Source organism: Engystomops pustulosus, chromosome 4 (genome assembly GCF_040894005.1).
Source record: "Engystomops pustulosus chromosome 4, aEngPut4.maternal, whole genome shotgun sequence".
Classification (NCBI taxonomy): domain Eukaryota; kingdom Metazoa; phylum Chordata; class Amphibia; order Anura; family Leptodactylidae; genus Engystomops; species Engystomops pustulosus.
This window is the reverse complement of record NC_092414.1, coordinates 25,913,954-25,986,042: the sequence shown is the minus strand read 5'-3', so window position 1 is coordinate 25,986,042 and position 72,089 is coordinate 25,913,954. Positions and strand designations below refer to the sequence as shown.

At 43.2% G+C, this 72,089-nt stretch overlaps 1 protein-coding gene across 2 annotated transcripts; it reads right to left on the bottom strand.

Annotated features, from left to right (window-relative positions):
- Positions 1–21,843: 21,843 nt before the first annotated feature.
- On the bottom strand, positions 21,844–71,745 carry ANXA6 (annexin A6). Of its 2 annotated transcripts, XM_072145561.1 has the most exons (26): positions 71,595–71,745; positions 60,089–60,137; positions 51,908–51,998; positions 49,892–49,986; positions 49,680–49,793; positions 49,508–49,598; positions 49,344–49,423; positions 49,024–49,080; positions 48,139–48,232; positions 47,880–47,975; positions 47,403–47,461; positions 46,155–46,277; positions 45,934–45,992; positions 44,725–44,809; positions 41,190–41,271; positions 40,919–41,013; positions 40,065–40,178; positions 38,812–38,902; positions 37,355–37,434; positions 36,087–36,140; positions 32,313–32,330; positions 31,506–31,599; positions 30,528–30,623; positions 29,906–29,964; positions 23,698–23,820; positions 21,844–22,238 (listed from the first exon to the last, which is right to left on the bottom strand). In XM_072145561.1, exons 2-26 carry the CDS (start codon positions 60,098–60,100, stop codon positions 22,179–22,181), a joined length of 2,022 nt encoding a protein of 673 aa, XP_072001662.1. In that variant the 5' UTR covers positions 60,101–60,137; positions 71,595–71,745; the 3' UTR covers positions 21,844–22,178. The 2 variants fall into 2 exon arrangements, with proteins under 2 accessions (XP_072001662.1, XP_072001661.1); XM_072145560.1 differs by lacking the exons at positions 32,313–32,330; positions 71,595–71,745.
- Positions 71,746–72,089: the final 344 nt, after the last annotated feature.

Here is a 72,089-nt window from a genome sequence, read left to right as displayed (position 1 = left end):
TTAAACATGATAATACCCCTTTAAGATATTTTATTAATCAATCTAATAAGAATTCAGCCTAAATGAGTGTTTCTAACAATTTAGGAGAACACAGAGACAGACACACTGAGACCAAGGTTTTTTTGCCACATTACTTACATTCATGTCTCAGTGTCCTCCATAGTACTTTACATCTGGTCTTACTCTTATCATACCTCAGGCTCTGTTCACATTATATGTAAGAGGAATATGTCAGCAGGTTTTCCTGGAACATACCTCCACCAGTAGGCTTCAACCTTTGCCATTGTATAATCATTTCCTTGAAGTTTTCTTTTTTCAGAATGTGGGAAAATGATTAACAATGACATTGTGTTACTTTATTGTGAAATATTACACCAGATCTTGGCTAATGGTGGAGCAGACTGCATTGCAACACTTGATAATTTCCAACAGAACACAAATATTCGATGAACACCAGTGACTAATGTTGTATTTTATATGGTGATTGGGTTAGTTGCCGCCCAAAGTAACTTTGCTTTGGGGCAACTTGTGCTGAAATGTGGCTCACATGTAAAACATACAAAGGCCTTTCTTTTGTTACGGAAGGTTGAGGGTGACCCAACAGCATGGATACCTATGGGGGCTGTTGGTGTAGTTGGACACCAAGTATCTATTACCCTTTGGAGGAACAGTCGTTGCACGTGGGTTCTTCATCCAGAGGGGAGTCTGGGTACAACACATCCAGGCTTGCCATTGTTCTTCATCATCTCAGATGGCATGGCTTTGGGCTTCCAGTGTGTACATCAGGGAGGTCTCAATAACCTTGTAGTCAGCCTAACACTCATGTCCCTCATGGAGACCCTTATCTGGTTGTTGCCTTGGGTTAATGGCTGTCACTGACATCTACAATCAGAGCAATGACTAGTAAAGAATAGGTAGGTCACCTTAATGTATATGCTTACGTACAAGGGAAGTCTCTCTTCCTCATCATAAATATCACTGAATGCTAGGAATTCAACATGACCCCTACTATTCAGATTTTTGCATAAGTCGTAACCAGTCGGCATTCGTTGCCAGTAAAGAGCTACCAGTTAGATGTAGTCTATGTTTATTACATTCACAGATGTCCTAGGACTTCCAGTCATTTCAGAATGTTTTTTTTTACTTCCTTAGAAGACATCTTTTGTTTCTAATATGGAAAAACAAACTATTAAAACTTAATGCAAACCTGTCACTAGGATTGTGATCTTTAGCTGGTGACAGGTTCCAACAGCCTATGCATGCCTTTGATAGCGTTCTGATTCATTACAGTACTTTATATAAGTTTAATTCACATTATCTGGCTCCCTGCCAGCAGCATTTGATGAGTCCCCTGGGGAAGGAGGGAAGTTCCAGCCTGTGTGCCTGTGTCTCAGTCTCCACACCATCAATGAGGGGGAGGCAGCTACATGAGTGTGGAGGAAAGAAGACTGACACAGGCACACACAGGATGCAGCTGCCCCTCCCGGGACTCACAACACACTGCTGGCAGAGAGCCAGGTAATGTAAATTAAACTTATATAAAGTACTAAAATGAATTCAGAATGCAGACAAAGGTATTTTTATAAGCAGCATAGAATAAGTTATTGGAACTTGTCTCCCGCTAAAAATCACATTCCAGGTTTGCTTTTACATGTTTGTTATTCCTATGGGAAAATTTTTAAGAAATTGACAACAGGGTGTTACCATTCTCCTAGCCACAAAGGTGTGTACCCTGACAGTCTTGCATTGATCACATTGATTGACCAGTGTCAGAGGGTTCAGGACACACCTCTCACTGCAATTGTCAGTTTATTGTAGGAAGAATGAAGAATATCACAATGGAAGCATCTTCCTCTACTTATTTTTTGACTTTTTAGGACTTTGATGGGAAGATGGACAGATATAATTATAGGGAAATCCTGGGGCAAAATCTGTTAGAGGCTTCAGAAGGGTTCAGACAGAAGGACAACAACCATGGCCAGCTCCAGGTTTCAGAATGCCCCTGGGCAACAAAGCCTCAGTGGGCCTCTATGCAGTGAACTTACATGGCAGCATTAAAAATTAAAACTAAAACAGTCTCCTGTTTTACTAAAATATTTTCTAGTTTATCATTCCAAAAAGTCCCCTCATAGTTATTTTATATAAGCCCCCCCTCACACACTATGGATTCATTAGATACAGCCTCCTTCACCCCCATAGATTCCTTATGTACAGCCATATGTGCCCCCCCCCCCCAGCAGCTCTGGGCCCCTGACACATGCCCAGGTATGCCCAGAGCTGGTGCCGGCCCTGACAACAACCCTAAACATACATCCAAAGCTACAATTAAAGGGTTTACATCAAAGCCTATTCATGTGTGTACAATGGCCCAGTCACACTCTAGATCAAAACCGCATTGAGAATCTGTGACTTAAATTGCTTTTTACAAACTTTCTTCATCCAATCTGAGCTAAAGATCAACTATAAAGAGGAATGTGCAAACATTCCAGCCTCTAGATGTGCAAAGCTGCTATCAACAACCCCCAAGACAGGTAGCTGTCATTTCAGCCGCAGGTGGTCCTACAAAATGTTGAATACATACGCATGTCGCTTTTCAACTATGATAAAATTTATTGCAAGTACTGCAATATATAATACTGATGTCATGCGATATAGAAAAGGGAACCCAGCACCTGTGACGTCTAACTCTGCACCCCTACAGCTACGCTCCCGTGGCTGCTATTGCTATAGGCCAATAAAATCTACCACAAAATATATAAAAACATCAACACGAAATAGAACATCAAGTCCAACCCCTCACATCTATAATCAGTAGCAGGAAGTTTAGGGTTAAAGAGGAAGCACAAGAGGGAATTTCCACCTCACACATAGGCAAATATGTAGACAAGCGATACACAGCGTTACACAAGCGGAGCCCTCCACCGCTGCCTCAACACTATTTTCTGCACTCACAAAGTTTTGTATTTGCAAGTCAAAAATATGTTTTTATTTGCCTGTTACCTAGATACAAGAATAGTCAGCGGGGGACTACCGAACCTAACGTTGCCTGCGGCCTACATCCCCGAGCCCACAAATACATTCATAGGCAATATATAGGCATAGATTATCTTGTTTCTGGTCACTAACATAAACGGTGGGAACCAAGATAACTACAAAGGTACAGCACCAGAACAAAGATAACAACAAAGAAACATTACCAGAACCAAGATAACTACATAGGTGCAGCACCAGAACCAAGATAACAACAAAGAAACATTACCAGAACCAAGATAACTACATAGGTGCAGCACCAGAACCAAGATAATTACATAGGTGCAGCACCAGAACCAAGATAACAACAAAGAAACATTACCAGAACCAAGATAACTACATAGGTACAGCACCAGAACCAAGATAACAATACAGAAACATCACCAGAACCAAGATAACTACATAGGTACAGCACCAGAACCAAGATAACAACAAAGAAACATTACCAGAACCAAGATAACTACATAGGTGCAGCACCAGAACCAAGATAATTACATAGGTGCAGCACCAGAACCAAGATAACAACAAAGAAACATTACCAGAACCAAGATAACTACATAGGTACAGCACCAGAACCAAGATAACAATACAGAAACATCACCAGAACCAAGATAACTACATAGGTACAGCACCAGAACCAAGATAACAACAAAGAAACATCACCAGAACCAAGATAACTATATAAAGGGCTGGAACCAAGATAGCTGCAAAGATACATTTTGCACAGTCACCCCAACAGCCAATTCTCACAGGGTTACTCTGTAGCCAATAGTCAAAACTAACCAGAATCAAGATAACTACATAAATACAGTACCATAACCAAGAAACTAACTGCATAGTTACAGGACTAGAAGCACGATTATTACAAAGATAAAAGAATAGACCCAACCTTACTACATACATATAGGACCAGAACCAAACCTCAAAAGATTAAGCCAATTTTGACAAATATATTTAAAAAAAGGGCAGCATTCAAAAAGTTATGTGACCAGAACCAAGATTATCTTGGTTCTGGTCACTAACATAAAGGGGGGGAAAACAAGATAACTCCATAGATACAGCACCAGAACCAAAATAACAACACAGAAACATTACCAGAACCAAGATAAATACAAAGGTACAGCACCAGAACCAAGATAACAACAAAGAAACATCACCAGAACCAAGATAACTATATAAATAAAGGTCTGGAACCCAAATAACTACAAAGAAACAATAACAGATCCTAGATTACTACATACATATAAGACCAAAACCAAACCTCAAAAGATTAAGACAATTTTTCCAAATAAGTTAAGTGACCAAAACTAAGATAGGTATCTTGGTTCTGGTCACTTACATAAAGGACTGGAACCAAGATAACTACATAGATACAGGGCCAGAACCAAGATTTCAACAAAGAAACATTACCAGAACCAAGATGACTATATAAATAAAGGTCTGGAACCAAGATAGCTGTAAAGATACATTTTACACAGTCACCCCCAACAGCCAATAGTCACAGTTATATTAATAATTCACATACATACACATAATAATTCACTTAAAGGAAAACTACCACCTGGATGAAAGATTGTAAACCAAGAACACTGACATACTGGTGTGTGCCGCCTCTGGCGAGATCCACTCGTGTTTAGGCTTCTTGTGCCTTTGCTGTTAAGAAAAAAGGCTTATACAATTATGTAAATGAGCATGAGGGGCTTCAGGCTCCATTGATGGTAATGGAGCCCTTCATGGTCATTTGCATAATAGTAAAATCCTTTTTTTGTTTACAAAAAAACAAGGACATAAAAATCTAAAAGCAGATCCTGTCAGAGGGGGCACTCACCAGTATGTCCGTGTGCTTGGTTTACAGTCCTTTATCCTGGTGATTTCCTTAATTGCTGCAGACGCTCCAGCTATTACTGGCAGGGGCCTCCAATGGATGCCAATTGCCAGCAGCGGTATGCAGGGTGCTGACTCCGACCCCAGATGTTTATGGAGAGTATTACCTGGGTACTATACTGTACATCATAAAGAGAAGAGGTACCACCAGTGATAACCAACAAGTCAGAGACTGTAGGCAGTATGTTTCCATGTTGTCTCAGCAATAACATTACTAACATGTGATGATATCATCAGTTCACTGATAAAGTGCCCCTTTAAGTAAGTAAATCGGAAGTCTATGCCATTGTTGTGTGTTTCCACCTTATCCCAGCTAGAGAGACTTGGATAAAATCCTAATAATTGACATTCCAACGTTTGGATGATGTATTACGTTACTACGATCCTTGCCCTGTCACCTTCTCCCTTCATTTCCAGTCCTTACTACAAGAGATTTGAAAAGATGTGATCATCAGGAACCACGGATTACAGCAAAAACTGTGACTCAGTGGAATTCCCCAGGTACAGTGTATCGTGAGCTCGAAGTCTTATTGATGTGGACACACGGATTATAATACTGTGATAAGAGGCTACTTTTACTATTTGTATATATATATATATGTTTTTTTAGGAGAGTGTTTTTGAAAGTATCTGTAGAAGGGCGTCTATAGAATATCAAATAGGTGGTACATACGTATGCTCTTCTAGGCACAAAATCTGAATATTCCCCCATTTACAATCACCAATGATCTCTATGGTTTGCATGTTTCTCAGGAATCATGACTATAACTGGTCAGTGTTAACAAAGAACATTATCATTAAAGATATGGATAGCAGGGGTATAACTACAGTGGTAGCAGCCATGGGGCCCACAGTGTCAGGGGGCCCTGGCATCTGACCTGACACTAAAGAATGGAGGATGTGCACCATTATATACATATTATGCTGCACATTGTACAACATAATATGTATATATTAGTACACACCATGAATTGGCAGATCACAAATTTTGGGGAGGGGACAGCAGAACGACAGGACCGGGTAAGTAAATCTGCCCCATTATATATATATATATATATATATATATGAGTTCACAGCATGGCAGATGAGAAATGTTCTGGAGGGGACAGCAGAACGACAGGACCGGAGTCTCTCATCTGTAATTCCTGCCATGTACATCCCCTATGCCAGGGGTCTCAAACTCGCGGCCCGGACAATATTTTGCGGCCCCACCTGGAAAAGCACTGGGGGAGTATGAAGAGGGCTCACGGGCTGAGCCCTCTTCATACTCACCGGGCATTTGCTTCATAATGAAGCAAACGCCCATCGCTAACACCCGCGATCGGTGCTCAAAGCCTGCAGTGAAGAGAAAGGTTGATGATGAGCACAGACAATTTCAAGAAAAGTGGGAAAAGCAATATTTCTTTATTGAGCACAAGGGCATCCCAACTTGTCTTATTTGCACAGAGAAAGTTGCAGTGCCCAAAGAATACAATTTAATGCGTCATTACTAGAGATGAGCGAGCACTAAAATGAGCCTGACACAGCTCTTTTGATAAGGGGACGACATGTGGAGGCAGCCATGGAGACGACTTCCATGATTAAGAGCGACAGTATGGGGCATTCATATTGCGCTGCTATGATTGCAACTTCAGGTCTCCAGCATGGCGGCGACAGATGGGCCGCGTTCCACTATGTATCTGGTGAAACACCTGAAAATTCTGCCTGACACAGTTTGATAAGGGGACGATGTATGGAGGCAGTGAACTAGTAGTAGATTAAAGGTGCTGCAGTTAAAACTATGTTAGTTGGATCTTGGGATGGAGCTGGCGCTCCGCTGCCAGGCGAGCTTTCGCCTATCCAAGCCCCTGTCTCTCGGCTACTCCCCAAACAGCACTTCTAAGAACCTTTTTTATAAGATCAAGTGTAGTAGCGTTCTTATAAGTTTAGGATATGGCGGGTGAGGGGAATGTAAACAGATGCGCAAGAAGTGCTGAAATAATATCGGTTAATCATTAAAGTTTGCCAGTATATTTTGTGGATTACACAGCAGGGTGGCGACAAAGTTAACAAGTTTGATGTGGAATCCATGAAAACAACCCAAAATTCTGCCTGACACAGTTCGTTTGATAAGGAGACCATGTATGGAGGCAGCTATATGGACGACTTTTTGAGGCAGCTATGGCGATGACGTGTGGAGGTAGCAATGGAGACAACGTGTGGAGCCAGCTAAAAAGACGACATGTGGAGGCTGCTATGGAGACAATTTAATTTGGATAGTGCCTGTATGTGGCAGTCCAAAAAAGTTTTCAAACCAGAGGAGCAGGTAGGTGGTCCTCCAGAAAAATTAAATAAATTGAGTGCCTGTATGTGGCAGTCCCAAAAAGTTTTCAAACCAGAGGAGCAGGTAGGTGGTCCTCCAGAAAAATTAAATAGATTGAGTGCCTGTATGTGGCACTCCCAAAAATTGCTTAAAACAGAGGACCGGGTAGGTGGCCCTCCAGAAAAATTAAATACATAGAGTACTAGAGCTAGAGCCAGTTGGCCCTGGCAAAAAATAGCCAGTTTCCTCTGCTTTAGTGTACAAAGAGGAGGAGAAGGAGGACAATGAGGAGGAGGAGTGCATACATTATTCAGGTTGAGCTTCTTTCACCTGGTGGAGAATGAAAATCCGGAGAAATCCAGGCTTTATTCATCTTGATAAGCGTCAGCCTGTCAGTCGACAGGCGTGTACGCTTATCGGTGATGATGCCACCAGCTGCACTGAAAACCCGCTCGGACAACACGCTAGCGGCAGGGCAGGCAAGAACCTCCAAGGCGTACAGCGCCAGTTCGTGCCACATGTCTAGCTTTGAAACCCAGTAGTTGTAGGGAGCTGTGTGATCATTTAGGACGATGGTATGGTCAGCTACGTACTCCCTCACCATCTTTCTGTAAAGATCAGCCCTACTCTGCCGAGACTGGGGACAGGTGACAGTGTCTTGCTGGGGAGACATAAAACTGGCAAAGGCCTTGTAAAGCGTACCCCTGCCAGTGCTGGACAAGCTGCCTGCTCGCCTACTCTCCCTCGCTACTTGTCCCGCAGAAGTACGCCCTCTGCCGCTAGCGCTGTCAGAAGGGAAATACTGTTTCAGCTTGTGCACCAGGGCCTGGTATTCATGCATTCTCACACTCCTTTCCTCTCCAGGGATGAGAGTGGAAAGATTTTGCTTGTACCGTGGGTCCAGGAGAGTGAATACCCAGTAATCAGTGCTGGAATAAATTCTTTGAATGCGAGGGTCACGGGATAGGCAGCCTAGCATGAAATCTGCCATATGCGCCAGAGTCCCAACGCGCAAGAATTCACTCCCCTCACTGGCCTGACTGCCCATTTGCTCCTCCTCCAACTCCTCCAACTCCTCTTCTTCTGCCCATACACGCTGAACAGTGAAGGACTGAACAATGGTCCCCTCTTCTGTCTCGCCAACATTCTCCTCCTCTTCCTCCTCATCCTCCTCCACCTCCTCCGATATGCGCTGAGAAACAGACCTAAGGGTGCTTTGGCTATCAACAAGGGAATCTTCTTCCCCCGTCTCTTGTGACGAACGCAAAGCTTCCGACTTCATGCTGATCAGAGAGTTTTTCAACAGGCCAAGCAGCGGGATGGTGAGGCTGATGATGGCGGCATCGCCACTGACCATCTGTGTTGACTCCTTAAAGTTACTCAGCACCTGACAGATATCAGACATCCACGTCCACTCCTCATTGTAGACTTGAGGAAGCTGACTGACCTGACTACCAGTTCTGGTGGAAGTTGACATCTGGCAGTCTACAATCGCTCTGCGCTGCTGGTAAACTCTGGATAACATGGTTAATGTTGAATTCCACCTCGTGGGCACGTCGCACAACAGTCGGTGAGCGGGCAGTTTGAGGCGGCGCTGCGCTGCCCTGAGAGTGGCAGCATCTGTGCTGGACTTCCTGAAATGCGCACAGATGCGGCGCACCTTCGTGAGCAAATCAGACAGATTGGGGTATGTCTTGAGGAAAAGCTGAACTATGAGATTTAACACATGGGCCAGGCATGGCACATGTGTCAGTCTGCCGAGTTGCAGAGCAGCCACCAGGTTACGGCCGTTGTCACACACAACCATGCCCGGCTTCAGGTTCAGCGGTGCCAGCCACAGATCAGTCTGCGCCGTGATGCCCTGTAATAGCTCTTGGGTGTGCCTTTTATCGCCTAGGCTCAGCAGTTTGAGCACCGCCTGCTGTCGCTTAGCGACGGATGGTAATTCGGAGGAGGAGGTGGAAGAGGGGTGGGAGGAGGAGGAGGCATAGTAGGCCTTTGAGACCTGGACCGAGGTAGGCCCCACAATCCTCGGCGTCGGCAGTATATGACCAGCCCCAGGGTCAGACTCGGTCCCAGCCTCCACCAAGTTAACCCAATGTACCGTCAGCGATATATAGTGGCCCTGCCCGGCAGCACTCGTCCACGTGTCCGTGGTCAGGTGGACCTTGTCAGAAACGGCGTTGGTCAGGGCACGGATGATGTTCTCTGACACGTGCTTGTGCAGGGCTGGGACGGCACATCGGGAAAAGTAGTGGCGGCTGGGGACCGAATACCGAGGGGCGGCCGCCGCCATGAGGTTTCGAAAGGCCTCGGTCTCTACCAGCCTATAGGGCAGTATCTCCAGGCTAAGCAGTTTGGAGATGTGGACGTTGAGGGCTTGGGCGTGTGGGTGGGTTGCGCTATACTTCCTTTTGCGCTCCAGCGTCTGGGGTATGGAGAGCTGAACGCTGGTGGATGCTGTGGAGGATCGTGGAGGCGAAGATGGGGTTTTCGCACGGGAGGTGTTTGGGCCGGGGTCCTGGCAGGGGGCCGACTAGCAGATGACACAGGGGAAGGAGCAGTGGCGTGCCCGGCCGGAGGTGAACGGGCTTGGTGCCATTTAGTGGGGTGTTTAGCATTCATATGCCTGCGCATACTGGTGGTAGTTAAGCTAGTAGTTGTGGAACTCCTGCTGATCCTGGTTTGGCACAGGTTGCACACCACAGTCCGTCGGTCATCCGGTGTTTCTTTAAAGAACCTCCAGACTTCAACCCAGCTTGGGTCTGTCACCTCATCATCCTCCGATCCCTCAGTCTGCTCCCCCCTCGGACTTCCTGCCCTGACAACAACTTCACCACTGTCTGACAACCGTGTCTCCTCATCGTCCGACACCTCTTTACACACTTCTTCCACTACGTCAATAATGTCATCATCACCCACAGACTGCGACCGGTGGAAAACCTGGGCATCCGAAAATAGCTCAGCAGCAACCGGACAAGTGGTTTGTGACTGTGGGAAGGGTCCAGAAAACACTTACTCAGAGTATGCAGGTTCAAATGCCAAATTTTGCTGGGAGGGGGCAGACTGGGGGGAAGGAGGCTGAGGTGGAGGAGCTGGAGGAGTGCTGATTTCGGTGACATGGGTGGACTGTGTGGAAGACTGACTGGTGGACAAATGGCTAGAAGCTGTGTCCGCAATCCACGACATCACCTCTTCGCACTGTTCTGGCCTCAACAGTGCTCTACCACGAGTCCCAGTAACTTGAGACATGATGAACCTAGGGAGTGTAGCTCTGCGGCGTTCCCCTGCTCCCTCATCAGCAGGTGGTGTCTCACCCCGCCCAGGACCACGGCCTCTGACCCCTGCAGTAGTTGGACGCCCACGTCCACGCCCTCGTCCTCTACCCCTAGCCCTCGGGTTAAACATTTTCCAAATTAAAGTGTAAACTTTAAAAAAAAAATTTTGTGTTTATTTTTATTTATTTATTTTTTTTTTTAAACAAAACTATGCTATCCTATTGCTATGGCTAGTTTCTAACTGGATTTTGTGCTGTGCCTGATGACTTTGAGTTATAAAAAGAAATAAACGTAAAAAAAAATAAATTAGCAGACTGTGCCTAATTCAAATCAAACCCCTAATAAATTGTCCCACTTCGGTGTTTGAGGTGGATATGTGTGTCACTAAGAGCTAAACACAACGGTCGCAAGTCTCCCAGCAAATTCCTCACAATATGGTACTAGCTGCACTACTAGTGCCAGCAAGCCCAGCCACAAGCAAACAAAAAAAAGTAAAATATAACGTTATTGTAGCCCTAAGAAGGGCTGTTGGGTTCTTGTAGAATCACTCCTGCCTAACACTATTCTAATAGAACAGCCTAACGCTTTCCCTGACCAGCAGCAGCTCTCTCCCTAGCGGCATCCAGACAGAGAATGATCCGAGCAGCGCGGGCAGGGGCTAGTCTATCCCAGGGTCACCTGATCTGGCCAGCCAACCACTGCTATCGACGTGTAAGGGTACCACGTCATGCTGGGTGGAGTGCAGAGTCTCCTGGCTTGTGATTGGCTCTGTTTCTGGCCGCCAAAAATCACAACGGCGGGAGATGCCATTTTCTCGAGCGGGCGAAGTATTCGTACGAGCAGTTTCGAGTACGCTAATGCTCGAAGGAGCATCAAGCTCGGACGAGTATGTTCGCTCATCTCTAGTCATTACACAACTAGACATGCTGAGGAGTATGCAAAGTACCAGGGAGATGAGAGAGCCAACCAGGTTGCTAAACTTAAGACATGTCAAGATTTCTTTAAGAAAGCAACCAAAGAGAATGATGCAGCAGTCGAAGTCAGCTACGTAGTTAGAATGATGATTGCTAAAGCAGGAAAGTCATTTAAAGAAGGGGAATTTATAAAAAAGTGCATGTTACATTCTGCAAGTATTATCTCTCCAGAAAAGAAAGGTCAGTTTAGCAACGTCAGCCTTTCTTCCAACACCGTGGCAGAGCGCATTTCTGACCTTTCAAGTGACATTTATGATCAACTGTGTGAGAAAATAAAATGTTTCAGTGTATACTCAGTCGCTCTTAATGAGACCACAGACATCACTGACACTGCCCAGCTTGCAATCTATGTCCGGGGTGTTGATGACAATTTTGAAGTCACAGAGGAGTTGCTCTAACTAGTTCCAATGCATGTTAGCACGAAGCCGGCTGCAAGTATAGGCGCAGTGCGGCCATGACAGGCAGGGATGAGAGTAGAGAAAATGATGGGTGGGGTGGTCTTGGGGGGGCGGAGAGTTTAGTGCTAAGTTGATTGGTCGGTTTGAACCGGGGGGAGGAGATAGTGAGGGGTTTATATAGGAGGTTCAGGAAAGGCAGCCATCTTTTGGCTTGAGAAAATTGACCCACCCACCCTCCCTTTTTTTGTTTGTATCAGGGTCACTCATGTGATTTCTGGGAGACGGGATACAAGTAGTTATATATTCTTTTGTCAAGATTGGGTAGTGGTCAGGTGAGTCTAGGATGTGTGGCGGGGGCGGGGTTCTTGCCAACAGCTAATTCAACTGGTAAAGTGGATAACAAGTTGAGGAAAAGATGGTGTGGTTATTTTAAGTCCGGAAGTTAAGAGGATTTATGCCTGGATCCTTCATGCTCACGCCACTTGCTAGGAGGTTGGCGGCTAGTGGTTTTGGTAGTTGTGACATCGCACGCCGAGCGTGCTTTCTGAGCATATATATACTGGTATAAAGGCACCAGGCGAATATGATTATGGAAATATTGGTGTCAATTTGTGGAAGCTGTTGTCAAGGGCTCTGCTCACCCATCATTTTAATTTGAAAAAGAATTGTTATATTATTGTGTTTTAATAAAGTTTGTTTTTTACAGATTGTAAACATTTTCAATAAAGGCTGTGACCAATCACCTTCCAATTCAAAAAGTTGTATGTATGTTTATTTAGTTAGAAGGGGTTGGTCAGGCAGATTCTTTTACTTTCCTTTCATCTCTAATCTTACCGAGTCAGCAATTGCCTGGGTCATGGCCAGACCACCGCTCAAGAGATATTTCACCAGCTGTGTGATGCTTTTCAGAATGCTGGTTTGCCTTGGAGGAAGTTTGTCGGAATAACAACTGATGGAGCGCCATCAATGATAGGGAGGAAAAAAGGACTGGTGGCACTTGTTAATAAAAAAAAGGAAGAGGAAGGTTTAGAGGAGGTCATTGCTCTGCACTGCATTATCCATCAGCAGGCCCTTTGCAGCAAATGCCTGAAGTTTGACAACGTGATGTCAGAATATGGGGATGTGCTCTACTTTACCGAGGTGCGTTGGCTCAGCAGGGGAAAAGTATTGAAGAGATTTTTTGAGTTGAGAGCGGAAGTGAAAGCTTTTATGGAGAAAGATGGGGCTTCTGTTCCTTTGCTAAGTGATCCAAAATGGCTCATGGACTTAGCTTTTTTGGTTGATATCACACATGAGCTTAATGTACTGAATAAGAGGTTACAAGGCCAGGGGCAACTTGTCAGTGCTGCCTATGACAGCGTGAGAGCGCATTCTCTACAAAACTTATGTTGTGGAAAGACAAGCTTTCTCAAACAAACCTTTGCCATTTCCCAGCATGCAAGTCACTCATTGATTCAGGCACACTATTCAGTCATGAGGAGTATGTGGATGTCATTTTGAGGCTACAGGAGGAATTTGATCATAGATGTGCAGACTTCAAGAGACACAGAGACACATTTCAAATTTTTGCAGACCCCTTCTCCTTTGATGTGCAAGATGCCCCTCCAGTGTTTCAAATAGAAACATTGACCTGCAGTGTAACTCTGAACTCAAAGCCAAGTTTAGGGATGTGAGTGGAAAAGCAGACAAACTTGGGCAATTTTTAAGAGAATTGCCCCCCAGCTTCCCTGAGCTTTCCCGAATGTTCAAGCAGACCATGTGTCTTTTTGGGAGCACATACTTGTGCGAAAAGCTCTTCTCTACCTTGAACTTCAATAAGTCAAAGTACAGGTCTAGAATTACTGATGCTCATCTTCAAGCTGTGCTGAGGGTCTCAACTGCTTCCTCACTTACGCCAAATGTGGCTCGGCTATGCAAGAGTAAGCGCTGTCAGATCTCTTGCAGCAAGAAGTAGGCAGATAAAGCCATGTTCAAACAGTTTATGTCCATTCATGTTCTGAAAGTTAAATGTTAAAGAACTGTTAATAAAAACATTTGAATCTGAATAATGATATTTTGTAAGCGCATTTTTTGTGGAAAACTTCATGCGGCCCAGCCTTACCCAGAATCTACCTCCAGCGGCCCCCAGGTAAATTGAGTTTGAGACCCCTGCCCTATGTGGTCAGCAGCTACTGGGACAGATCTGTGTAAGTGTATAAATGTATATATCAGGGCATAAATATATGTCTATAATTGTATAAATGTGTATAAAAGTGTACAAAAATGTATATTTTCCAAGGGGGAAGGGGGCACCATTCAGAAGTCTGCTATGGGACCCTGGTTACACCCCTGATCCATAACACCAGGATAACACTTACATACTCTGACAGGATAAAACCTCTATTCTGTGACAAGATAACACCACAACACCATGACTAGATAACCCAATCCTAAAATCAAAATACTGTGAATGGATAAGCGCACCTTACCGTGATGAGATGACATGCACATAGCATGACCGCCATCCCGTGACAGGGTAACACTACAATACCATGACTGGATAACCCCGTCATACTGTACATTTATAACATCACAATAAGTCCACCTTACCGTGATTAGATAACATGCAAATAGCGTGACAGGATAAAACCTCCATCCCGTGACAAGGTAACACCACAACACGGTGATTAGATAACACCCTAATGCCGTACATTTATAACATCACTATACCGGGAATGGATAAGACCACCTTACTGAGATGAGGTAACACCACCATACCAAGTCTGGCACATACCTCCATATAGTGACAGGATAATACCCCCATACTGTGATAACATAAAGACACCATACTCGGATTACACCTTCATACTGTGAAAAGACAATTCCTCTGTGCCTAGACACAATAACACAATCATATCATGACTGGAAAATACCACCATAGTGTATCTGGAAACCACCTTCAAACCATGATAGGATAACACCTCCTGAGTATGACTGGTTAACAACACCGCAGAATCATGTTCTGATGCTGTTGAATTTAAAGGGGTTTTCCAGTCACAAACTAATGACTTTGTGATTGTAGGCAATCGCTCACAATCAGGATGATCATCGATCCACAGTAAAGTTATGGAGCTTAAGTACCTGACAAGTCTGTATGACATGAACATTTTGTGGAATCAGATGTGCAGGGTTGGCGCCAGCACTGGGTATACCTGGGCATGTGCCGGGGCCCAGAGCTGCTGAAGGGGGGCCCACATAAGGAATGCATGGGGGTTGATGGGGGCTGCATCTATTTAATCCATAGGGTTTGAGCGGAGCTTATGTTATATATATATATATATATATATATATGTTTGGGATGATAAACTAGGGAATATATTAGGGAACAGGAGACTTTTCTGAATTCATTTAGATCACCTTATACCTTTACCTTTCACAACCACAACTTATGGCGATGGACATGCCATAATGTAGGCATTGCATCACAGATTCAGATTTTGGTTCTAATGCCAATGGTTACGGAGGGGTTAGACCAAATATTTGACTATAGTCAGTCCCTGGGTTACATACAACATAGGTTCCGTAGGTTTGTTCTTAAGTTGAATTTGTATGTAAGTCGAAACTGTATAATTGTAACCCCAGAAAGATTTTTTTCTGGTCTCTGTGACAATTGAATTTTGAAAATGTTGGGTTGTCATAAGAACCAGAATTAACAATAAAGCTTCATTGCAGACACCTTTTAAAACTCTTATAGCTGATTATTATAGCTTGGATCTAAAGTAAATTACCAACATCCAGAGGTCCGTTTGTAACTAGGGGTCATCTGTAAGTCGGTAAGTCGACTGCCTATATTTTGATCCTTTCCACAAACAGAGAGGAGGTACTAGAACAGAGGACGGGTGGGTGTTATGTTAATGACTGTATTAATGGCCAGGAATTCCCACCGGGCGGATAACAGTGGAAAAACTTGCTGTAAGACAAAAAATGAAGCCCTCATGGATGGACAGATCCGGGGGAGGAGAGCGGATGCACAGAACCAAAGGGGCGTTTTGTTACTCAGCCCTTTAATGACCTTTTGTTATCCAGTGCTTTAATTTGTATGGTCTCTTATCTCCATATAGACTTGGTGGGGTGGGGGGCAGACTTCGGCAACATCCCCTTAAAGGGAACCTGTCACCAGGAGACCCATTTTTAGCACTACCCCAGTCCCCACAGAGCATAATACATACACTGCCAAAGTGTTTTTGTATAAAAAATAGGTTTTACAGAAAAAAAGATATGTTATATTGTACCTTTCATTAGCATCTGCTGTGTGACTAGGCAGTTGCCTATTGGGAGTGGCTGGGAAGGAGCAGTTCCCCCCTACCCTTGGGAAACAGCTACTCCATGTGACCTTTTCAAATATATGAAAACACCCATCACTTGGCTTAGCGACGCCCCCTGATGCTCTACAGCCAATCCCGAGTGAGGGGAGTTATTCATATATTTGAAAAGGTCACATGTTTCCCAAGGGTGGGGGGGAACTGCTCCTTTCCAGCCCCTCCCAATTGGCAATTGCCTAGTCACACAGCAGATGCTAATGAAAGGTACAATATAACATCTTTTTTTCTGTAAAACCTATTTTGTTATACAAAAACTCTTTGGCAGTGTATGTACTATGCTCTGTGGGGACTGGGGGAGTGCTAAAAATGGGTCTCCTGGTGACAGGTTCCCTTTAAGTATTTTTCACTTGTACTAATTTCCTACTCATCACAAGAATTGGGGACCTTTCCCCCCAGTTTTTAGGGAATGTCCGGTCGAGAGGATGCACATTCCTTCTGGTCCATGTGAATATAGCACTAGATAGAGACTTAGTAGCTGTGTATGTGGTTATATAATGTGCTGTGAGTCATTACACACGGTGTCCTGCTCATGTGAAACTTCTATCATATGAGAGATTAGTTGCTAGAAATATTGTGTCACTTGATTCGCTGACATAACTTTGAGAAGATTTGTACAATTCTTATGAATCATGCTCTCCATATCACTTGTGTAGTGAACACATTGAGCTGTGAAGCATTTTTGTGCAGGTGATTTCCAGGGAGAATTGCACCCAGAAAAGTCAGTCTGTGTAAGGGTTCGTTCACATGATGGAATTTGATGCAGATTTTTTTTTAATGACTGTTTAAGGCCCATAGGCAAAGCTGCTTAAAATGATTTTAATGCATCTGAATTGGACTCGGCCTTCTCATGTGCCACCATATTGGCTTGTCCTGTTGCCCCCCTCCCTCACCATGGGGTGCAGATCTGTTTACATGACGGGCCTAGAAGCTTCATAGCAATGGATCGCCTTCTTAGGGTGACATTGGGGAGGACGACGATCTGAGCCAATATGGTGACATGCATGCAGAGGCCCATTCTAATTTAGATGCTGTAAATTCACATTTATGCATAAAGCAACTACCTCTAACACTCACAATGATGTAATTTTTTTTTTTTGGGGGGGGGGGTTGAGTTCAACAATCTGTCATTTTGGCAGCCAAGAGTCTGATTCGGATCTCCTACAAAATCACCATATGCTGCAATGTATTTGAATTGCAGGATATGGTAGGAGCAATCAGACCCCCTATGGTTCAAGGACCCTATGGAAGCAAAAGAGAAATGTATTAAAGAATTCATACCATATCATTCATATCAAATGTTGTTGGCTTCAGAACATGGCAAAATTAAGAAAGTTACATTTTTCCAAATACCGGTATAGACACTCACCGGCCACTTTATTAGGTACACCATGCTAGTAACGGGTTGGACCCCCTTTTGCCTTCAGAACTGCCTCAATTCTTCGTGGCATAGATTCAACAAGGTGCTGGAAGCTCCTCAGAGATTTTGGTCCATATTGACATGATGGCATCACACAGTTGCCGCAGATTTGTCGGCTGCACATCCATGATGCGAATCTCCCGTTCCACTACATCCCAAAGATGCTCTATTGGATTGAGATCTGGTGACTGTGGAGGCCATTTGAGTACAGTGAACTCATTGTCATGTTCAAGAAACCAGTCTGAGATGATTCCAGCTTTATGACATGGCGCATTATCCTGCTGAAAGTAGCCATAAAGGGATGGGTACATTGTGGTCATAAAGGGATGGACATGGTCAGCAACAATACTCAGGTAGGCTGTGGCGTTGCAACAATGCTCAAATTGGTACCAAGGAGCCCAAAGAGTGCCAAGAAAATATTCCCCACACCATGACACCACCACCACCAGCCTGAACCGTTGATACAAGGCAGGATGGATCCATGCTTTCATGTTGTTGACGCCAAATGCTGACCCTACCATCCGAATGTCGCAGCAGAAATCGAGACTCATCAGACCAGGCAACGTTTTTCCAATCTTCTACTGTCCAATTTCGATGAGCTTGTGCAAATTGTAGCCTCAGTTTCCTGTTCTTAGCTGAAAGGAGTGGCACCCGGTGTGGTCTTCTGCTGCTGTAGCCCATCTGCCTCAAAGTTGGACGTACTGTGCATTCAGAGATGCTCTTCTGCCTACCTTGGTTGTAACGGGTGGCGATTTGAGTCACTGTTGCCTTTCTATCAGCTCGAACCAGTCTGCCCATTCTCCTCTGGCATCAACAAGGCATTTCCGCCCACAGAACTGCCGCTCACTGGATGTTTTTTCTTTTTCGGACCATTCTCTGTAAACCCTAGAGATGGCTGTGCGTGAAAATCCCAGTAGATCAGCAGTTTCTGAAATACTCAGACCAGCCCTTCTGGCACCAACAACCATGCCACGTTCAAAGGCCTCAAATCACCTTTCTTCCCCATACTGATGCTCGGGAGAACTGCAGGAGATTGTCTTGACCATGTCTACATGCCTAAATGCACTGAGTTGCCGCCATGTGATTGGCTGATTAGAAATTAAGTGTTAACGAGCAGTTGGACAGGTGTACCTAATAAAGTGGCCGGTGAGTGTATATTCCAAACATAAAAAAACTTAAAAAAAAAAAGTCAGCATTCCAGTTCATTACATGGGATATTAAATATATAGAGAACTAAAATAATAAAAATGGTTGTTGAAAGGAGGGGAGCAAAAAAAAAAAACAAACGCAAAAAGGAAAAAAGTGCATCGATAGCAAGGGGTTAATGATGAGACTCTTAATCTTTATTGACTTAGTGTCAAAAATGGTCAGTGAAGTAGAAGGTAATCATCATCATCACTGACAGCTGGGCAGAAAAACAAGTAAAAAACTTTAGAATAGATAAGACGCAACAATTTCATATTTCCTTTTATATGTATTTATGGGTTTACGATAAAAGGGCAAAAATGTTGTAAAGAATGTGGAGATGTGGGTCACAACCTCCTCATATATAGGTCAGGATGTTCTTAGAGTAGCTGTAAAAAGGCGTCTAAGAAAGTCCTTCTAGTGGACTCACAACATGGGTTTCGACATTATTGAGCCGCTTTTGATTTGATATGTGAGGGTCGGCGTGTGGATAAGTCCCATTTAGTGGGGGTCATCTGTATGTGTTGTCCTAGTTTGATAGAAACAGCACAATTCTCATCCATGGGCTGTGTTTGATATTGTACCTCATCTCTATAGGAGCTACCATATTCATGGCATCAATATCAGGTCATCAATATTAGGACAGTGGGGGTCAAAATCTTCCATAATACCCCCCCATCTATCATTCAGGGAAGAGAGAGTGGCTACTTAACCCCTTATTTTCGCTCATTTCTTGCCCTCCATCTTCAAAAATCCATAACTTTTCTTTTTTCCGAGCTGTGTGAGAGCTTATTTTATGTGTAAGAAATTTTACTTTCCCATGATGTTATTTATTATTCCCATGCCGTGTACTGGGAAGCAGGAAAAAAATTCCAAATGTGGAAAAATTGAAAAAAAAAATGCACGTGCATCACGTTCTTGTGGGCTCAGTTTTTACGACTTTCACTCTGCGCTCCAAATAACACCTCTACTTTATTCTTTGGTTTGGTACCATCGCCTTGATACCAAATTTATACAGGTCTTATTGTGTTTTAATACATTTTCAAAAATTAAACGAATGTGTACAAAAAAAGAAAAATTTTTTTTACCATCTTCTGAGGCTAATAGCTTTTTCATACTTTGGTGCACGGAGCTGTGTGATATTTTTTGTGAAATGAGCCGACGTTTTCATTGCTACCATTTTGAGGACTGTGCACCCTTTTGATAATTTTTTATTACATTTTTTATGTCATGTAAAAAGGTGTAAAAGTCGCATTTCGGACATTTGGGCGCCAGAGGTCACCTCCGTCTGTAACCATTTTTTTATTTTGACGCGGTGATACCTAACATGTCTGTGATTTTTACTGTTTATTATGTTTTATATCAGTTCTAGGGAAAGGGGGGTGATTTAATTTATTAATTTTTTTACATTTTGAAACTTTTTTTTTCCCACTATTTCTAAGACCATCTAGGGTACATTAACCCTAGATGGTCAGATCCTTCCTACCATATACTGCAATACAACTGTATCGCAGTATATGGCATTTTTGCAAATGATTCATTACAATGAGCCACTGGCTCATTGTAACGAATCCTCAGAAGCCATTCAGCCTCAGGTCTCACGAAGACCCGAGGCTACCATGGCAATCGATCGCCGCCCCCCGATGACATTTGGGGGATCGGAGGTAAGATGGCGAGCAAGCACCGACCACGGGTGTTAGAGATGGGTCTTTGCTGCGATATATGCAGCAAAGCCCATCTCTGTATGAAGAAGGCTCAGCCTGTGAGCCCTCTTCATACACCCTTCATAGCTCCATAGCGTGAAGGGGTTAAAGGAAATCTACCATTTGTTTTTATGCATTGTGAACCAAACATACCTTGAGAATACTGTAACTACACTGATGTTTAATCCCTGAACCTAGTGGTTTTGCTCAAAAAACAATTAGAAGATTCAGGCCCTTAGGTGCATGCTGGCTGCTGTAAATAAACACATTACTTCCACATACACAGGAGCTTCCTGAACTGTCCAGACAGGACTCATCAACCTGAGCTGGATGACTCATACACAGCAGCTGGGGGATGGTGCAGCAATTGATGACTTCTGTCTGTCAGGGACAACACAATGATTACATATTCTGCTGGGCGGGACAAGGCTGAAGCAGTGCATAAATAGGGTAAAAGGAGAGCGCCGGGGCAGTCACAGGAGCCTCATTATCATAAATGTTATCATTGTTTTTTCAGCAAAACAACTTGGCTTAGGGATTAAACAAAATATGTTTCTGCATCAATGTAGCTACAGCACTCTCAAAGTATGTTTGGTTCATATTGCATGAAATCAAATAATAGATTTCCTTTAAAGTGTTTGGCCACTTGTTTTTTGTAATATGTGTAAGTGTGGGGGGGCAGGATATGAGATAATTTACCATGATACATCTATTAATAGTTCTGCACCACTTTCTTGATATGTGAAGTGAAGCCTCCTGTCTTTTACCTCATCAGCCGGACATTCCTGACCATAAAATGGCCACAGATGGAGGGTCATGTGATCTCTATCTGTCCATGAGCAATCGCCCTGCCAGATCACATGACCCTCCATCTGCCGCCATTTTATGGACAGAAATCTCTGGCAGATGAGGTAGAAGACAGGAGGCTTCACTTTATCAATATACATATATTAACAGTTCTGCTCTGCTTTCTTCATATGTAAATTACCTAATATCCTGCCCCCCCACACTTACACACACATTACAGAAAACATGAGGTAAAGTGGCCAACCCCTTTAACGTGTCTCATTATCTGGAGGACCCATCATGTCTGTGTATTACAGACAGGTAATTGATTTCAGTAGAAATAGTGTAATACTGTGTTTCCCCTGTGGGGGGCACCACAGAGAGTCTTGCTTTCTGTTGGCGATCACTCTGATTACTCAGTCATGGACGCTGTGTGATTACTTTATGAACTGGTAACTTCTTTCCAAAAATAACAACTAGTTTTACTATCTATGTATCTAAAAGGCAGAAGAAAGAGACCGTAAATGACAGGTGTAATTAGACACTTTATTTCCACCAGATCCTCCTATATAACAAGGATCTAGAAATGGCCACGTTGTTGTAAGAAATTGTTTCCAAGTGTCCCATACACAGCAGTATCTGTTGCTGAGAAGGTCTCTGCAATATGGTGATCCCATAACTATCACCCCCAACATACATTGCCCTCCCATATCCCATGCATTGTATTTCTTTGGTGCATTTTCTGTTGCTCGGTGAAGTTGTCGTTCACAGTTGCGCTGCAGGTCCTAGACGCTATCTACCACAAAGACAGTACGTGAGCTTACGGATGGATGTAGAAAAGTTTTTTGGGGGTTCCCATTTTAGTCATCTCCTCCACAGATGGCCAGCAGAGCTTTGCGGAAGTCTCCAGATGTTTCACTCTGAAAAAAAAAAAAAAAGTTTGAAAATGTAATATAATATTATAAGATTACGGTGGTAAATTGTTTCAGATTAAATCAAATCAAAAGACGAGGGGGCACTATCTCCGTCTGAAGAAAACAAGGTTTAATCACCAGAGGCGACAGGGCTTTTTTACTATGAGAACTGTCAATTGGCGGAATAGCCTGCCTCAGGCGCTGGTCACAGCAGGGACAGCAGAGAGCTTCAAGAAGGGTCTAGAGGCTGTTTTACACCTAAATAACATTGATTGTTATGTTATATAGAATTGTCTCCCCTAAATCCCTTCCACATCCAATCCCTTCCCGTCCTTGGTTCAACTTGATGGATAAGTGTCTTTTTTCATCCGTATAAACTATGATACAATGAAATATGTAAAACAAAAAGATCTTATTTTTGTGTGTTCCGAATTGTATTTTTTCAAAAACATAAAAAGGGGCGATGCCAACTTTTTATAGTCATGTCATTTTGCAGAATCATTTCTTAAATGGGTTCACTGGAAAACCCCAGGAGGGAAAATATAATTACCTTGTTCCGGTTTCCCGTCCAATAGCAGGACACCGGGCCTTATATTTACTATCGTCTGCACAGGAAGTGTTGGTCATGTGACTGCTTTGACCAATCAGTGGCTGGAGCAGTGAGATTTACTATTCCAGACCCTGTGTCCACTAATTTCTTTAACATGAACCAGGAAAACACAGAATGGCCTCAATTGCATTTAAAAAAAAACTTTGTTATGTGTCAATCAGAGCTTAGTAATTGCTTTTCTCCTTTGGTTCTATTCATTCTCCCTTCTGTTTTTCACTCTGGAATTTTGGCTGAATTCTATCTTGCTAGGAAGATGGACAGAAACTCACTGAGGTGTCAGATTACATAATAGTCTATGGAGAGGGGAAAGGGGTGCAGCGTGTCAAAGCAGCTATATCTTCAACCCACGGGTGGATCAAGATTTCCATGGGCCCTGGGCTGTATAAATATTTCCATGTGTCCCTTCTTTCAATCTGTGGTTTCAGGACCTTTGAAGGATCTTCAAAGGTCCTGAAATGGCTCTTGTGTACATGTGTAATGAGAGCAGGAACAGATGTACGAGGATTTCATGGGTGAAGGTTCATCTCAGTATAAAATATTGTGGGTGGGGGGGCTAACACCCCAACCTCTTATTTGTAATTCACTATTGCTTCACCCACCAGCACAGAGAGGATGGAAAACTAAAAATACAGACTGGAGAGGCGAAAAATGTTGACAATGGAAATTATAATCACGTAATAACCAGAAATATTGTTCCTTCATATGTAAAACCATTGACTTCTGATTTCGGCAAAGTTGGTTGCAAGGTAAAGTACACTTTAAGGACCTTTACAGGACACCCGATCTCTCGTTTTCTCTACAAATTGTTTCTGGTCCACCACCACCATCATGTCACCCATCCATCTGGTTATTTACCTCAAGACAGTGATGCAGAGACTTTTCATATTCGTTCTTAAACTCTTTGCGAATATTGTACAAGTCAATTTCGCTTCTGGATACCAGGATCCTGGTCAAGGCGCGTTCATCTGTCCCAACCCCCTGAAAAAACAACATTATACGTTCATGTCATGGGTCCCTCTTATACATTAGATGGCCGACTGGTCCAACGGAGATCAGAAAACACAACTATCATCTAGTGTGTATGACCTGGGGAGATAAACTAAGCAAAATGCAGAATTGTTGGATACTCTTAGTCTGGTTATTTAAAGAAAAATCGATCATTAATTTTGACCATAATAAACTGCAGACAGTATTAGGTATAGGCCCTGGAGAGCTGTGTAATTCATACATTTGTGTGTGTACTAAGTAGCAGCAGGACTGTCAAAGGTGAACTTGTAATCCAAGATTTGTAGCTCCAGCGTGTACTCTGGGATCAGGGCCGGATTAAGGTTGGTGGGGGCCCCTGGGCGCAAAATCTGGTGGAGGCCCCCACTAAGTGTAGCGTACACACAGCCGCCTCGCCCCCGGTAACACAGCTACATACAGCCGCCTCATCCCCAGGAACACAGCTACATAAAGCCGCCTCATCCCCAGTAACACGGCTACATACAGCTGCCTCACCCCAGTAACACAGCTACATACAGCCACCTCATCCCCAGTAACACAGCTACATACAGCCGCCAACCCTCCAGTAACACAGCTACATACAGCCGCCTGGCCCCCAGTAACACAGCTACATACAGCCGCCTCATCCCCAGTAACACGGCTACATACAGCTGCCTCACCCCGAGGAACACAGCTACATACAGCCGCCAACCCTCCAGTAACACAGCTACATACAGCCGCCTCACCCCAGTAACACAGCTACATACAGCCGCCTCGTCCCCAGTAACACTGCTACATACAGCCGCCTGGCCCCCAGTAACACAGCTACATACAGCCGCCTGGCCCCCAGTAACACAGCTACATACAGCCGCCTCCTCCCCAGTAACACAGCTACATACAGCCGCCTCACCCCCAGTAACACAGCTACCTACAGCCGCCTCACTCCCAGTAACACATCTACATACAGCCGCCTCGCCCCCAGTAACACATCTACATACAGCCGCCTCGCCCCCAGTAACACAGCTACATACAGCCGCCTGGCCCCCAGTAACACAGCTACATACAGCCGCCTCCTCCCCAGTAACACAGCTACATACAGCCCCCTCGCCCCCAGTAACACAGCTACATACAGCCGCCTCATCCCCAGTAACACCGCTACCTACAGCCACCTCGTCAACAGTAACACAGCTACATACAGCCGCCAACCCTCCAGTAACACAGCTACATACAGCTGCCTCACCCCCAGTAACACAGCTACATACAGCCGCCTCGCCCCCAGTAACACAGCTACATACAGCCGCCTCGCCCCCAGTAACACAGCTACATACAGCCGCCTGGCCCCCAGTAACACAGCTACATGCAGCCGCCTCCTCCCCAGTAACACAGCTACATACAGCCACCTCACCCCCAGTAACACAGCTACCTACAGCCACCTCATCAACAGTAACACAGCTACATACAGCCACCTCATCCCCAGTAACACAGCTACATACAGCCACCTCATCCCCAGTAACACAGCTACATACAGCCACCTCATCCCCAGTAACACAGCTACATACAGCCACCTCATCCCCAGTAACACAGCTACATACAGCCACCTCCTCCCCAGTAACACAGCTACATACAGCCGCCTCCCCCCCAGTAACATAGCTACATACAGCCGCCTGGCCCCCAGTAGCACAGCTACATACAGCCGCCTCATCCCCAGTAACACAGCTACATACAGCCACCTCATCCCCAGTAACACAGCTACATACAGCCGTCTCACCCCCAGTAACACAGCTACATACAGCCGCCTCACCCCCAGTAACACAGCTACATACATTCGCCTCACCCCAGTAACACAGCTACATACATTCGCCTCACCCCAGTAGCACAGCTACATACAGCCGCCTCATCCCCAGTAACACAGCTACATACAGCCGCCTCATCCCCAGTAACACAGCTACATACAGCCGCCTCATCCCCAGTAACACAGCTACATACAGCCACCTCATCCCCAGTAACACAGCTACATACAGCCACCTCATCCCCAGTAACACAGCTACATACAGCCACCTCCTCCCCAGTAACACAGCTACATACAGCCGCCTCACCCCCAGTAACATAGCTACATACAGCCGCCTGGCCCCCAGTAGCACAGCTACATACAGCCGCCTCATCCCCAGTAACACAGCTACATACAGCCACCTCATCCCCAGTAACACAGCTACATACAGCCGTCTCACCCCCAGTAACACAGCTACATACAGCCGCCTCACCCCCAGTAACACAGCTACATACATTCGCCTCACCCCAGTAACACAGCTACATACATTCGCCTCACCCCAGTAGCACAGCTACATACAGCCGCCTCATCCCCAGTAACACAGCTACATACAGCCGCCTCATCCCCAGTAACACAGCTACATACAGCCGCCTCATCCCCAGTAACACAGCTACATACAGCCGCCTCACCCCCAGTAACACAGCTACATACAGCCGCCTGGCCCCCAGTAACACAGCTACATACAACTGCCTCCTCCCCAGTAACACAGCTACATACAGCCGCCTCAACCCCAGTAACACAGCTACATACAGCCACCTCGCCCCCAGTAACACAGCTACATACAGCCGCCTCATCACCAGTAACACAGCTATATACAGCTGTCTCATCCCCAGTAACACAGCTACATACAGCCGCCTCATCGCCATTAACACTGCTACATACAGCCGCCTCACCCCCCCCCCCAGTAACACAGCTACATACAGCCGCCTGGCCCCCAGTAACAGCTACATACAGCCGCCTCGCTCCCAGTAACACAGCTACATACAGCCGTCTCATCCCCAGTAACACAGCTACATACAGCCGGCTGGCCCCAGTAACAGAGCTACATACAGCCGCCTCATCCCCAGTAACACAGCTACATACAGCCGCCAACCCTCCAGTAACACAGCTACATACAGCCGCCAACCCTCCAGTAACACAGCTACATACAGCCGGCTGGCCCCCAGTAACAGAGCTACATACAGCCGCCTCATCCCCAGTAACACAGCTACATACAGCCGCCAACCCTCCAGTAACACAGCTACATACAGCCGCCTCATCCCCAGTAACACAGCTACATACAGCCGCCAACCCTCCAGTAACACAGCTACATACAGCCGGCTGGCCCCCAGTAACACAGCTACATACAGCCGCCTCATCCCCAGTAACACAGCTACATACAGCCGCCAACCCTCCAGTAACACAGCTACATACAGCCGCCTCGCCCCCAGTAACACAGCTACATACAGCCGCCTCGCCCCCAGTAACACAGCTACATACATTCGCCTCACCCCAGTAACACAGCTACATACAGCCGCCTCGCCCCCAGTAACACCGCTACATACATTCGCCTCACCCCAGTAACACAGCTACATACAGTGGCCACAGCACGAAACAGTGAGTACTCGTGGTGCTCACAGTACCGAGCCTAGGCGCTATGGACGCCTTTGAGGGAAGTATATCCGGTAGCAAATTTGCGTCCAGATATACGTCCCCATACGCTCTTGTGAATGTACCCTTATACAGACATGTTTATACAATTACCCACATTTATATACATATACACACACACATAAAGTTCTACACTCGTATACTTGCACCCATATATACACACAAGTATACACTTATACACACACATTTATGCACTCATATACATTTATAAACTAATACCCAGAGTATATACACATATAGAAAATACACACACATTCAGTATGTACAGCAATTACACACACTTATGGGAAATACACACACATTCAGTATGTACAGCAATTACACACACTTATGGGAAATACACACACACACATTCAGTATATACAGCATTTACACACACATACGGGAAATACACACACATTCTGTATATAGAGCATATACATACATTCCATATACACAGTATATACAAAAACCACATCATTCACATATATATAAATGTACACACATAAATGCGTGTATAAACACAGTAGATGCATATATGCACAGTATATACATATATACAGTAGATGCATAAATATACAGTATATACATATATACACGGTAGATGCATATATACACAGTATATACATATATGCACAGCGTATACATATATACACATATACACTGTAGATGCATATATGCACAGCGTATACATATATACACATATACACTGTAGATGCATATATGCACAGCGTATACATACATACACATATACACTGTAGATGCATATATGCACAGCGTATACATACATACACACATACACTGTAGATGCATATATGCACAGCGTATACATACATACACACACATATACACAGTAGATGCATAAATACGTAGTATATACATATATACACATATACACAGTAGATGCATATATACACAGTATATACATATATACAGTAGATGCATAAATACACAGTATATACACATATACAGAGTAGATACATATATGCACAGCGTATACATATATACACATACACAGTAGATGCATATATGCACAGCGTATACATATATACACATATACACAGTAGATGCATAAATACACAGTATATACATATATACACATATACACAGTATATACATATATACACATATACACTGTATATACATATATACACATATACACTGTATATACACATATACACTGTATATACACATATACACATATACACTGTATATAAACATATACACTGTATATACATATATACACACAGAAAAACACATATGTATATACTTACCTGTTAGGGTGACCGGGTGACCGGGTTCCTGTTCGGGCGGGTGGGGGGTCTTGCCGCTCCTTGTTCGCTGGTCGGGGGGGGGGGGGGGGGTCGGTCGGTTGCTTATTCGGCCAGGAAGGAGGGGGGTTGGCGGTTGCATGTTCCTCGGGGGGGGGGGGGGGGGGGCGAGCGGTTGAGCAGGGAGCGGGGGAGCCGGAGGCGGTGTTGAGCGGGGAGCGAGCGGAGCAGGGGGCGGGGGAGCCGGACGCGGTGTTGAGCTGGGAGCGAGCGGAGCGGGGAGCCGGAGGCGGTGTTGAGCGGGGAGCGAGCGGAGCGGGGGGCGGTGTTGAGCGGGGAGCGAGCGGAGCGGGGGGCGGTGTTGAGCGGGGAGCGAGCGGAGCGGGGAGGCGGTGTTGAGCGGGGAGCGAGCGGAGCGGGGAGCCGGAGGCGGTGTTAAGCCAGGAGTGAACGGAGGCTTGTGAGCGGAGCGAGGAGCCACTGAGCGGAGCGGGAAACAGTGTTGAGCCGGGAGTGAGGGGCGGGGGCGGGGCCGGGGGTGTGGGGAGGGTGTTGCTTGTTTAGGTGGGCCTGGAAGCGGTCACCTGTGCCGAAGGGGGGGGGGCGGAGTGGCGGCCGGCGGCTCTCCATGCAGCAGGGCGGGCAGTTTATGCAGGGGCTGGATCGCCGGGGAGGTGCTCGCCTATGCCCGGAGGCGGCGGGCGGCATTCGGCTCATGAGGGGGGGCACGGGAAGTGCGATCTGGTGGGGGCCCCTAGGGGGGGCAAGATGGTGGGGGCCCCGGGGCTCTAGCCCCGGGAGCCCCGCCTATAATCCGGCCCTGTCTGGGATGGTCTTTCAGCATGAAGAGCTTTCTGCTATTTGTAATGAACTGTTCCACAGCCCCTTCCCTCTACTGGAAGCAGTCTCAGGCAGTCCAAGTAGTGCCCTGCTATTTTAAAGGGACCCATCTTGTGCTGCTTGGTCCTGTCCTAAGAGTGAAAAGGTGTGGACAGGGTCGGGTTGGAGCTCCAAAATTCTGGTAGCAATAAGTTTGTTACTGCCTAAATTGCTGTGTTGGCACTTTGGGAAAAGCTAGTGTTTTTTGGGTCTCATTTTGCGCACTCGATCTCTAAAAGGTTCGCCATCACTGGTCTGTAGCTTTCAAAACTACTCACAGATTCCCTTTAATACTTTTCATAAACGCTTACAACTTCTATAAAAACTCGCACGGCTTTCGCAAAAGGTGAGCGTGACCTAATTTGCGTTACTGGATGCATAAAATATGTTTATTGGTATATTTTCTGCTGTAACCTAGACTTGTTCATCAATTTGATACTGTATTGTGACAGATTTCTAGATGTTTTCTTACCTTCATTGCTTTGTAGAGACGCTCTGCAAAGAAGGCTGGTTTATTCTTCACACTGCGGACTGAAGGGAAGACGACATTGAGTCATATACAGTATAACTCACATTAGGGCCTTGGAGAGGACAGGGTAGGAGGCTACACCCCTAGTCAGGTGCAGTTATGGATGTTGGCTTGTTGTCCTGGCATTAAATGGAGTAGGGAGTGTTCACAGTGGGTTGGAGAAGGTGCTAGGGGCATTATTTAAATACAGACAGTCCCCGGGTTACGTACAAGATAGGGTCCGGAGGTTTGTTCTTAAGTTGAGTTTGTATGTAAGTCAAAACTGTATATTTTATCATTGTAGATCCAGACAAAAAAAAAATTTGGCCCCAGTGACAATTGGAGTTTAAACATTTTTTGCTGTAATGAGACTAAGGATTATCAATAAAGCTTCATTACAGGCACCTCACAGCTGATCATTGCAGCCTGGGACTATAGTAAAGAATTTAGAGAGCTTCACCAGAGGTCAGAGGGGTCTGTCTGTAACTATGGGTTGTCTGTAAGTCGGGTGTCCTCAAGTAGGGGACCGCCTGTATACTAATATTTTGGTTATTATGTAATTCCTGGACGATAGGCCTCTACTCACCAATGGCCACAAAAGCGTCCTTCACATCTCCGGACATCTCTTTCTTGATGGTATGTTCAACATCATGGTTTGTCTGCTTAATGAACTCCTGAAATACTGAAAGAAAAGATGAGGCCAATATATAAAATTTCAGAGTAAATGTAGTTTGAAAATATTAATTTAAGTTGCTTCAAAGGATCACAATGAACGATCAATACCAGCGGAGATTTCAGAGGCTCCTAATGGTCCACAGAAGACTACTCAACGGAGGTGACTAGAATCAATGACTTCTTACTAGGGTCTATATCTGATGGGATGATTGAAACATAGACTCTTAGATTTTACCATTGATACCAAATGTGTGATCACAAAAAAACAAAGGGCTCATTAGTAGCACTCTGTGGTCCACATGGGACAATCTGAGAAGATAGCAGTCTCAGAAGCTCCACAGAAGTGAACAGTGATGGTCGAGAGCTCCTTTTATATGGGACACTCAAACAATACGGTTCAGTCCACTCACAGATTATTGCTGACCCAATATGACCCTCCTGGTTCTTCAGGGAGACTCCCAAAAAGGGGAGAACAACCATGAAGGGCCAATATCCTTGGCCCTCAAAATTTCTCCTACATCTCTTGGAATTGGCGTCACGGTCATCCACCATGTACACATTACAGTGTAACTGGTAGGTTTAGGTTCCCACTACGGTGACAAAAAAGAGACATGGTCTGCCAATGAAAAGAGAGTGCTAAGCCTAACCAGAGGAGGTCCTAAAACTATTAAAAAAATAGTGAAATCTATGCATTGAAGTGATAATGCATAATTGTCTCATCTGCCGAAAATATGACAATTCCTGTTATATTGTATTGTTCTAGTCCTTTATATGTAATTTCTTACTGTATGTTACAGCTACACTCCTATTTATGCAAATTAGTAAAAAGTAGTTACAGCCCCGGACCTTTGACTTGCCACCATATAGCATCCAAATGTAAAGCACTTACCTCTCCTGAGATGTGGGTAGCTACGTGTGCACAAGATGGTCATAAAGCGAGTTTCTGATGAAGTTGAATCATCCGATACAGAATCTGATATTTCCTAAAATCGTAGTAAGAAAGGAATAAGATCATATGACATGTATAAATATGGGTTATATAAAAAATTTAAAAAATTTAATGGAACCTGTCATTACTTGGATGACCTATTGCCTTAATAGTGGATGGCCATGGCCACCCAAATGACCCACCACATTTTATACTGAGAAGGGCCTTTACCCATGAAATCATCATACATATGTTCCTGCTCTCAGTACACATGTACATGTATGCCATTACAGGACCTTTGAAGGTCCTGAAACTACAGATTGTAAGCAGGTTGAAGGAGCACTTCCACCATTCCCCATGAAGCTGATTCTAGTACCAGATGTAGGAAGTGAATTCCAGACTTGTAGGGACTATAATATTCATAAAGCCCAGGGCTCATGGGGGTCTTAGTCCACCCCTAATTAGTTTCCTACTTAAACGTAATCAGTTTTGAGCATAATAAACTACAGACAGTGCTAGGTAGAGGTCATGGAGATCTGTGTAACCACAGTAAGTACCAGCAGGTCTGTGAAAACTTTAGCCACATTTGCAGCTCCTGCAAGTGCTCTGAGCAGATCTTTCAGCAGCTCCTCACCCCTCCTCCTCTCCAGCGAACCTGCCATATGCTCGGCCCATCTAGCATACGTGTGTGTGAATGAAACCTAAGGCGGCACGACAGGTTTGCAATTGGATAATGACAACATCTAATAAAGATAGATAATCACTCACCAGGACGGAAGCAATAACCTAAGACAAGAAAAGAGAGAAGTAAGCAAAAAATTAAGGGAGATCAAGAATTGGAAGAGATACAGCAAAAGAGATTTCGTTTTTTTTTTAATTGAGAATTTATGTAATATGTTTGTTAATTTTTATCAAGTTTTATTGACATAGAAAAAAAATTCTGTAAAAAAAAGTCTCAATGCGCCCCCTAGAGGTGACTAGAAATAGACACCCAGATAACGGGGAAAACAGATCCGATGCTGTGACATGAATAAAAAAGTTATAAAGGACCCCTATATAAGTTTGTGTATGAGTATGAGGATTTCATGGCTGGAGGTCCTTTTTATTATGTCTTCAGGGCAGTATCACACTGGTGGTCATGGGCCCCCTAGAAGCCTTGGGCCCCCTAGAAGCCTTGGGCGGCCGCCCAAATCCCTATATTATAATCTGCTATTGGCTGTGTGCTAAACTCCCTTCTGCTACATCTGCTTTTTATTACTTTATAGTGTATTCTGCATCTAGGGCATCTGTATACATGCAGGGGGTTTGTGGCCACCCTGAGGTTTCTGTAGCTTTGCTCTATATCTACTGAACATCTAGATCCGAAAGTGAAAGTGCTGTTGTTAAGATATCGAGGACACGGATGTGAAGGACCAGATAAAGATATCTGGGTACATATTTTATATGTTACTATAAAGCAATCACAGTCGACTTCCGAACTATGGTTACAAAATATTTAGCTGAAAGGAAACCGCACGTTTGTTTCTCAGAAGATACTTGTGCCAAAAAAAGGTTAGTTGGACTTCCCCTGACAACTTGGAAAGTTTTTTTAAAGACGTCTTTAAAATGAGGTGAAATATTTATAAAGTGACGGGAACATCTATCCATATGGTCCATACCAGCAGCGGATTATAACATGGGCCGTTTGGGTGATTATTTTTAGAAGGATCTTCACCCATGAAATCCCCATACATTCTCTTAATGTACAAAAGCCATTTCAGGACCTTTGAAGGTCCTTCAAAGATCCTGAAACTGGTGGATGTGTCTCTTCTGCCTGCTTTCAATCTTCATTCTCCAAGAAGCTGATTCTAGTACCATATGTAGGAAGTGATTCCCGACTTGTAGGTGCTGTAATGTTCATACAGCCCAGGACCAATGGCAGTCTTAATCCGATCCTGGCCTAAGACCAAGGATTCCCTTGGCATAGTGGAGGCCCGAATGGGCATCTTGTAATGCTACATTTCTCCAGAAGGGAGTACTGCAAGTATATGTAAATCCTGCTCAGGCAAACCCCCCCCATGTCCCATGCCTCTTCTCAGCATGTCATGTGACCAGGGTGAGGTCATCAATAGCCCTGTTACATTATCTACCCCATGTATGTATCTGATCCCATGAAATCACAGCAGCCTCCATGGAGGTATGCAGTGATTTCATGGGATCAGATACATACATGGGGTAGATGATGCAAATGTAACAGGACATTAGAGAACATTAATCTGGTCATATGACGCGCCCAATGATGTAACAGAGCTCTCTCTCAATGTTCCACACAGCAGTGAGACCTGTCAATTAGGAAGAAAGAGGCAAAGCAGTAGCCACTGAATATACAAAACCAACAAAATTGATCTCTGGAGTACTCACTATAAATATGTCACCTATGAAGGAAATACAGCATTCAGAGGAAGGTGTGGAACGCCGATACGCAAGTCGGGGAGGTGACTTGCAACAACCCATGGGTAAGATGTGGCTGCCAGGTGTAATCTTATTGAATATGGACCTGTACCTTTGATTTGTGGCATTCATGCACTTTATACATAGGCATTAGTCGGGTTGTTCAGTCCAATATATATTTTGTCTTTTTAATATTGGCAGCTCCTTGTCCCATGGTTCCTGGTATATGCATTTGTGATTGCACTTGCACTTTATTCATATACAGGCAGTCCCTGGGTTACATACCTGTAGGTTTTTTTTCTTAAGTTGAATTTGTATGTAAGTCGGAACTGTATATTTTATAATTATAGCTCCAGACAAAAATTTTTGGGTCTCTGTGACAATTGGATTTTAAACATTTTGGATTGTCATAACCAGGACTAACAATAAAGCCTCATTGCAGACACATGATCACTGTAGCCTAGGGCTAAAGTACAGTAAATTACCAATTACCAGAGGTCCGTTTGTAACTAGGAGTCGTCTAAGTCGGGTGTTCTTAAGTAGGAGACCGGCTGTAAATTCACTTATTTATTTGTAAGTATTCCTTGAACACAGGCAACTTTATTTACATTTGTATTTAGAACAAGTGAGGATTATTAATGCAAGTCATCAGTTTTGTGTCAGGGTACACACCATCCTCCGAATGCTGTATCCTCAAACTTTTTTTTGGGTATTTGAGCGATTTTACTAAATGTATTAATTCTATACAGTAATCTTTGTTTGTTATACTGTGGCGGTTCCTTCTTTTTGGTATCTTATAGCCACTGAATATCAGAGCTTCATTGGACTCGCATCAGGGGAGTGACCTATCAGTTTACAAACTGATTTTTTAACATTGCTGCCACATGGGGTGCAGGTAAACGGTGCGTTTTCAACACCTTTTAAAACGCATGCGTCTTTGCATGTTTACCATGCGTTTGGCTGGTTTGAATCGGTTTTTCTTCATTTATGGAAGTGTAGGCAGCTGTGAAAATGTAAACGCACCAAGAACAAACCAAGATTGCACCGTGTGACCTCACGCTTAGGGCAATGCTTTTTAATCATAGTTTTAATTAAGTATTTATTTTGGGTGGGTTAATTTGCATGGAATGTTCTCTTTAATGGAAATCTATCAAAATCCATCACGATAAACCAGGGACAGTTACGCATAGATCCAGGCACCGTGGCTGTGGTTATCTTCTTATCTTTATTATGCATAACCTCCTTACTTCTAAAATTAACTATAAATTAAAACTATGCTTATGAGTCTGAAGGGCTCCATGGGTGTTACCAGTGCCCCTCCCTTTCACAGGCTGTAACAATGTCTCACCCTCAGCCTGCTCATCCAGCACTTCCCCCTCCCTCTGCCTGATGTAATCTCAAACAGTGGGTAGGAAGGAGGGGGGAGGGAGCGTTCCTGCACCGTGTAACGGCCTGTGAATCCAGAGCACTGAGAGGTGCTGGTAACCTCCCAGAAGCCGTTCATATTCATCAGCATCATTTTAAAAGCTGATTTTAGAAGGAAGGAGCCCATAGATAACAAATATAAAAAGATTACCACAGTCACAGTCAGGGCCGCCATCAGGGGAAGTTTAGTGTGACTGTGTTCAGGGGGCCCCAAGGAGAAGAAGGGGCCCTGAATCACAGAAGACTCTCCTCCTTTACCAGATGCAGGGAACTCACTGTGCACACAGAGCCGGATTATTATAAATTATAAAATTTACCAGTCCAGGGCCTCAAACTTCCTAGTGGCAGTTCTGGTAATGGTGCCTGGATCTATGAGTAACTGTTCATGGTTTATAACGATAGAATTTGATAGTAGATTTCCTTTCAAGGAGACGTAGACTAAGATGACGTATAAAGATGTACAGTAGTGAGACGTCCTTTTCAACATGACCATAACATCAAGGAACATCTAGGAAAATCCTGGAGAATGATCCCTGTATATAGCTGCGCTGTTACAATAATGAAATCCTGAGGAGTTACTGCGCCATCTAGTGCACAAAACAAAAACTACAACAAGCTATGTAGGTGAAACTCCCATCATTGCTTCTGTCCAGGTGAGGATATAAATGAGGAGTCTGAGATTCTTACCTTGGCATCTTCCACAGCCTTCTCTAAATCTTCACCGCTCTCATCACGGTTGGCCTAGAGATAGAAGTGGAGTTTGTTAGACAATGGACTACAGCAGATAAGGGGTCATCTTATATCAGGCAGAGGTTTTCTGACATTTGCATTGGTTACATTTTGCATTATAAGTGATAAAATTCGCTCTCTACTGTCAATTATAGGAATGGAGTTTTGTGACCTTACATAAGAGGAGATTGATATTCGAGTTCGGTCCTTAGAGGACTTTATATAACTTTATATTTCGTAATCTGGTGACACCTGATTCCCCTATGTCACCTAAGCTGCTGCAGAACACCTTTTTAAAGAATAACAGGATCCTTTTGTCTATTATTGAATTATTTTATAGAAGATGGGGCTGAGTAATGTAATAACATATTGCAGCTACTAAAGAACCTCTTTGTTTAATATGTGGAAACACAGGTTTAGGGTCCTAGAACCTTAGTTAAATACTATGATCCTTTATGTACTGTAGTGTTTCCATAATGTGTGTACAGGGACCATAAAGCCTGGCGGAAGCCTCCTCTGCCCCTGCTATAGTTATTCCTCTAGATGGCACAGGAGGAGGAACTGTCTACAAAAGTGATCTGCGCCAGAGCTCTTCTGCAAGAACAGAAATATTGTCTACAGGATCAGCAGTTCTCAACCTGGGGGTTGCGACCCCTTTGAAGGTCGAACCACCATTGCACACGTGTCGCCAGGATCATCGGAAATATGTCTTCCGATGGCCTTAGGGACCGACACTCGCCTATCCATAGGAGAGTGGAGAGAGGTAGAACACTAAAGTGGCTAATGGAGCCTGTGTAGGTAAGTACTTTTTTACCGCCAGCTAGCGAAGGCATCCCCGTGACTACTCGGGGCATCATTGTGACTACTGCGGGCTGGTATGGTGACTACTAGGGGGATCACTGTGACTGGGTCGCAGGGTTAGAGTACATTCACATAAATTTGCAGATGCATATACATCCCCATAGATGGCAATGGCGGTGCGGCAGCACGGTGTGGCTGTGCGGCGCTTTTCTCTATGGGGGGGGGGGGGGCTCACCTCCTCCTTCTCTCCAGCACACAGCGATATGCTCGCCAGACTGCGGTCAGGCGGGCATCCGGCTGTGTGAATGCACCCTTACGAAGGTTGAGAACCACTGATCTACATGATGCCCCCCATCTCCGGCCAAAGTTTGACATCACAATGTAATCTTCATACATGTTATCATTGATATCTAATTTTAACCCACCGATGCCAAGGAGACGAGGATCCTCTTAAAATGTCCAGATGTGTCGGAGCTTATAGCATCTTCCAGTGACTTGTTATAAGCTATTGTGAAGAATGAGGAGACATTAAGGTAGCATAATACAAAATGATCAACATTCATTATCCATATTGCAATAAAACCTTCAATAGTCACAAGAAAGAAATGATTCGTATCTCCACAAAAACTAAAAAAATTTAGTCCATGGTAGAAAATTAAAAGGGTTGTCCACTTTGAGCAAATTCCAGCAAATAATTGATATTGTTTGTGTCATGAAAAGTTATAAAATTCTCCAATATACTTTCTATTTCAACTTTTCAAAGTTTGGTAGATCTCTGCTTGCTGTCATGCAGCAGGAAGCTTCATTCTTTTCATTCTGTGGATAAACACCGATCCATGGTCATGTGATGTCACACAGGTGCACGGTTCATTATATAACACTGTGTGATGCTAACGAGCATTGCACCTGTGTAACGTCACATGACCATGGACCAGTGTTTAACTACAGAATGTAAAGAATGAAGCTTCCTGTTGCATGACAGCAAAAAAAAAAGCAAGCAGAGATCTAGAAAACCCCGAAGAATTGATACAGAAAGAAGAAAATGTAATAACTTTTCATTACACAGACAATATTATTTGCTTATTATTATATATTATATATATATTATATATTATTAATATATTATTATATATTATAATATTATTAGCAGACCACAAACAAACCCTGTGTAGGCCAAGAAGCCTCAGATCTACTATAACGTTTATTTAGCGCACACAGATTATACAGCGCTGCACAAAGCATGTCAAATCTGTCCCTGTCCCCAATGGGGCTCACAATCTAATCAACCTAACAGTATGTTTTGGAGTGTGGGAGGAAACCGGAGTACCCAGAGAAAACCCACGCAAACACGGAGAGAACATACAAACTCTTTGCAGATGTTGACCTGGGTGGGATTCAAACCCAGGACCCCAGTGCTGCAAGGCAGAAGTGCTACTCACTCAGCCACTGTGCCGCCCCTTTTTCCGTTACACACTAAGCTTTAGAAAAGCACAACAGAAACTAAGAATGGATGGGGAATGGAGACCATCTGTTCACCTTCCGTTCCTCTTTGACCTTAATGCAGCGGAACAAAAGAATGTGGGCTGCTGCGCTATTTTTGTTCAGCTCATTGTAACAGCTCATGAATCTGCAACACTGAGGAGCTCTGGTAACACGCCTCATGGCACTTCAGGATCTATACCATAATTTTCAACAATGTTTTTAGAAGGAAGAAGGCCATGGATGACGGATATAAGAAGATTACCACAGTCATGGTACCTGGATCTATGAGTAATGTCCCTGGTTTATCATGATGGATTTTCATGGTAGATTTCCTTTATATTCCAGCGCCCCTTTAAATGACTATACCTTCCTAGACCCGTATTGTATATTGTCAGCTCACCTTCTTGATAGGCTTCATTGATAGTCTGGATTTCCTGGTTGTTTCTTGTAGCCAGGATTTCAATGAGGACTTTCTCGTCGGTGCCTGCACCCTGCATATACATAGGGGCAAAGTGTATGGAAAATCATCTCCGCTACTAAATAATAACTCAATAATGTACAACAAATAATGTCACTTTCTGTGTTGATTTAACGTTGTTTCTCTGCTCAGCACCTCTGCTTGTTGTCAGTGAAGCAAACAGTATTGTGTGCCAAGGCTTCATACAGACTCACAGCTGAGCTTTCGTTTCAGTCTCGTCATCCCTCGCTGAGCTCAATTTACCAATAAGCAAATTTCTTTACTTCGGACTCAATTTATTGTCTATAGTTAGGTAGAATATTTCCCATAATCAGGGGTGTAAGTAGAGACTTCTATATGGGGCGTCCCTTCCCACTTAAAAAAATAAATAAATTATGTGTATAAATAAATAAATTATAATATATATATTTCTACACACATGTGAGACACACTTATGTACATGCATATGACTTATACACACACATACATCCAGTATCATATGTACCCATGCACCATATTCACAGACCTACAGCATGTACATATCACATTTACACACACATATAGCAGTTACTCACATACATATATACATTCCATATACTGACATACAGCACATCACATATGCAGCAAATACATCCACACATACAATACCATATACAGACATACAGCATATACAAACACAGTATATACTCAAACACATACAGCATATTACCAACCAATACCCCAGATATCAGCGCCCCCTGACACTGTGGGCCCCATAGCAGCTGCTATGGCTGTTACTTCTGTAGTTACGCCCCATTAAAGTTGTTTGTGTTTGATCCGTAAGGGTGACGCCACGTCTTAGGCCCGTTTTTTAGCAGTCTGTCAAAGTGCATGCCTTTTTGACAGGTTTGACCAATTATCTTAATTGAAACTTGTCAAAAACGCATGCGTTTTCAAAAATCGCGTGCGTTTTTCGGCGGACTGCTTAAAAAACTTGCCAGAAACTTGTTCAAAACATCACGTGTGCCATCACCCTAAGGGTCCAGGGCGCTCTATAGGCGGGGATATGAGCACATACATAACTATGGATCCTACCATAATATCCTTAGAGTAACTTGCTAGGGAGTAAAGGAATGACCCTGGTGATGCTCTGCCGGATTAAGTGACTTTGATATAGTTAGGTTAAACCCTACAAGCGGAGAATGAAGGTTACATACCACAATGGCCTTGTTTATCTGTTTGGCATCAAACTGGGCAGGGGTCATCATGAGTCCTAGAATGAGCCTGGCCAATGTCCCACCCAGTTCTGACTTCAGATCTGCCATAAGGTCCTGAAAATGGGGCAAAAGTAACAATTCATCAGCTGACAGTATATATACAGTGCACAAATTAAGTTATAGGACGCGGATAGCATTATATGCTGTAAATGTGCCCATCAGGGGCATAACCTGTGCCCAGGAGTCTTTGGTGGCCTTTAAGGCATCTATTACCAGATGAGGAGGCTATAAACATTACATTATAGTTGTGTCCTGGCATAGATATGGCATTGGTGCCCAGCAACTTGACCCTCCATTTCTGGAGCCCTTATATTTTATGTAGCCTTTGGCCAATAACTACTACTGACTTTTACAATAAAAAAAAAAAAAAACACAAGTGAAACATTGCCCCAATAAGAAAAATTTTGAACAATGACCCATTGACAAAAATGACTTAGGCCAGCGGCACACGTGGCGTTTTGAACCCGTTTTTGGGCTGTTTTTAGGCAGTCCGTTAAAAAACGCATGCGTTTTTTGAAAATGCATCAATTTTTGACAGGTTCCACCAATTGTCTTAATTAAAACTGGACAAAAATGGATGCGTTTGCAAAAAACGCATGCGTTTTTTAACGGACTGCTTAAAAACGGCTCAAAAACGGGTTCAAAACACCACGTGTGCCGCCGGCCTTAAAGGGGCTGTTTGGGGGTTTGAAAAAAAAAACATGGCCACACTGGAGCTTGTGCAATATGTGGTAATGAATACTCCTTTAATGGGGTTAATTCCTGATTTTTTTTTTATTTTTAAAGAGACTTACTCGTCCAAAGTGTGACTTGAAAGCTTTTCTTATCTCTTGCCTCTGGTTGTTGGTGCGTTTGGTGAGTATGTCAATAATGGTGTCCTCATCGGTACCTGGGGAATATCCAGAAGTATATAAATTATTAGTAAAATCAGGATTATTTTAACATATTGGTGCAAAGATCTTTTCTCCCCATCTAGGGTTAGTAAGTAATAGTCCACATCACATGTACAGGGTAAAACACAACATTCCTATAGGAAGATGAATAGTAACTGGTGAAGGGTCTTACCAAATCCTTTCATTGCTTTCCTCAGGGCCTTCCCATCGTTGTCTGCATTGAAGTCAGCTGCAGGCTGTATGGTGCCTTTCAACTAGAAAGTGTAAGATTATGAATGTATACAGTATGTAAGCTTATAGCAATATATACAGTAAGACAATAGCAATATATGCAATGTATAAGCTTATAGCAATATCTACAGTATGCAAGCTTATAGCAATATATACAGTATGTAAGCCTATAGCAATATATGCAATGTATAAGCCTATAGCAATATATACAGTATATAAGCCTATAGCAATATATACAGTATATAAGCCTATAGCAATATATACAGTATGTAAGCCTATAGCAATATATACAGTATATAAGCCTATAGCAATATATACAGTATATAAGCCTATAGCAATATATACAGTATATAAGCCTATAGCAATATATACAGTATGTAAGCCTATAGCAATATATACAGTATATAAGCCTATAGCAATATATACAGTATGTAAGCCTATAGCAATATATACAGTATATAAGCCTATAGCAATATATACAGTATATAAGCCTATAGCAATATATACAGTATATAAGCCTATAGCAATATATACAGTATATAAGCCTATAGCAATATATACAGTATGTAAGCTTATAGCAATATATACAGTATATAAGCCTATAGCAATATATACAGTATGTAAGCCTATAGCAATATATACAGTATATAAGCCTATAGCAATATATACAGTATATAAGCCTATAGCAATATATACAGTATGTAAGCTTATAGCAATATATACAGTATGCAAGCTTATAGCAATGTATAGCATATGTAAGCTTATAGCAATATATCCAGTATATGAGACTATAGCAATATATACAATACAGAAGTCTATAGCAATATATACAGTATATAAGCCTATAACAATATATACAGTATGTAAGCCTATAGCAATATATACAGTATATAAGCCTATAACAATATATACAGTATGTAAGCATGGCTGCTGCTGTATCTGATAGGTTTAGGGTATGTTCACATGTAACTGAGGACCAGTCTGCACAGGTGAGTATTCTGTATGCATAACACTAGCCCATTGGCTGAGGAAGTCCACACCTTACTTGAACAAGTCCTTCTTAGGGCGCGTTCACACGTTGCGTTTTGATTGCGTTTTCATTGGGTTGAAACGCATTACAACAGCTGAGGAGAGGCCATTTGCCTAATTACACTACTGCTAACATTTGTGTTTACAAAATGCACATGTTAACTCATGTGTTTTGTTAACGTTGCGTTAACAAATGTAAACAGTAATATAATTAGACAAATCACCTCTCCTCAGCTGTTGTAACGCGTTTCAAACGCAATGAAAACAAAGCCCAAAACACGTGTGAACGCGCCCTCAGAATGAAGCCCCAGTAAGGAGCAAATGATTATCTTAGTTTTCCATCCCACTTCAACAGGTCCATGGGCACATACCCTTAGCATTCTGAATTCGCTTACAGAATAAAGTATTCACCAGGTGCATTGTTAGGATATGTAAATTTTTTTAAGCGGCTACTGGGGCGTGGAGTATCCGGACATGAGGCTACATGTCGGGGCTGCTCCACGCCCCAGTAGCCTCTTTTCTCCGCCTACCTTTGCATATTCAGCTCGCAGCTCCTTGTAGCTGCTCGTCCGAGTCCCCTGCGTTCCGTCCCGGGGCCGGAGCTACTGCGCATGAAGAACGCCGCAGATGCCAGGGACTCGGACGAGGGCGCACAGCTACGAGGAGCTGCGCACCAAATATGAAATGGTAGGCGGAGAAAAGAGGCTACTGGGCCGTGGAGTAGCTGCGACGTGTAGCCTCATGTCCGGCTACTCCACGTCCCAGTAGCCGCTTAAAAAAACAATTACATATCCCAGGATTAAAATTTTCTAAAAGATCGCCGGGACGTGAGGATTAGCCCAAAAAAGGGCTATCCTAACGTCCCATTCATCCACCTACCACCCCTTCTACCTTTATAGGTAGAATCGTGGTGGTAGGTTCCCTTTAAAGCGAACCTGTCACATGATTTCAGTTGCCCTTTCTGAATATATTATGATTTAATAAAAAAAGCTATAGAAAGCTGATATAAAGAGAAGCGGAGCTGCATTATATTGAGTTATATATGACTTGGAGCAGGGGTTTTTATGTAATCTTGACAGGATTGACTGACAGGAAGAGTCCTGATTACTCCTCCCACACACAGTGATTGACAGTGATAGTCCTAATTACCCCACCCACAGTGTAATCCGGACTCAATCTCGGTGGGTGGAGTAATCAGGACTCTTCTAGGAGTCCTGTCAGGATGTACTTTTTGTTTTACTCAGAAACACTGTACCAAATTATATAAACCTATATATCAGAGCTCAGCTTCTCCCTCTCTACCACATTCTGCTCTCAGTTAGACATGAAATCTTTTGACAGATTCACAAGTAATTTGAAATTGAAAAATTATCATTCAAGAACCAGGAGATACAAAAACATGTCAGGGGTCTCCACTCAAAATGCAATATTAATCTCTGTGTCTTATTTTTTACCTAAAATCTTAGTTTTATTAATTATTTTAAAGGACAACTACCATTAGAATGAAGGATTGTACACCAAGCACACTGACATACTGGTGTGCGCCCCCTCTGGCAGGATCTGCTTTTGGTTTAGCTTCTTATGCCCTGTTTTTTTCTTACAAAAAAGGAATTTTAAAATTATGTAAATGAGCCAGAGGGGCTCTGGGCTCCATTAATGTTAAAAAGGAGGGGGTAGAAAGCTTAAAGAAAAGCAGATCCTGCCAGAGGGGGCGCACACCAGTATGTCAGTGTGCTTGGTGTACAATCCTGCATCCTGGTAGATGTCCTTTAATATGAGAGGTCAAAAGCATTGATGCACAGGAGTAGTGAGGTAAAAAGACAACAAACTAGTATATCAAAAGTAATACAAACTCAATTGCAAAATTCCAAAGATTAATATTTATATCTAGAGTGGACTCCTCCATCATAGAAGCTTCTTATCAGTATGGTGGCATATTGTAGAATATGCTCAGTGACTAGAAGACGGGGTTAGAAAGCCATCAATGCTTTGAGCCACACACGTTGTGTACTAGAAGGAAAGGCAAAGTTACGGCAAACAGCATAAAGTGATCAAGTTAGAAAGCAAAGTGTTAGGCGGGAGACCAGGAAGCCAAACGGATTAGCCAGGAAGGTTAAGTATAGTTAGAGCAGATCTGTCACAGACAGGTCCAATATATACTATGTGTATCTACAATATGCCCCCGATAATTGGGGACCGTTGTAGTTTTATTAGTGCTCCCTTTTCTTGGCGTGTTTGGCGGGGTGGGGGGCGTATGTAGTTGACTTAACTAGGTAAATTTATTCTGTAGATTACTGAAGTACATAGCAGACTTCTCTGTGACAGATCTTCACTAGGCTTTAGCTATGGTGAGGCAAGCGGCTGGATGTGAGGCCCACTAGCTGACACTTAAGTCAAAGAGCAGCAGGTGCAGCACAAGGTAAGGGGTCGTCGTAATCTCTTCCAACCTCGATACGTGCGGCAGTGGTGGCGCTAAGTTCCCATTTCTGCATGGCAGCCTGAGCGGCTTCTGGGAAAAACTCCCCAGCGGCGCTAAAAAAAGGAAAGTAACAGCTTACATGTAGGGTTACAGTCCATACCAAATGAGATCGCTAAGGTTCACTTCTACACATCCGACAATGAGACGCAATGATTATTAGAGGACTCTCCTTTCCCTCTAGTTCTACCTGTTGAAGAGTATATGCAGTGTAAATGCATTGGGGGAGATCTATCATATGGCAGCGTATGATAGAAGTTCTTCCCTTCTGGTGGCACCGGATACATCATGAAGCTTAGACCTCTTGATGTATCCAGTGGGTGGCTTAGTCAGCCATTTTGCACAAAAATCATGCGAACATTCAAGGTGGTCTAGGAAGTGCGTCCTCTAGTCTTCCGCCCCCTTCATGCCCATTTGGAGAGGAGATGGCGTAAAGGGGAAAATAATCGCAATTACTAGCGTTTTGCAAGTAATTGTGATTATTTCATGCCTTCTACACCAGTTTTCTGGCATAGAAGCCCCGATAAATATCCCCCATTGATTCAATGTCCAATCCATTAAACATGTGTTGGAACATGTCTAATACGTAAGCCACAAACTCATCGAAAACAGCTGTATTAGGATGGCTATATATTTATCTCATATACAATTGTATCTTCCATCTATCCATCTCATTCCGCCCTCACCTACCCTGACCTTGAGTAGTTCTCTACCCATCCCACAGCGCCACACCCACACCTGCCCACTCTTCATGCTGTCCCCCCCACAACGTGCAAATGAACAGAGCAGACCCAATTTCACAGGAGTGGATTCAAAATGGATTTCTTCCCACGCCGTCACATTCCCCACCCAACTATCACGCCATCACCTACCCGACATCACCTATCCCACATCTCCACCTACGCCATCATCTACCCCCACACCTCGCACTCTCACCTACATAACCCCTTGCTCCATCACCTACCCAACCTTTTTAGATCTCTATTCTATTCAATATCTATCCATATAATAGATATAATAGCCTTATAATGTGATAGAAAGATATGACCGAAAGATAAATAAATATCTATATATCATGTATCTGCCTTTATGTCTCCCTTAGTCAGTCAAAGATCAAGGCATAGACATTTCTGTAAGGGACATCTGGAAAACAATGATAACCATTGAGCTGTATACATACTCATCATCTCCTCCGCAGAGGTTCAGCAGAGCCAGCTTATAGTCTCCAGATGTGTCATTCTAGAAAAAATAGAACAGATAAAAACACAACTTTTACTATGGAATAAAATGTTCTTATAGTTGATCCCTCTAGTTGGATCCCCCTGTGATCAGACACCTCTCCCCTATACATAGATCTGAGTATAAATGCCTCATAGCTTAGTCCATAGCATAGTCCTTCACCTTTATCATGGAGTACAGAGACTTCTCAAACTGTGTCCTGAATGACTCCCGAATATCCATCATGTCAATTTCACTACGGGAGACCATGATCCGAATCAGGGTGTTGTCAGCCGTTCCTAAACCCTGGAAGCATTAAAAGTGTATTACTGGATGAACCATGGAAAAAAAGTGTAATACTATTTATCAAGAAAAGAGAAAGTTCCCATTCTCCTTAGATAGCTGAAGGCCAAACACTCACTGGAATGACCGCTATTCCTCTAGACCCCTCATATACACTCGGCTTTGTTGAGTATAAATGTGTTGTCAATAAGCAGAGGGGGATATGACAATGTAGCATCTTATAACAAAGTAGAATGGCAGTGGCATGTGGTCACACCATTGCCACGCAGGGGCAGATAAAAACTGCCCTGGGCCCTGGCCTGTAGAAATGTTATACACCCTACAACTCTGGAATCACTTCCTATATTTGGTACTAGAATCGGCTTCTTGGGGAATGGAGGATGCGTCCCTTCTGCTGCTTTCAATCTGCAGTTTCAGGATCTTTAGAGGACATTCAAATGTCCTGAAATGGCTCTTGTATGTGGGAGTCTACCACCCCTAAGATCTTCTATAAAATACCCAATCTATTACCCGCGGAAGAGAGTGACTACTTAAAGGGGTTGACCACTTTACCTCATGTATTTTGTAATGTGTGTGTAAGTGTGGGGAGAGGATATTAGGTAATTTACCAATATACATCTAGTAATAGTTCTGCTTTCTTGATTTGTAAAGTGAAGCCTCCTGTCTTTTACCTCATCAGCCCCAGAGATTCCTGTCCATAAAATGGCGGCAGACGGAGGGTCATGTGATCATATCTGTCCATGAACTATTTCCCTGCCAAGACCTTGATGTTATTATATTCATGAATACTATCATAAGGTCCTGGCAGGGCGATTGCTCATGGACAGATAGAGATCACATGACCCTCCATCTGCGGCCATTTTATGGTCAGGAATCTCTGACTGATGAGGTAAAAGTCAGGAGGCTTCACTTTACATATCAAGAAATCAGATGTATATTGGTAAATTACCTAATATCCTGCCCCCCTACACTTACACATTACAAAAGAATTAGTTAAATTGGCCACATCTATAAGTTTAGGGCATCTTGGGAGGAAGGCTCCTTTTGTCACCAGGGGTGGCCATGGATACTTTAGTTGTAGGTAGATTGGTCTCGTGAATCCCTGCACAGAACAGCTCGGGCACTTACCTTCATGGCTTTGTTGAGTCTAACAGCAAAGTAATCCCTGATGCTCCGGATGCATTTTACTGCAAAGACAAAAAATATATATTGACATTAGGCATTGAAACATATAACATTCATGAAGGGAGTGACTTGTCTCTAGTGTCACCTATAGGGAGCTAAAATGTAACTCAATTTTCCAAAAGCCGAAACACATCGCTATAGCTACCGACCTAGAAAGAACCATCATGGTGAAGAGTCCTGTATTCATTGCTCACCATTTCTTCATGACTTGTAAGACATCTTAAAGGGGGTTACCAGGTTATAGATATTACAGTATAGAACTGTTCTCAACTATATCCAAAGGCAGAACTAATAGAATGGAGCCTAAGGAATAAGCTCTGTTTTCCTGTAGTCCCCGGATTGATTTAAATAGAAGCCAAGCAACTATACAGAAAACCCCTTTAAGCCTTAGATCAGGCACTTATCTCTCCACAGACTTACCAACAGCCAGCATCAGCTTCTCAAAGTCCCCAGAGAGTTCCCCCTTTATGCTTTCCTCAATTGTTTTCCCAGCAATTTTCTCATATTCATCAAAAACTGCAAGACAAAAATGTATATATTGCAAAATACATCCCCAAATGAATCCCATTAGGTTAAGTTAGCACTGACAGCGGACATCTCCTCCCACTGACAGGAACAACTATTTAGCAGCTCAATAATTTGTCAAGACGTTGGAAAAGTGATGAGAGAATTCACTCACCGAGTTGGAGATGTGTCTTGCTCCGACTTCCCAAAATATAGATGAACTGAGCCTCGTCTGTGCCCCATTTTACTTCCCCCGCTTCAAATAGCTCCTGAAAATATGAATTTTTCCATAATAGATGCATGAAAAATCTGTGATGCCAATCTAAAATTGTTAAAATAGTAAAAGTGAACAAATCCAGTAGTGGAAAGCACATAGATCCCAACATGCGGAACAACTACCTACAAAAATTAACTTCACCAGTTCTAATTTCTAAAGGGAACCTGTCATCAGGAGCCCCTTTTCTGGCTCCACCCCCATATACCCATAGATAATACTTTACACGTTGCCAAAGTTTTTTTTAATTAAAAAACTGGCCTTTTCCAATAAAAAGAAAAGTTACATGAAAGCTTAAATTTCTTTCTGTAGAGTAGTGCCCCATGGGAGTGGCCAGTGAGGAGCGATTACCCCCCAACCTCGGGAAACCGCTCTGTTATGCGTCTATTTCAAATAGGAGGGATATTTTTAAATAGACACATGACAGAGCAGAGGGGCAGGGGGGGGGGTACGCTTCTCACTGGACCCCCCCCCCCCCCCCTTGGGACACAGCTCTGCAGAGAGAAAGGTATATTATTATTATAAAAACACTATAGCAATGTTCACACAATTCTCTATGGGAACATGAGGGAACCGGAAAGAGGGCACCTGATGACATGTTCCTTTTAAAAACTGGAATCGGTGAAGTCCATTTTTGTAGGGGTTGGACTAGCTCCATGTGTTGGGATCCTCTCCTCCGGTAGCGGGATCAATGTGCTTTTGACTACTGGATTTGTTCCCTTTTACTATTTTACCAATTATAGATTGGTCAGAATTGCCTTTTCGGCCACGGCTGTAAGACATTACCTGGGCATCCTGCGCCACCAGCTCTTCACTCACAATATCATCTTCTTCCCTTGTGCCCTGCAAAACAAGAGCAATGGTGATGTGCACGACAATGCAAAATATAGAATAGTAGTACATTTTTTTAGGTGCAAAAGTTAAAAAAAAAAGTAGATATAATTTTCTATTGGGTCCCATAATTGTTTGCGTCATGACATGGCGGTGTAAATCTCCCTAATAAGACCATTGCGAGGTAACTAATTTCCATTTGACAACTCCTTAAAAATTTGGTAAATATATTTGGTATATAGTATATGATGTAAAAAAAAAATTATATCCATTACCTGCAGCAAAACCACCAACATTTTCTTAAAGTGTCCACTGGTGTCTTTAATAACATCTGTCTCCAGGTCCCTTCCATAAGCTGCAATAGATCCAAAAACAAAGGTGAGACAACGTACACTTCCTAACAAGTGATTGCACATTATTACATCTTGTCCTAACGTACCGTCCTTATAAGCCGCCACCAGAGCGTGAATCTGCTGATTGTCCCGAGAGGCCAAGATCTCTATCAGACACTTCTCATCAGTGCCGACGCCCTAGGATGACATGATGGCTATCAAGATGAGGAACAAAAAGAATAGAAAAAAAAAAAAGATTGAAAAAACAAAACTACTTACATCAATGGCGTCTTTTATTTCTTTAGCATCAAAATATGCCGGGGGTCTCATGAGGCCAACAATGAGCCTTTCGAATTTACCGGTGAGTTCATATTTCAAGTCACCAATAAGATCCTGAGTAAAAACACACAAAAGAAATATAAACCATTATTTCCCACAAGTGCTAATCACAGTGACCAACCAAGACCCCACAGTGAACCCTATGTACTTACCTTGCCATAGAGGCTTTTGTAGGCCTGAATAACCTGCATACGCTGCTGGTTGCTCCGGGTTGTAACAAGATCCAAGATGGTTTCTTTATCACTGCCTGCGGGACATTACAAGGAGCTATGAGTATACACAATGACCGCATAGGGACAACACATGAGCTATAGGCTTACGAGAAGGTCAAAATGATTTAGTAACAAAAGTGCCGGCCACATTTTTCCATAATCTTGCCAACCACTGTAACTCATAATGCCCACCTGAATGCCAGTCCCGCTGCCCCTATAAATATCATGATGAACCTTTTGTTACTTTTTTGACCACCTATTCCTCTAGGACTTTTTAACACCTCTGTCAAATTTGTCGAATTGTACAGTATCTTATCTAGTCACTATCATTCCTGAGTGATCAGTCTTAAAGGGGTTTTCCCACAAAGGCCGTATCCACGGGATAGGGCCTAATTTGCTGATCAGTGGGGGTCTTAGTGCTGAGACCCCCGCAGATCGCGAGAAAGACGGGTCCGACCGAACCCCTTGCCGCTCCTCAGCCTAATGGAGCAGGCAGCTGCGCATGACCGTTCTGCTCCATTAATCTTTATGGAGCTGATGGAGATCAGTGAGCGCAGCGCTCAGCAATTTCCATCAGCTCTATGGAGATTAATGGAGTAGAAGAGTCATGTGCGGCAGTCTGCTCCATTACTCTGAGGAGCAGCGAGGGGTCACTTGGACCCCTCATTCTCACGATCCGCGGGGGTCTCAGCACTGAGACCCCCACTGATCAGCAAGTTAGGCCCTATCCCGTGGATTTTTTTAGTTTTTTAGTTCATTCTTTGCTCCCTGCCGTTGCAAATCTATTAACAAGCCCTGTGTGAGGGCTTATTTTTGTGTAACAAATTGCACTTTGCAGCGATGTTATTTATTATTCCATGTCGTGTACTGGTAAAAAAATTCCAAATGTTGTGAAATTAGTGAAAGAACCGCATTTGCGCCATTCTCTTGTGACTTCGGTTTTTACGACTTTCACAGTATGCTCCATACAACACCTTTACTTTATTTTTTGGTTCGGTATGATCACCATGATACTAAATACTGTACATACAGGTTTTGTGTTTTAATACATTTTAAAAAAATTAAAACCTTGTGCACGAAAATAAATTTTATTGTTTCGCCATCTTCTGATGCTAAAAATGTTTTCATTTTTCGGTGTACGGAGCAGTGAAAGGTGTAATTTTTTGCGAGATGATTTGACATCTGTACAACCTTTTGATCACTTTTTGTAAACATTTTTAGGTGTTTCAAATGGCTAAAAAGTGGCGTTTCATACATTTGGGCACTATTTCCGTAACCGGCTTCAACCCCGGGAATAACCTTTATTATATTTGGTTATACCAGACATTTTGGGATACGGTGATGTATGTATGACCTGAGGCCGTCATGGCAACAGATCGCCACTCCCCGATGACATTCACTAAGGTCGTGCGCCCGATATCCACTAGGTGTCGCTGCTGTGCTGAGGTCCCCCGGAGTTCACCACCTTCTTCCTGGTGCATGTAAGTTTGTGTCAAGCGACACATTTTTTTAATTAAATACCGCGGGTTTTCCGAATCCGTTGGGTTTTCCGATGGCCACGCCCCCCAATTTCCGTCGCAAGCAACACGGCACCGATGCAACACAATCCCATTGCGTGCGCCAAAAACCCGGGGCAAACCGGCGCAAATCGGTAATTTTCAGGTAACCCAAAGAAAATGAGCGATTCGGGCTCTTAGTAAATGAGCCCCAATGTGTCTCGTTGGGTGGCTGTCCCACAAAAATATAGTACATATCGTATGTTTGGCCAGATTTGTGTTGAAGCGGCTCAGGTTTTTGAGGCGGACTCATTCCCCCTAGCTCCTCCACCCGGCCATATGCTATACCTGCAATCCAGTCTGGGCGTGGTCGGACATGTGAATTGGACCTTACTCTGAAAATCTTATTACTCACTCAACCGTACTTTGTAAAAGAATGACTAATTTTATTCAGACATACCCCATCCCTTCATGGCCTGATAAAGGGCTTCAGCATCTTTGCTGGCATCAAAGTTAGGGTAATCCTTCACAGATCCTCTGTAACGGCCGCCCTGCAATGAGTGACAAAGTGTAACATAAAATAGTATGTAAATGTACACATAAAAGTAGTTACTCATGATATTATCAAAACTTAAATTAAAGCTGAATCTTTTTAAATATTTTAAAACATGAGTTAAAGAATCCCCCAAACCACCTGTGTTATGGAACTTTTGCAAAATTGCACAAATTTTATTCTTTATTTATACACCCCCCACATACACAGTTGAATAAATTGAAGAAAATTAACTTCGTTTCGCAAAAATTTGCCATAGAAAAAAAAATAAAAAATCTGTCCACTAGAGGGCGTCTAACTGATTTCTAAAATCACAAGTACTTTGTGAACGTATAATACGCCACGTGTTGGGTGATTCTGCATCTCTGTACACATAATAGTTGTACCTAACACTAACACATTTTATGGTTGAGGGAAGAGTATAGATTTTCAACCAAAAAAATCATAGTTTTCTTTAAAGACGATTATTTTGATACAGAAAACCGGAAGGCGCTCTGTCTTCAAGCCGACTCAGCAGGATCCAATTACCCTTTCCAGTAAAATCTACCCCTGAAGAACCTGGTATTAGCGTTACAATCCTGGATCATCTATTCTAGGCTGTTAACCCATTATCTCCCTGGTGGATCTGTCGTTTTATTCTACTGATACTTATCTGATGCCAGGCACCGGAAATATGAATAAAATGTGAAGGAGCTTATTGGAGGTTTTCGAAGACAAGACATAAAACTCAAAATGTCCATTGATTTGGGATTAAAATGCTGGCATTTTCAATCTCTATTGCCTGTTTGCTGAGACAGTCTAACAGTCTGTGAAGCTGCAGCATGGATGGGCTCTGGTAACACCCCTCAGAGCACCTTAGGCTCATTAGCATAATCTGTAAAGCAGAGTTTAGAAAGGAGGCCATAGAAGATTACCACAGTCACTGTGCCTGGATTGATGAGTAATTGTCCCTGATTTATCATGACTGATTTTGATTGAAGATTTCCTTCAGGGATCCTCATTTTCACCGAAGACAGGTTACAGAAGTCCATCACATCTGCAGTGCAAATCTGCCTTCTCTAAGCACTTGCATTACAATATAATTGTGTGTTATAACTTACCTTGCATCCTGACAGAATCCTCTTTGTAGTCCAAGGGGTTGGGCTTTGGTTTGGATGCATTTCAACAAACAACATGTGACTTGTCTGTGCTGCAGATTGCTCAGCTCTCAACCCCCACCTTTGTGCTCCTGTACAGCTCCTCCCATCTGCTCCTTCACAGAGCTCCCAGTGTGTTGAGATGACATTAGTGGTGGAGGGAGGAGCTATACAGGAGCACAAAGGTGGGGGCTGAGCGCTGAGCAATCTGCAGCACATACAAGTCACATGTTATTTTTTGAAATGCATCGAAACCAAACCCCAACAACTGGGACTATACAGAGGATTTTATCAGGGTGCAAGGTAAGTTATAACACAATTATATTGTAATACAAATGCTTAGAAAAGGCAGAGAGGCACTGAAGCTGTAATGGGCTTCTGCAATCTGTCTTTAGTGAAAATGAGGTCCCTGGTGACAGGTTCCCTTTAAAGCAACTGCAGAGTGGGAGGCAATGGCCATTTGGAGTAGAGCCATTAGACAGTAGGGGGCGCTACAAGATATACCATCTATGTTATAGCTTCAGGTAATGACTGAATGACCTCAGATGAGTCATTTCAGAGCTTTATAATGTAGTAGAACTTTGCATTTCCTTAACCAGTTTCCGTGTTAACACCCGGTCTCTTAGCTACAGACACAACAGGATGTACATGTAATAAATGTATATGATGATCTGGCACCACCCACTACTTTAAGTAGAAACAGGAATATTCGTAGGAATGGGATCAGGTAGAACCTTGTGCCTTTTGGTAAATACGGCTACGATTATCACTTTTAATCATTTTCTATTCAATTGTTGCTGTGCGTTGTAAATTGTAGAATTGTTAATAATTGATTATTCCACAGAGGTAACAATGAGGGTCTGGTAACACTATCGAGGCAGAGAGAGGGCAGAGGTCAGCAAGATCACATCACCGACCGTGCGACTGGAGAACAGGGACTAGAGAGAAATGAAAGGGGGTCCTACGAGATCAGAGCAACATGGGTGTTATTTCGGGGAACAGCGCCACTCTTGATTACAGACCGTGTCTGGTATTGCGGGACAGACTTGTCCACGTCAAACATTGAGTCCTAGACCTACAACAATCCATCATACTCCACCTAGTAGATCACTGCATTTCCAACATCTTAATGCTCAATCAGATGAACAGTTCATTGGTTATTCCTCTCTATTTGATTGCAGTGTTTTTTGACATCCTCCTTAACCTTTTAAAGACACCATCAAACTATGACTTATTAAAGGACATCTACCACCAGGATCAAGGATCGTAAACCAAGCACACTGACATACTGGTGTGTGCCCCTTCTGGCAGGATCTGCTCTTCTTTTAGCTTTTTATTCCCTTTTTTTTAAGAAAAAAAAAGGTTGTAAAATTATACAGATGATCCGGAGGGACTCCAGGCCCCATTAATAAGTTATTTGCAAACGCAGATAACCAGCCTCTTATTAATTTCAGGAGAAAACTGAGTCAGGTCATTTTTTTCCCCCTTTTATTTTTTCAATTTTTTGCTGCATTTATCAGCTGGAGTTTGAAGGGTTTTTCCACTTTCAGCAAATGATTGATATTGTTTGTGTCATTCTATAGGAAGCTTCATTGTTTACTTCCTGTGGATAAAGACCTGTCCCTGGTCATGTGATGTCACACAGGTGCACGGCTCATTATATACCTGGTCTTGTGATGTCACACAGGTGCACAGCTCGTTATATCCCTGGTCATGTGTTGTCACACAGGTGAACGGCTCATTATATCCCTGGTCATGTGATGTCACACAGGTGCATGGCTCGTTATATCCCTGGTCATGTGATATCATATAGGTGCACAGCTCGTTATACCCCTGGTCATGTGATGTCACACAGGTGAACGGCTCGTTATATATCCCTGGTCATGTGATGTCACACAGGTGCACAGCTCGTTATATCCCTGGTCATGTGTTGTCACACAGGTGAACGGCTTGTTATATCCTGGGTCATGTGATGTCACACAGGTGTACAGCTCGTTATATCCCTGGTCATGTGTTGTCACACAGGTGAACGGCTTGTTATATCATGGGTCATGTGATGTCACACAGGTGTACAGCTCATTATATACCTGGTCATGTGATGTCACACAGGTGCACAGCTCGTTATATCCCTGGTCATGTGTTGTCACACAGGTGAACGGCTTGTTATATCCTGGGTCATGTGATGTCACACAGGTGCACGGCTCGTTATACCCCTGGTCATGTGATGTCACACAGGTGCACGGCTCGTTATATCCCTGGTCATGTGATGTCACACAGGTGCACGGCTCTTTATATCCCTGGTCATGTGATGTCACACAGTTGCACGGCTCCTTATATCCCTGGTCAAGTGATGTTACACAGGTGCATGGCTCGTTATATCCCTGGTCATGTGATGTCATACAGATGCACAGAATGAGCCGAATACCTGTGTGACATCACATGACCAGGGACAGGTCTTTATCCACAGGAAGTAAACAAAAGAAAGCAGAGATCTAAAAACTGCTTATGAATTCACACAAACAATATTAATTATTTGCTGAAAGTATAAAACCCCTCTCGGGTGACTGCCTCAAAACTGGATCCAATACAGGTTAAGTTTTAAAGTTTTAGAAGTTTCTTTTTAACTTACTTTTTGACAAAGAAGGAACAGGAGATAGGTTATGTTTTCTGTTAGTACTATATGAAGTTGGGAAAGTTCCCATTTGTTTCCATCTGTTAGATCTTGCACAAGACACATTGGGACTTCTAGATACAATGGGGAACATTTACGTAAGGGACCACACGGCGCCGACTTGCATGCGTCACAAATGAGGGGCGTGGCCGACGGACAACCCGTCTGATTCGGATTTACAATTCAAATTGTGTCGCAAGACAATGCACTTACATGCACCGGGAAGAAGAAGGTGACCTCAGCGGGGAAGCGACACATGGAGGAAAATGGCCGCACGATCTTGAAGAATCGCTCCGGACTTCATCCTCGCCGGAGAACGCACCTCGGGGATCGTTATAGGACCGGGTAAGTAAATGTGCCCCAATGTTTCACTTGTAGCAAGAGTCATAAATGAGCCTTAAGGAGGACCGGTCACTTCTAACACATCCAGTCTAGTAAAATGTTACACCAGATCTAGAACATTTAGATTTTCAGCACTCCGGGTTGGTCTGTTCTTTTGGAATTGCTCCTGGAAGAGTCTTTGTTCTTGTCAATAGGTTGTGTCCCTGTACGCTTTGGCACTGATCAGAGTAGTGTTGGAGTGTATAGGGAACAATGAGACTAGTACACAATGAAGTGGTCTGTACAGTATCATGTACAGTATTGATCTCTTTATATGGTGAAGAGACACCATATAAAAAATCTAAGTCTCCTGGACACCCAGGAATTCAAGCAAGGGGTCTGGGATCCCAAATTCTTTTGAATTGCTGAGATGCAATACCAGACAAAACCACACTGAGAGATACAGCGCTGTTTAGGTGGAGACACTGCTTTGAGTGTCGGCCATGCGGTTCTCTAGGAGTAGTAGGAGAGAAATATTCTACACTTCACTTCTACTCCTCTGAGTCACCAAGTGCCGTCCTGTGACTAATAATATCCCATCTTTGGGAGACGTAACATTCTCTACATATTTTGGCACAGGCTCGAAAATATATTGAGTGTTGGGAAATCACCAGCATCGCCTTTCCTCAGCCGTTGCTCCAAATACTTGAGAAATGTATAGACTTTTATGGTCCTAAAATCTCAGGCTGAAGTCCCGATGGTAGAATATCCATAAAACATGGCTGCCAATTCTAGGGCCTAGACCCTGTACCTATTGTATGTGTATACATGCTGCGTGTTTGCAGGGATATCAGGCTGTACTGTATTATGTGGACGGGATGTTTTGACGTTCAGGGGTGTACCTAGGCTAGGCAGGGCCCCATAGCAGACTTCTAAATGGGGCCCCTCGATTTCCTCAGAAAATATACATATTTGTATAATTACACATTTATACACAGATCTGTCCCAGTAGCTGCTGACCACCTGGGGGGGAAGTACATGACAGTAATTACAGATGAGAGATCCCTAGTCCTATCATTTTGCTCTCCCCTCCATCTCCCCTGATATTTCTTATCTGAGCTGCCGATTCACGCTATATACTGTAGAGGATGTGCACTGTTACATACATATTGTGATGTACAATTTGCAACATAATATGTATATATGTGCCTTTCCTCCATCCCTTTAGTGTGTCAGGTCAGATGCCAGGGCCCCCTGACACTGCGGGCCCCATAGCAGCTGTGTAAATCTTTAAACACATTTACATTTATGTATCTCAAACACAATGCTGTCCAAGGGTAACAGCAAGAAGCACCCTACTTGCCCCGGATTGAGCGGGGCAGATATTTTTTGGTCTGTCCCCCAGTCCTGTGTGGTGGGAAGCAAGTCCCAGTCTTCAGTAAGCGGGCAGTGATGATGCCATGTTGCCTGCCAGCTTCAGAGCTGCCACACATCCGCAGCATTGAAGAGGAGAAGGGAGCTGAAGTGGGGGGCGAGGGATTAAAAAACATGGGGGGTTCTATAATTTTATAATTATAAACAGGGGTAATACATAAAGGGATTTAATAATAATCAGTAATCAATAATAATCTGAAGGCTAGAGAGGAAAGTTTAGGAGGGATTTAGGAGGCATTGTAGGTTTGGTCAAAAAGTGCATTATACAGTATCATAGTATCATAGTATATAAGGCTGGAAGGAGACGCAAGTCCATCAAGTCCAACCTTCAAGAATTAAATAAATGTTTTATCCCCATAACCCGTGATATTTTTTCTCTCCAGAAAGTCATCCAGGCCTCTCTTGAACATGTACATAGAGTCGGCCATAACAACCTCCTGCGGCAGAGAGTTCCATAGTCTCACTGCTCTTACAGTAAAGAACCTTTGTCTATGGTGATGGTAGAATCGCCTCTCCTCTAGGCGCAGAGGATGCCCCCTTGTCCTGGTCACAGGCCTAGGTATAAAAAGATCTTTGGAGAGATCCTTGTACTGTCCATTCAGGTATTTGTACATTGTAATGAGGTCTCCCCTCAGTCATCTTTTTTCTAAACTGAATAATCCCAAATTTTGTAATCTGTCAGTGTATTCTAATCCCCCCATTCCCCTAATAATCCTGGTTGCTCTCCTCTGCACCCGTTCCAGCTCTATTATATCCTTTTTATACACTGGTGCCCAAAACTGTACACAATATTCCATGTGTGGTCTGACCAGGGATTTGTATAAGGGCAAAACTTTATCATGTCTTTATCATGAGAATCTATTCCTCTCTTGATACATCCCATTATTTTATTTGCTTTAGCAGCAGCCGCCTGGCTCTGGTCACTAAAATTAAGTTTACCATCCACCAATACGCCCAAGTCCTTTTCAGCTTCAGTTTTACTAAGTAATTGACCGTTTAGAACATAATTATACTTTTTGTTTCCATGGCCCAAGTGCATAACTTTACATTTATCTACATTAAACCTCATCAACCATTTCTCTGCCCATCCCTCAAGCTTCCACAAATCCCTCTGTAATGCTAAACTATCGACCTCAGTATTTATTACTTTACACAGCTTAGTATCATCTGCAAATATTGAAACTCGACTGTGTAAACCCACTACAAGGTCATTAATAAAAATATTAAAAAGAAGTGGCCCCAATACTGACCCCTGTGGCACTCCACTGGTAACATCAACCCAATCTGAGAATGTGCCATTAATGACCACCCTCTGTTTTCTATCACTAAGCCAATTTCTTACCCAGATACACAGATTTTCTCCTATTCCCAGCAGTCTCATTTTATATACCAACCTTTTATGTGGCATGGTGTCAAATGCCTTTGAGAAGTCCAGATATACAATATAAGGCAGTGATGGCTAACCTATGGCACTGGTGCCAGAGGTGGCACTCAGAGCCCTTTCTGTGGGCACTCAGGCCATCACCAGAGATGACTCCAGGTATCTTCCTGCAGTCCCAGACAGCCCAGGACTTGCTGTGCACAGAGGTATATTAAAGTGACAGCTGTACCTGGGACTATTTTCTGCTTTATTGGTGTCCTCAGGGGCCGGTAGCAATGAAAACTGTGACAGAGAAGGGAGTATAAATCACAAATTACATTTCTGTGTTGGCACTTTGCGATAAATAAGCAGGTCTTTGTTGTAGTTTGGGCACTCGGTCTCTAAAAGGTTTGCCATCACTGATATAAGGGAACATTGTACTATGTTATGTGGGGGCTTTAAGGAGGAGAAAATAATACTATTTAGGAACAGGAGGGGCAGGGTTAAAGGAGGAGCTTGAAAATGCAGAATAGTCTTATGCCACAACTTTTGTCCATCTTTCACCATCTTGTGTGTTAGGAGTAGTGATGAGCAAACCCAAACCCACAACGAGGACTACAGCCAAAAGCTTAGTGTTTGACTGATGTCCCACCATTAACACCAGCGAAGTGTTAACTATGGTGGGTGTTACCAGTGGGGGTGAGCATTTGATACCTGAACCTTCAGGTTGAACTTCAAAATCTTTTAAGAGGAATACAGTAATAATTCTGGACCCAAGAGGATGAAGAGTAGCTCCCCACTAAAATAATTTTGTGAGCCCCATGGGGATGGGCCCAGGGAGCCCTATTCTAACAATGGATCCTGTATTGCGGAAGCTGTATACAGTAGCTATGTACTAAGCATGTATATAGCCTACTGTACCATCTCCATGCACGTGGTCTACTATAGACGTGAGGCCTTAGGGGGTTTATATTCTTTATAGTCATTTAAGATGTAGTCAATAAAAGGTGGTGCCCCCTAAGGACTTCCACAAACTAGGAGCAATGACACAATATCCCATGACCTGGTTCTGTGGAAGGAAGTCACATCTTCAATCATGATATAAGAAACATAACAGGCTGTAAACATTCGCATGGTGAACGCCCTTCCTGCACCAAGAAATTTACCTTTGATGCCATGTTGACCCTGGTCAAATCTCCGGAGGAATACAAGGACCTGTCACGAGATAAGAGATTCATTGAAGAATGTAAAGACGAAGAGAACAATAACTACAAAGTAAACAGAACTGAACAAGGATTATAAATATAAAGCGTAATATTAACATATACACAATGCAAAAATAGAAACTTTTCAACAATATAAACTATAGAAAAAGTATCCTGCACTGATCAGCAGGTCGCAGTGGGAAGAGACTGAGAGCCGATACATTTTGTGCTTCTGCAAACTAAAAACACATTGGGGCAGATTTACTTACCCGGCCCATTCGCGATCCAGCGGCGCGTTCTCTGAGCTGGATTCGGGTCCGGCCGGGATTCACTAAGGCAGTTCCTCCACCGTCCACCAGGTGGCGCTGCTGCGCTGAAGAGCATCGGAACGCGCCGGAGTTCACCGAGGCCGGCTGAGTGAAGGTAAGTGCAAGCTCCGCAACACATTTTCCGTTTTTAAATGCGGCGTTTTTTCCGAATACGTCGGGTTTTCGTTCGGCCACGCCCCCCCCGATTTCCATCGCGCGCATGCCGGCGCCACAATCCGATCGCGTGCGCCAAAATCCCGGGGCAATTCAGGGGAAATCGTCGCAAATAGGAAATATTCGGGTAACACGTCGGGAAAACGCGAATCGGGCCCTTAGTAAATGACCCCCATTAGATTAAAAAAATAAATAAAAATTTGTGTAACAGCAATTAATATTTATCCTGCAAAAAACAAGCCCGGAAAAAAAAAAAGTTTTGTTTTTTGTAGGACAAAGTGGGTTTTTTCATGGACACCATTTTGGGTACATAGAACTTTTTTTATCACTTTCTATGCAGGGTGCCGATTTTGAAAACCTGGTGGCATTTACTACACAGGGGAAAAATGGCACAGACGTCAGAGTTTTGTGGCAGATTTGCATTGTGTTATACAGATAATTTTGGATTAAAGATAATCTAAAGGGTGTTATGCATACTATGTCCCTCAACTGCCCCCTACCTCTGCATCGGCCTACTATTTTAGTCATCTATTAATAATAAAAATTCCTTCATTTATATAGTGCACACAGATTACACAGAGGTCGCCAAATCATTTCCTGTCCCCTTGGGGCTCACAATCTAATCGAACTACCAGTATGTTTTGGAGTGTGGGAGGAAACCAGAGGACCCGGAGGAAACTCACGCAAACACGGAGAGAATTTCAAACTCTTTGCAGATGTTGACTTGGAAAGGACTTGAGCCAAGGACCCCAGCGCTGCAAGGCTGTAGTGTTAACCAGTGATCCATCATGCTGCAACCATAAATTAAAGGGGTATTCCAGGAATAAGCATAATTCTTATTCAAATGGGTCAAAATATAAGAGAACGTGCAATTGGTTGTTAATTAGCAGAAAAAAAGTTGTGGACAGAAAAGACTACTGGCCCTTTAATAAACCCATTGATTTGTTCTCTGTGGAGGAGACACAGGACAGAAGATTCTTTCACAGCTGGGGGAAGCAGATATTGGAGAAGGTGATGCTCAGCTGGCCGACTTTCCAGCTGGGAGTCCAGCTGCCATACAGCGGATGAGCTAGTTGTTTCTGATACACTCATTATTGTCTTCATTGGATTTTACAGGTATTGTTAAAATAGAATAAATGCTGTGACCATTTTTACACCGAGAAAGAAATTCTGTTTTTTATTTATGTGATTAATTTTATTTATAATGTGATATTAATTTGGTAAGATGGCAAGTGGCAACATGGCCGATATTTTAATTTATTTATAGCATTATGGTTGTTGTTTTTTTTTTTTTTTTTATAAAACCTTGTTATTTTCAGGAATACCCCTTTAAATTTACAGTTTTTATTTTCCGTGACCGATAACCTATTAGAGCAGGTTGTTAATATCCCATTGGCCCCATGCCAATCAGATACAAAAAGTTAGATCATTAATGTTAATGCCCCAGAAAACGTGTTATGAAAAAATAAAAAACGCTGCTCAAGCCAACAGCAAAAAATTTACAACATAAAAGTATTTTTGATAATGAAAAAGCATCTTCCTCTTATCTAATACATCACCCAGTTCCTAATGAATCACATAATGTTTATACTGTATGTAGCCCCCCATCCCCCCACCCTCCGCTCCACGCTCTATGATACTCCTGTGAACCCTTTTAGGGAAATTATTCACAGTGCAGAAAATCTTGGCTCAGCCTCAGACGTCTTCCTGGTGCAAATCACATCCAGGAGGTTTTTGCATGACTCAAGGATCTTGGCAAGGAGCCTGTACTTTAGCTGCACAAAGAGAGCTTAGGCCTGTTACTCCAATGTGACTCTAACCCTACAGCCATTCCCTCTCCTGTACAGGCTCCTCTAGTCATTAGCAGCCGACACACAAGTCCAGGGTTTCTCTCCTTTCTTCTAGTGTCCATAAGAGAAAGGCAATTTATCTCGGACCATCATTAAGCCATAAGGCGAAACGCGTAGGTCAGTGCTGGTTCTGTTGTTTCCGTCTATGTACCGCATGTACCGCATACATGCAAGTTATCATTGATCTCAATAAACGAGACCAAAACCAGAAATGCAATTTATATATCTATCCACCCATCACGCTTCTCCAACTTAGCGCATGTGCTGAAGATCCCTGAGACAGGTGGCGTATTGGGAGGTACTGAGTAAGAGCGGGCCTGTGCCATTGGATTCGGGTATATTGTGAACGCCCAAAAAGGTCTCCAAAAAGTGCTCCAGGGGTGTGTTATAGCCATAGTCCCCGGCGTTCACAGGGGCTATGGTAAAGCTCCAGGTAGCACCTGCAGTTAATCTGCATATTCTAAAAACACTTTGAGGACAAAAGAGGCAAAATTCACTTCATGAAGAAAACAGGCAGCATCACAGTGCCCTGGTGCAAAGTAGATTTCAGATCGTGGATTTTACTGTCCACGGACAATTCAAAAATTTAGCAGTCCTTAGAGCCGACCACCGCCTGCACTCTGGAAGCGCTGTCCACAAATGCTGTAGTGAGGCCCCGCAGATCAAATGAATGCAGTGTTTTCAATTCCACAGGGCGGGAGTGGGACTTGAAGTAACTCACGGCCATTTCATATACAAAAATTTATTTATTTGAATCATTCCAGCAGCAGTGGTCGTATCCAAGGACGGCTATGCTAAGTTTCTAAGGGACCGTATGATTACTTTTATGGGAAATTAGCTCTACAGAGGTACATTTTTTTAAAAGAACATCTGATTAAAGAAATTATATATATTTTAGTATTACAGGGGCGTATTAAAACTGCCATAGGCCCTGGGCTGTATGAATATTATAGCGCCTACATATATACATATATATGGTACAAGAATCAAGCTGGAATATGCGTCTCTTCTGCCTGCTTCCAATCTGCAGTCTCAGAACCTTTTGAGGACCTTCAAAGGTCCTGAAATGGCTCTTTTGTACATGCGTTTTGAGAGCAGGAACAGATGTACGAGGATTTCATGGGTGAAGGTCCTTCACATTATTATTAAATTTGAGATGTGGTTTGATATTATAATCCACTTCTGTGTATATATAACAGATGACCTAAATTACATGGGGATATCCCTTTAGGAGTGTGTACCAGGCTATCCCAGTAATAACAATGCATAAATAAATAATAATAGTAGGGTTGTAACAAAATCAACAACAGAAATAAAATTATTGTATTATTAAAATAACATAATTTTGTCTAGATTTAGGTTTTTCTACACAAGTTCCATTTTCATCCCTTTCAAGTACAGTTGTTACTAGCACAGTATAAGTCCATGTAGTTGTCCCTAGGTACAGCAGATCATAGTATATTTATTAAGATGTTTTTCCTGTACACATTGGCTATAGACATCTTGCATTATGTTTAAGATCATAATATGTATTTATACTCCGCGTATTGTGCATGGCTGAGATATATTCTATACACACTGTGTATAGGAGATGTTTCCTGCGCTTATTTCCCATTGTGCGTAGTACAAGACCAGCTGTATATACAATCCTGGTACCTTGTGTCCCATATAGCAACACATGTCATCTAAACACTAGAACAAAGCATCTACACAGTTAATAAATATTGCATAGCCGAAACAGCAGATAACATCCCAGTGTGTGTATATATTTCTTGCCTCCATGATTCGGTGCCAGGAATTAACACTTCATTCTCTCAGTCCCTCTCACCCCCCTTAGACAACCCGTCACTCCTCACCTCCTAGGGATGGAGCAGATGTCCTGCAGGACACTCCATGATATCTACCAACAGCTGAGCGGCAGAGAAAGGCGCACAAAGCTAATGGCCCAAAGCAAATAAAATATTAAGGACTTCCATTGTTTACAGCAAAAATGTGTCCTGTCATTGGTGCGCAGGTAGCCAAAGAACGGGATGGGATATCAACCCCTCAGGCGCTGGATAAATCCCAATTTACATCAAGATAAAAATACAATTTAGATCAAGAATAAAATTGCCTGAATGAGAACATTTTGATCTGTATCACAACAAATTACATTTTGGAGATGGCATTTCATTTAAAGGGGTTGTCCCAGGAAAGAAAAACTTATTCTATTCACAGAACAGGGGAATCGGTTTCAGTTTTCTGGGAGTTTAACCACTAGGACACCTAAATATCGTGAGAACAAGGTACATGGGAACGTCCTTTCTGTGAATGAAGCGCTGAGGTTAAGGCCGGCGGCATACGTGGCGTTTTGAACCCACTTTTGGGACGTTTTTAAGCAGTCCTTTAAAAAACACATGCGTTTTTGACCCGTTTTAATTAAGATAATTGTCAAAACCGGATGCGGTTTTTAGCGGGCTGATTAAAAACGGCCCAAAAAAGGGGTTCAAAACGCCATGTGTGCCTCCGACTTAATGTGTGGCAGCCACTCTATTATGGGTCCAGCAGCAACCCAAAATGGAGAATGGAGCAGTGGCCATGCAGTATAGAGGATAGCAATATGATCAGCAGGGATCCAACTGCTGCAGTCCCCACCGATCACGAAATTGGGGGGTTCAGTTCTTAAAAAGTGATGATGTAAAGGGTCAAGGATGTGTCCAGCCACTACATGCAATACTATTGAAGAAAATCATCTTTGGAGATGTCTGATCACATAATGGGGGTCCCAGCAGTCAGATTTCCCACTGATCAGTGTGTTATCCCACATCCCAGGGATAGGGGAAATTAGAGAAGTTGGTAAAATCTCTGAGTAAGTATTAGGGTGATGCCACACATGGCGTTTTGAACCCGTTTTTGGGCCATTTTTAAAAAGACCATCCAAAAACGCATGCGGTTTTGACCAGTTTTAATCAAGATAATTGGTAAAACCTGTCAAAAAAGTATGCGTTTTTTGTAACGCATGTGGTTTTTAACGGACGGCTTAAAAAAAGGACGAAAAACGGGTTCAAAACGCCATGTGTGGCATCAACACATTTAACACATTGAGAAGTTTTCTACTGGGACTCCCACAAAATGGCTGCCAGCACCTGTGTGTAGTCACCACAGAGACATTCATTCAGTGTGGTAAGTGCTCCAGGAGACAGCTGGCAGCTGCTCACACATGTTTTTGTGTCTTTGGAGGATAATGTTCCAGTCAGAGTCTCCTAAACATAAAACGAAGGCCCCTGCAGGAGACTACAATGATTTCTTTCCTGGATAGTGACAGGCCGGAGCCATGTTTTCGTGTCTGCGCCGAGGCAGGATCCCTGCTAGTAAATTGCCTGCTGCAGTGTCTGTCACGCAGTGTCTGTCAGGTGTCCAGATTTGCAGTCTCAAGCAGAGCGGCCCTGGAGATTAGTGATAAAAGAAACGATGACGGCTCTATTTATAGGTAGCACTACCGCATGTGGCAGACAGACGGTGCATAGGGAGACCTTCATTAGAGGGTGATCGTATCCATCTTTAATTATGATGAAAACTACAGTAACTGAAAAACAATTTTTTTTTAATGACTGATCTAATAAGATGCAACAGGAAAAAAAAACAAGCATGCCATTTTTTTGCCATTTCATCACCCAGAAAACTTTTGAGAATGATCATGCACCAAAATAGCATCAATGGAAACTCCAGCTCATCCGACACAATACAACACCTCACACCGCTCTGAGTTATGCATTTGACTTTCTTAAAAAAATGAAAACATTATTAAAACTACATAAATTATTGCGATGGCACACGTGGCGTTTTAAACCCGGCGTTTTTGAGCAGTCCGTTTTTTGAAAACGCATCCGTTTTTGACCAGTTTTAATTAAGATAATTGTTAAAACCTGTCAAAAACGGATGGGTTTTCAAAAAACGCATGCATTTTTCAAAAACTGCATGCGTTTTTAAATGGACTGCTCAAAAACGGCCTAAAAACAGGTTCAAAACGCCACGTGTGCCATCACCCTTAGATTTTACCTGAGAAATACAGGGAATGTTTCATCGTTACCACGCAGTAAAAGCCACAGAAAAAAGGTACAATTCATACCATCAAAAACAAGCCCTCATACTTCTCTATAAACTCTGTTCTATCTATGAGGGCTCATCCCTCACCCCCTCCAGCCGAACGTTGCTACGCCCTGTGTGTAGAATATGATCATGTGAAAAAAGCCTAAGGGTGGTGGCACACGTGGCATTTTGAACCCGTTTTTAATGCGTTTTCAGTCCGTTAAAAAAAATGCATGCGTTTTTTGAAAATGCATCCATTTTTGTCCGGTTTCCCCAATTATCTTAATTGAAAACGCACAAAAACGGATGCGTTTTTAAAAAACCATATATGTTTTCAAAGACGGATGCGTTTTTTAACGGATTCAAAACGCCACATGTGCCACCACCTTTAGGGCTCATACACATGAACGTAATTGTGACCGATATGTGGCCGCATCATTTTCAGCCGCATATCGGCCCCCATTGACGTCTATGGCGCCTGGTCACTGTATGGCAGTGATGGCAAACCTTTTGGAGACAGAGTGCCCAAGCTACAACCAAAATCTACTTTTATGTCGCAAAGTGCCAACATGACAATTTAAGCAGTAACTTATTGATCCCTGCGGTATCACAGGTTTTAATCGTATTGGTGTCCTGAGTTCACCAATACAATAGAAAGATGGATTGTAGCTTCCCTCCGGGGCCCCCTGAAGAGGAAGAATCAGGGGACCCAGAGCAGGAGCTCCAATGACAATCCATCTCTATCCAGCCCTTCCCGCTCCTCCTGTAGTCCTGGAAGTCAAGGATGTAGCTTTAAAATGGCGCTGAGCATGGCACGTCCTGGGCTGTATTGGATCACAGGAGAAAGCCTTGAGTCCTAGTTGGCAAACTCTGTGTTGGGGTGAAGGCCTGGGTGGCAATAGAAAGGGCTCTGAGTGCCACCTCTGGCACCCGTGTCATAGGTTCGCCACCACTGCTGTATGGTGATCACAAGTTGTCTCACCGCAATGTGACCATGCACGGCGAAATATAGGACAGGGCTCCTCTCCAGCGTGTACAAACGTATACATCGTGTACATACACATACATCGTGTGAATGTACCCTAAGGCTATATTCAAATGAGCATAAGGGGACATATATATCCGGCTGCAAGCTTGCGGCCGTACATACATATATCCCCCCTAGGCCGTCAATGGGTGAACGCATGTGTGCAGCACCATACATGGGAAAAGGATAGGACATTGCAATGGAGAGGGGAGGGGGTCACCACGGCCTGGCGGGCATACTTTTCTGTGATTGTAGTCTGAAGCTGCGGGTAACACGTGTCGTTTTGAACCCGCTTTTGGGCAGTTTTTAAGCAGTACGTCAAAAAATGCATGCATTTTTTTTTAAAAAACGCTTCCGTTTTTGACCAGTTTTAATTAAGATAATTGGTAAAACCTTTCAAAAACGGATGCATTTTCCAAAAACACATGTGTTTTTTAACAGACTGCTTAAAAACAGCCCAACAACGGGTTCAAAACACCACGTGTGACCGCAGCCATAGGCCGCGTTCACACAATGTGCTCAAAAAATGTCCTATGCAATTCTCTACAATGACTATACGTGGGGTCCCAAAGATGTTTTTTGGGTGTTTATGTTGTGTCTCTGATGCAGTGAACAAACATTTTGGGGACAGGGAAGATTTCATTGTGATTTAGTGTGAAAGTTAAAGAGGGATAAAGACCAAGCGACATTTGCGATGATAAAAAGGGGTTTTGCAAGTTGTCAGTGTGTAAATCCTGGTTGTTCATGGGTTAAACTGCGTTTTGTTGGCAGCATCAGGAATTCCTGAGTGCGAAATAGAAATACGAGTCCCAAATACTCTAGCACAAATGGAAACTTGTACACTGCCCATGAAAAGTGGAGAAGTAAGAAAATAAGGTTCGTTCTTATACTCTAAATAGTGAATGACCCCAGTCATACCTGAAGTGGAGACACAAGAGTCTCACTCGCCCTGACGTGAGAAGACCAGAGGCATTTGTGGTTTTAGTGGTGGGAGGGGAACCACATTTAATCTTAATATAGGGCCTTATGTGTTCTTGTTACTCCCGGCAACCAATCAGAGTTCATCTTTCATTATGTAACCTGCACCAAACTGGATGGAGGAGACAATCGACATAGAAGTGGTTGTTATATATTACCGCCCTTTTTACTACAAAAAGTGATTTGTTGGCGTAGAGCATTACAGCTTTGGATTAGTGTTCTCACATGAATAATTCGCCATGACTTGGTTGCCCGCTATCTTTGAGATCTCATTTGGCAACCATTCAGATATTTCTTGAAAACCTATTAGATACAACATGAGATTTTTCACACTGGCTCAATGTTTACTGAGTGAATGAAGCAGGGTCAAAGGTCTGTTATTGGGTCAAGTTGGGGGTTTCTGTAGAGGGGGTTTCTTTGGCGTGAAATTTCGGTGGTCCTGCAGAGGCAAAGCCACACATACAGACGCATCACCACACTGAAGAACACAATGTTAGAACACTTATGCTCCTCTGATTAGTAATGGTCACAGAGGTTGGAACCCTATCCGCCACATTCTGAGACCCTCAACTTCTTAGCTTCTGCTAATATCTAACTCTAGATACATCTTTCCGGTGACAAACTTCTACACCTCAAGGGAACAAGCACCAAGCTTAAACGTTACATCACCTAGGGACAACCGCCCAAAATTTTCTGGGATTTGTTCTGGTCTGAAAGGGGCAGACTTTGTACAAAACCTGCCTTAAAGTTGGTGATCTTTGTTGGGTTTGGTGCTTTTCCTGGACGCAGGTCATAATTGCCCCAATTTTTTTTTACCAGCAAAAAGTTTGTGGGGCTCAAGCCTGCGGCAGGTATTTCCATGACCCTTCTTAGGAGTCCCCTGAGAGCGCCATGTTGATCTGAGTATAACCTGCTCTCTGTGGTGATTGATGGGACATATACAGTATACACATGTAGAAGATATTACTAACATAGGCAAATTATAAATTAAAGACATTGTCCAGCCCCAAGTGTTCCTCTATCCATAGGAAGGGTGATAACTCGCTGATCAGTGGGGGTCCCAATGCTGCTGCTCTATTCATCTCTATGGCGCTGATGGAGATAGAGCGCAGTACTTGGCTACTTCCCCCACTGCCATAGACGGGGTATGGAGCAGAAGCACATATGTGTGACCCTTGGCTCCATTTTCATAATCCATAGGTTTTCCATCACTGGGACTCCCAGCGAACAGCATATTATCCCCTATCCTGTGGCTCCATCCATTGTACGGTGGCCATGATGAAGACCTGTGGCTTAGATCCGATTTAATTGAATGAGAGGTATATTCGCTATTCGCACATGTGGCGGAATTCGTGCATGGATTTTGGCAACATCCCTAGTGTAAAACAGTAGCATACAAAGTCATGTAGACGATTTTTTTTCTGCGTGGCAACTGTGGCTCAGTGTGGAGAATAAAATAAAATTCTTCCATACGTTTTTTTTTCTTACATTGAAGTCTATGGGAGAGTGAAAATCTGCATCAAATCCGCGCCATGATTTTGATGAAAATTTTCCTTGAAATTACACCAGATCAGTTGAAACAAAATGCGTGTGGAAAAAACGCACGTAAATCTGTATCAAAAGTGCACTACAAATAACACATGTGTATAAAAAGTGCACATAAAAAACGTGCATATTGGATGCAGATTTTATGCAGATTTTTGTGCAGACAACCTATAGGTTCCAGTGCTGAACGGCAGCGGGGACCAGGTGCCAAATATCTACCAATTACTGTATTTTTCGGACTATAAGGCGCAGAAAAAATCGTTTGATTTTCTCCCAGTGCGCCTTATATATGAACCACATTTACAGACAACAGCTGCCTTGAACTGTGCACAGGTCTGCCCCCTGCTGGTCATTCATCCTTACAATCAGGGTCGCCTTATAATCCGGTGCGCCCTATATATATATATACCTAGATGTTTTAGCAAGCATTTATTGATGGTGCGCCTTATAATCCGGTGTGCCTTATAGTCCGAAAAATCATTTACTGATGATTTATTCCTAGAATGAATTTAATCAGAAATCCCCTTTAATACAGGTAAATAATGATACAAAAATCTATTTGGTTATATAGATCCTAAATCCAATCCTTCTCTATGTTTCTCTGATTCTACTTCTCACGTGTGTCAGTCTTCACTGCATCCCCGGCATTCTATTTGTAACTCTCATATCTAATCCAATGCATTAATTATTTCATACAGTAAGAGCAGCAGGTATAGAGCATCATCTAGGCAGGTTTTGGTTTCATTATTAAAGTCAGGCAATGCATCCCTCAGACCACACCCTACCATGTGCCCACATCAGGCGGCATGTAACCCTGGCAGGGTATGCAGCAGATGACCAGTGATCGCATATCCCTCTCAAATCACATCACATAAAGATTTCACCAAATCCTTATATTTCTGCAACATTTCAATAAGCAAAATAAAGAAAGACAATCCAAAACGCACACTATACAGATATAGCAGAGGGGAATCTCTTTTTGGCTCCGTGCCCTTTTCCAAGTCCTTGCGCTCTGGGGTATTGTATCAGTGGAAAATGTAGTGTATGCAGCAGGGGACACACCCTGCCTACTGTACCATAGCAGATAATAATGTCTTATCATGCCCATTTTGTGCCCATTTCTCAGTTTATCACCAATGATCAAAGATTATCCAAAATTTTTACCAAATTTTTTGAACAAAAATGTGTGATGTAGCAGAGTTGAGTTTGTCATTTAAAATACTCTGATGAGGCGTGCCGAAAAACACAAACTCAGCTCTGCTACATCTATACAGGCAGTAATGTTACATAGGTGGCATCGACTCTATTCTAGAATCTTGAAAAACTTTGACACCCCTCGTTCGGTAATAGGTAATAGAGGGCAGTCATTGGTTAATGCTAAAAATTGGAAACCACAAAAAGTTTGCAGTGACAGAATATGTAGTTGAGCGGTGTGTGTGCTACGGGGGCATAGACGAAAGGTTGTGTGATACACCATGGGCACCGCCTGGGGCTAAGAATATAGAATTAGGACTTACTTGGAGAGATGGCGGAGATCCTGGCAGGGAGATGACTTGTGCAGCGCTGGAGGATAAGAAAAGACTGAGTCTGCCCTCCTACACTGGAGCAGCTGCTAGCAGAGCCGTCACCGTGATGTCAGCACCAGCCTGCAGTCCTGGCCCCGTCTGCTGACTCCTAAAGCCACTTCTGGGGGAGGGCCGGATACTGCCCCTTTATACAGAGCATATCTGGTACAGCATGTAATCCAGACCTAGGGACAGAGCAGGTCACTCTTAAAGGCATATGTTCCAAAGCAACCCTTTAAAGTGTAGGACAGTCTTTAATTAGGGGTGCAGTGTTAGCAGTCGCCCTCAGATCCTGATACCCAAGAGTGGCTGAAGCCCCCGCTGCCACATAAAAAGTGTACGATATGGGGAGACCACATTACAGATTTGGTCTAAGAGCTTAGATTTGGTTTCTGGTAAAAACTGATCTGTTTTGTTTCCACTTCCTTTTTTTTTTCATGTCCGCAA

What these genes read in the sequence shown, in the direction of transcription:
- ANXA6 (XM_072145561.1), bottom strand. An exon ending in TCAAGTCACACTTTGGACGA is followed by an intron (nt 40,179 to 40,918) that starts GTAAGTCTCTTT and finishes CCCCATTTTCAG; the next exon opens with GACCTTATGGCAGATCTGAA. An exon ending in CAATGAAGCCTATCAAGAAG is followed by an intron (nt 37,435 to 38,811) that starts GTGAGCTGACAA and finishes TCTTCACAATAG; the next exon opens with CTTATAACAAGTCACTGGAA.